General features: G+C 33.5%; 1 protein-coding gene and 1 pseudogene across 2 annotated transcripts; both read right to left on the reverse strand.

Annotated features, from left to right (window-relative positions):
- Positions 1-11947: 11947 nt before the first annotated feature.
- LOC143247932 (solute carrier family 23 member 1-like) lies at positions 11948-21524 on the reverse strand. The gene is made up of 5 exons (XM_076496483.1): positions 21492-21524; positions 19766-19819; positions 14120-14217; positions 13288-13438; positions 11948-12409 (listed from the first exon to the last, which is right to left on the reverse strand). The coding sequence occupies exons 1-5, from the start codon at positions 21522-21524 to the stop codon at positions 12329-12331; spliced, it is 417 nt and encodes a 138-aa protein (XP_076352598.1). The 3' UTR covers positions 11948-12328.
- A 10082-nt stretch (positions 21525-31606) lies between these two features.
- LOC143246506 (solute carrier family 23 member 2-like) lies at positions 31607-51625 on the reverse strand (annotated as a pseudogene). The gene is made up of 12 exons (XR_013026001.1): positions 51403-51625; positions 49371-49424; positions 48935-49039; positions 48209-48366; positions 43716-43866; positions 42720-42901; positions 41107-41228; positions 40052-40193; positions 39275-39528; positions 37192-37465; positions 35378-35473; positions 31607-32953 (listed from the first exon to the last, which is right to left on the reverse strand). The product of XR_013026001.1 is annotated as a solute carrier family 23 member 2-like (transcript).
- Positions 51626-72089: the final 20464 nt, after the last annotated feature.

Consider the following 72089-nt stretch of genomic DNA (forward strand, 5'->3'; position numbering starts at 1 on the left):
TTCTCTTAAAACAGAAAAATTCCGAAGACGCTGAGAAACTATATTTAATTTTTAAAACACACCTTAACCTTTTGTTGTTGATTTTTAAAATATTTTGAAAATGGCGATATATGCAATAAGATTCTGTTTCCTAATAAATAACTTACCTTTGCTGCTTTTAAATGAAGAATCCATAAATGTAATTGAGTTTTTGGAAAATATAAACCACTCGAACAAAATGCCATAAAAACATTTGAGGTGGTCAGTATTTTTACTTTACAAACTAGTCGTGCCGAACGTTAAGAGTTATAAATTAAACAATAAACACTGTAATTCCTATCACTCACTATACACGTCACGCCCAGCATCTGAAAACGCCAAACAAAACATTTAATAGATTGAGATAAATCAGAATGGTGGGTCTGCTGTACAATCATTTTTCACATCTTGAATACCGATTTGACCACAAATGTGATAGACATTTTAAACCGTGACGAGTTTTCGTATGTTTTTAGGATTTGTAAAAACAAATCAAATTACTTAATGAGTTGTAATTTAAAAATGTTCTATGAAACCTAAACCTGACGAGAATGTTTCCATCGACTATACACCTGAAAACGAGTCAATAATCATTAAAAAAGCAAACAAAAGTTCTTTACAGTCTTGTATCTCAGAACGACTGGTATGGATATTAACACTTTTACTGATCAGCAGAGAACAATGTTTCAGCCTTCCTAAGTCATCTTCAGTTTAAGAAAGAGAGAGTTTGTAACTGACGGTTGCTGGGCACATATCTTATAGACGAGAGAATAAACGGGCAAGGGATTGTAGGGGGCGTTGCAGTGGCATGTTAGGTTATTAATTAATTAGTATTGTTTGTTTGTTTGTTTTTGAATTTCGCACAAAGCTTCTCGAGGGCTATCTGTGCTAGCCGTCTCTAATTTAGCAGTGTAAGACTAGAGAAAAGGCAACTAGTCATCACCACCCACTGCCAACTCTTGGGCTACTCTTTTACCAACGAATAGTCGGATTGACTGTCACTTTATAACAACCCCACGGCTGAATGGGCGAGCATGTTTGGCGTGACCGGAATGCGAATCCGCGACCCTCAGATTATAAGTCGCACACCTTAACACGCTTGGCCATGCCGGGCCTAATTAATTAGTATAGGTATAAAAGTGTTGCTTTATATTGGTATAGTTTTGCTTTTAGTTGTGGTATAAGTAGGGCTTTTTTGATTTTGCGTTTGTTTATATTTGTTTCTCTACCAACTATCTGGGTGTTTTCTGTGGTTATGCTGGGTTTATTTGATTTCCAGTGTTCAGAAACGTGTGAAGGTGTTTCTCTTTTCTTTTTTGTTCTTTGAATCTAATGTCTATTTTTCTGTTTGTTTCTCAAATATAGAAGTCGTGGCAGTTGTTGCATTGTATTTTATAAATAATGTTTGTGTTGTGTTTGTCAGTGAAGACTTCAGTTTTGTACATGGCTTTTGATTAAATTTGGTATTTACCGAATGTTGTGTTCTGTTACGAGTTTTATTTTTAAGTGTTGTTATTTTTTTCGCTGATGTCGGGAACATATGGTATGCAGTTGTATAATATTTGTTGTATCTTGGAATTTATTATTTTTTTGTTTGTTGTTGGTCGAGGTGTGTGCCGATATTTTTTTCTCAGTTTTTTGAGGAAATTTGTTAATGTTGATGAAGTGTTGTTTTATTCGGTGGATTTAATTATTAATTTTATCGGGTGAGCAGTTTTGTGGCTATATTTAGTTGGTTTCTTGATATGTTGAATTTTTGTTTTGTTTCATGTGCTAAGACCCAGGGTATGTGTAAATCATAATGAGTGATTTTTCTGTGGATTTCTGTTTTGAATTGTGTATCGGTTCTTGTGATAATGAGGTTGGGAATTGCTATTTAGTTAGGTTTTTCGTATTCACAGGTGAAGTTAATGTTGGGATGTACGAAGTTTATGTGATTGAAGAAACTAAGTGTGTGCTGAGTAGATGTGAATCCAGCAATTGTATCATTAACATACCTGTACCATTATAGTGGTGGGTATAAGGCTCAATTAATCTCTCCAGTCTTGCTCATAATATTATTTACTTATAATTATATAAGTAAGGCTCGTTCGTGAACAGGCTTACAACGTTGTATAACACATATAGTATTATGGTTTAATATAAATATCTTTTCGAATAAATTATTAATTCATTTTAAAAGTATCTTTAATTCGAAAGCTGAATTGTTCTTCTCCGTGATGACGAAATGTAATTTATCAAGAGTTATAGAAGTAACAGATACAGATACTGATGGGACATGTTGACCACAACTATGAATCTGTGGACATATTTTCCAACTAATTTTAGCATAACTGTTGACTGAACTAGATGTTTCATATACCGCGTTCTTCAGTCGTTACGAAGTAGGAAGAGAAACGTAATATCAACAGAAGTAACAAAACTCTCACTTTCAAAATGGAAATTTTCTTTAACTTAGAAATAGATTTATGTTATGGTTAAGAATAAAACGTTATTTTTTAATTGATTTGTTGTTATATATTTATTTTAATACTGATATTTGCTTTAGTTAAATATATGTCTAAAAATGCATGTATTGTATATTATTAAATGTGTATTGAGAAATTTCCGCCTCTCCTATAAATCTGTAATAGATTCACGAGTGTATGAATCAACAATCAACAACGTGTGTATTTATTAACTAGAAACTGCTAGTATTGTTACCAAGTGTACTTTTGATAATCTTGCTTAAAGTGAATAAATCGACATGCCAAAAAACAACCGAAGATTGCTGGTTTGCTGCATTTAATATATTATTAACCTCGAGAGCCATAAGTGTGATAAATGTTTATTAATTGGGACACTGCAGATATTTGACCAGAAACGTTTAAAGAATTTAAACAGTATAAACCGTTTAACTTCAGTGAATTAACTTCGGATGGTACCATTTCTACGAGGATGTTTTGTAACTTCGGCTGTTAAACTAACGTGAAAGCAGCAAAGAACAGAACTAGCTGCTACTTGTAAGTGAACTGTACTCATATGCCTTCGAAAGGGATTCGCTCATCGTAAACTGTTGATAAAATATTCAATTGCACACTAGAAAAAAGACCAAGTACTGTTTGAAGCTTTATAAAACTTTTGTGTATAAATCATTATTTGTAATGACTATTACAATAAATTGTGTTGTTGTTTATATATTAACATATATATGTGTTAAGAAAAAAAACTTCGTTTATCATTCTTCTTGGACAATATCATAAATTTGATATATATATATATATATGATATTTAATTAATTTCTAAATGTGAATTACAAGTTAACTCGGTTTCAGGCTATTTGAAATCATAATACGTAGCATAAAAAATTGAAGACTCGTTCGAGATGAATTTTATTACATAACAATTTAAAATGTTATTTGAAATCTCTAATAAACTACTTCAGACGAATATGAAAGACAAGTGTGAAGTCTATTTGGATTTCTGTCATTTTTATCAGCGTTTTCAATTTTGTTACTTATTTTTGAAATTGTATGATTTTGATCACGCATTTACGCTTAACTGTCCTACACGACACGATAGCCCACACTTTAAGTAGTGTAGCCAAATTCCAACATTAATCCAAAAATTTACCTACCTAGTTACAGCAGTTTAGGAAATAAGATCAGAAACATACATACGCGTAAACAAATAACGAAAACAACTACAGAGCAGTATCATACCAAGGAAGATATCATATGTTGTTTTTGGTGTCTGGTACTTAGGTGTTGTGAAGTAATGCTAAGTAAAGAGTCAACATGTTACACTGACATTTTCTAAATTAAGCGATTCACAGTATATGTGTAGTAATTACAAAAACACATTCCACAGTGGGGTGTCTTGTGAGAGATACAAGAGCAACTGTGATATTCCGCTATTTGAAGAGCAGAAAATAGGCCAAGAATACTGCCCTCTACTTGTGTATTAGTTAAAAAAGTACTGATGGCAAACGCAGATAAAAATTCTGTTTATTTACAAGAAATTTGTAAAATAAATTGCAGTGACATCTAGTGATTAATAATCCAGTATTTTATTAAATATTGACTATCTGCTGTTTTTATTTCTTGTAGAACCATTCATGAATTAAATAATGATTAAACTTGTGAATTCTCCTTCTTTTAAGTCATTAACAGCAACATAATATTTATTTTCATACAGAAAACACTTTATTCAGAAATAACAAATTTAAAATGTTTTTATATAATTTCTGTTAATACGGTAAAGATCGTTGAAACCTTAATGTTTCAAACACAAAATCTTGTATCAACGTCATAATCCTTGACAGAAAGTTATATTTTCAAACATTTTATGTTTGTAAGAGTTTAATTTTTTGAGTGAATGACACTTAAAAGTATTTATCTTTGTATATTTTTAAGCTTTGTAGATTATAAAGTTTTTCTGCCTTCGATTCCCCTGTGTGGGCTCAGCCGATAGCCCGATGTGGCTTTACGATAAGAAAACAAACAAACAAACTCACAAGCTTGCAGAATACCAACTTTGATACATATGTTCGGGTACCACTAATGTAGTTATTGAAATAACTGGGGGGTAATTGAGACTTGTGAATCACGACGAGAAAGAAGCAGTTGAGGAGGAACATTGTTTGCTGGTAGTTGTAATAAACACGACATTGTAGCATTATAACCTGATTTCATTTTCAAGAAAGCAAAGTTATGTAGTTAGAAAAATAAAAAGTAAATAAGTGAGTGGATATTCTGAAAAATTATTTCATATTGCAAGGTGTTTCGCAAACTAATCAGAAAATGAAATTATAATATATCACATATCTACTTCGGAAAATCCGAATAGTTTAATATTTGTAACTTAAAACCACCTGAAATAATATTTTAAGGGAAATACTTGCAACGTTGAAATTTGTTCGGTTTATTCACAAATTGTCAAAGGAATGGAATTGTCTGCTATGGAATTGTCTAAAACAAACGCAATGAGTCCACCAATGAACACACTGGTATTCAAGAGAACTGTGATGAGTTGGTTTACTGCGTCATTCCCTAAACGAAATAAATTTGTATTTCTTTCTGTGTATGTTTTTTTTTTATTAAAGGCTACCATCGTACATTGTGAGAATCACAAGATAGTATGTTCTAATTTGTAGTTTGATATGTTATGTCACTTAAAAGCATGACTGTAGTTTATCAGATGAAGAAACATAAAGGTAACAAAACATGTGATTAATCAAAAACATATAATAAACATAAAAACGAGTGATAGATATAAAACAAGATAAATATCTAATATTCTGTAAATCCAGTATTAAATCGTTACTAATTAAAGTCTGTATGTGGTCCGTATTGGGATGTGAAACTCTTTATCACTCTCGCAACTTCCTTTGTCTTCTAAGTACATTAAACTGATATGTCAAAGTTTATAAGCATTTGACTTTTATAATAATATGTCAAGATACATTCAGCTTTATTTGGCGGTTGTTTTTTAAAGAAGTCTTCAAAAATGGTTCACTAATAATTAGAAAACCTTAAAATATAAACATTTTTGTAAAGTTAATCTTAAAACTGGTTCATTTGACTTGGCAGTGACTATGATGACGTTTATAAATTATACGTAATTCTCTTAAATTTGATAATTTTTTTATACATACTCACTTGAATACGCGTAGGCCCAGGCAATTTCTCTAGTAAATGAATAACTTGTTCTGGAACATATATCTTGCATGAAGACATGGGATGCTGAATATTGCTTTAATTATAAAACATTTCTATTTTTAATAATACTTTGTTTTAACAGTTTAAAACTTATGTGTGTGCATAGAGTAACAGAATGATTTAGATTTTCCTGATGTGAGTATTGGTATTTTCAACTTGAATAACACATTATGTGACTCATGAGCTAAATGACCAGGTTAGAGAACCATAAGATTCAACCAAATTCATTTTTTAATTTGAAATATCTGATAGATAAAAGGAGAAACAGTTGACAGCACTCACCGCCTGTGCGGCTACTCTTAGCCGAACATTAAGACTTGACTGCCACAGTTATAACTCCACTATATCTTGCTGAATGTGTTCTTCTGCATATTGTAACTAGAATCTTGGACCTCCCGATTTGTAAGTCGACACACGCGTTAACCACACTACGTTCTTTTCTAAAAAAAAATGTTATTTGAGTTCTGTGCTTCTGAGAAATATCCAAATAAGAAACATCGTATTCGGGAAATGTGAACTGTTTTGTTCAATTCTCTTTTTATAACAGTTATTTTTCTATTATTCTAAGTTTGTTGGAAAATATTTTATTTGAAATTTCGTTACGACGTAAAAAATTAATTTATTAAGAACTTTTTAATGGGATACAAGAAAACAATTCTCATGTAAAGTTTCTTTATTGAAGTTTTTTTCCTATTATCCACAGCGTTGTTTTCTACATTTCAAAATCCCCTTTAAACTATGACTCAATGTCGTCTTCCTCATTTTGCTAGATAAATCACTGTTAATTTATTTAGCGTATTACGTACAACGTATTAAATTTGTGGCGCTCTGAACCACCTGTATTATATAAAAGATGATTTATTGGTATAAAAATATTAGGTAAAATTGTACAAGCATAATATACGAGGGGTTTCGAATTTCGGTACCACTGGTGGGCAAAGATTTGAGCTTAACAACAAACCAAACAAACAATGCACGCTTCTTTCATAAAACTTCGATCACATTCATAAATAGTACGTACCTACATCAACAGTAATTGGATGACCCTTTAACCATTCTGGTATGGTTATCCCAATAAATAAAGATAATCCAAGAATAGGAATATTTCTGGATGACTGCAAGTCTATAAATTGAACATTAGACAGTCCAACTCCTGTAACAATTGCAAACATAATACAGAATATTCCTCCAATAATGTGCTCAAGAATAGTGTTGAAGAAGGCTCCAAACTTCTCCAAAACAGAAAATAATATCATGGTAATATCGCCACACTGAATAACCCGTCGACTAGCCAACTGATTGTCAGAAAAAGTAAGAAAATTACAAATTTTTAAAGTATCAACAATTATACTACATGCAGACTGCTCAAAAATTAAAGGAATAAATTCGTTTTTTTATATAATTTATCTCAGTGTTCCAAATGTGATAATATTTTTTTATATTTTTAAGTAATTTGCCTCATTTAAGTTTTATCTGTATCCATTTTTTAATGTGTGATGAACAGTAGAACATGGAGAATTTTTTTTAAATTACAAATACCCTGCCTGAGAATGAACCCATTGCCGATAACACCGGCAAAATGCCTCACAATGGGTTCCAGAGTTTCGTCTCTGTATCGTCGTGCGTTCAGAGCAGCCGTGTCGAGCATGAGTAAGTCCGTGAGGACACCCAAACATATGCCTGCCCAGACCATTACAGAACCTCCTCCGTAAGAGTCGACTTGCACAATGTTACAGGCAAAAAATCTCTCTCCTCAGTGTCTCCACACTCTCACACGTCCATCAGCACGAGATACAGTGAATCTGCTCTCGTCTGTTTACAGCACATTGGCCCATTGACGAAGTTTCTATTCCAGGTGTTGACAAGCAAACTCCAACCTGGCCGCAGTGTTTCATGCCATCAGAATAATTCCTCTTGCAGGCAGTCTGGCTCTAAGGCTTCCTTCGTGCGAATTGTTTGAGTCGATACACTGGTTCCAGTGGAATGTTGAAGGTCATTTCGCAGTGACCGCGCCGTAGCTACCTTTTCCGCAGAGCAGTAGTCACGATATAGCGGTCCTTCCCATGACTGTTGTGCAGCGATAACGGCTTTGACCTGGTGTCCTGCCATAAGAGTTTGTCTCCTGGTAGCGTCGCCAAAGTCGATTGATGACGCTTAGTGACACACCGACGCGCTGTGCCACCCTCCTTTGGGTCTGACCATCCTTCAGTATCTGGACCGACCTGGTCACCTCATTCTCTGTCAGATGGTGCCTGACTTCTTGGGTACACAAGGTGAAGGTACACACTGACAAAACAAGCCGCAAAAGATCCGTGTTGGTGTTTGTTTCGAGAACTAATGAGAAATGCATAGTTTCACCTAACAGTCTTATATAGGATACCTTGAGTTGTATTCTCCTTGAATGATGTGAGTTTCGTTTGAGTTGCTTCAAATTTCACTTGCAAGCTTAAAAATACACTTTTAGACGAGCGGATATGTTTTCATACATAAATTTAGTTATGAAAAAATGTAGTGAAATATGTTCTGTACTTTCATTTTTTTTAGTTGTATATATATATATGTGTGTGTGCGTCTCAGATTAACATAGTATGTCCAAGGAAGTAACCATATAATTTAAAATCATTACACAAGTAAATAAGTATCGGTTTAGCTAATATTTCATTCATTACACAAAGGAAAACAATATACCAATAAAGGTGAACCTAAATTATTTTAAAAGACGAAACTTCGATATACTTTTGTTACTCCGATTGCTTCAATATTTTCACTATATGAAGTCAGTAAGCATCCAGATCCCCTGACTCCCGAGGGGATACAGGAAATTCATTCCGCAAAAATTAATTTAGATATTTTATTTATTTAGCTACAGAAATTTATAATTAAAGTCTTAGTGTATGTTTATAGAAAAATGGAATATTCATGAACCGTGATTTAAATGTATACTGACTGGGAAAAACTTGAAAAATGGGAACTGTTTGATCTTCCATCCTGTTTCTTTACTGTTGCTGGAATATTAATGTTTCGGAGATACTGTGAGAACAGCACAAGAAGGAAAATTGTTCAGGAAATTCAACAAGAACAAAACAAGAATTGGTATCTAAATGCATATTGCTTTTGCACTGATCATCAAATAACCAAAGTTACTTGTTGGAACCTGCTCCTTATTAGTCTATATCACTAATAATTAATGTAACATTTATCTTTGGCTAATATAATTAGCCAAATTGTAAGGCTTAATTCATGAGTATTTATTAATAAGCATACTTTATGTTTAACATACTTTCCTCATATCTTCCCATAAAAGTGTATGTATACGATGTTTCTCCAGGTGAATCTTACATCTTCTAGTGATGCTGGTACAGGGCATTACTGTGTGATTGCTACTTCTTATCAACTATAATTCATGTCCAAATTTCTGTTTATGTTAATTTTAGTTGGGACGAAGAAAGTCACTCAAGTAAACAAATCACTTCCTTATTCTTATTGCACGCGGACCTTTAATCATTCTCATTGGTCTTTAAATATGTTTTTCGCCGTAAAAAACCTCATTCATGACATCCAAGGCTAGAAAACCATCTTCTCTACAGGCCAAGCGTGTAAGGAATTGAGAGTTTCCTTCCTCTTTTCTCAAGGACGAATGATTTTAAATCACGCGAGTTAAATGTAGACCTGAAGTAGTCTAGCTTTGTTTATATTGTATTTAAACAACAGTATTTCTCCATTATTTAGACATTAGCAGATTTATAGTCTGATTTCTAATGAGATTTTGACCGTCTGTTAGAGTTTAGTCTTTGTGATATTGTAACTCTGATTAAAACTGTTTAGATACTTGTATAAATCCTAGGGTTCCTGAACTTTAAAGCCACTTATTTTAGCAATTATAACTTGTCTACTTTTATTGTTTCTATCTTAAAACCACTCACTCACTTTTACCTTTGCTAAAATCCCTCTTTGTTGATATATATGTTATGGCCAGTTTTGATATTGAATCTTTATATACCCCTTGATGAAACTTAAAATTTAATCGTAGACTTTCTCTTTCTCACAGACGCTAAACAGTATCTTGATTTCACCCTTAAACAATTCCTGGAAATTCCTGTTCCATGCAGAAAATTAAACCAACTACTATTTTATGACGTCATTTATGACCGGGTTCATTGAATCGACATGTATCCCTCCTGGGTCTGAAAATAGCCAATAGTTTTCTATACTATTATGAATACAAGTAATCAGAGAACTGCCCATGTGAACTTCAACCTGTCTTTTACAAACACTTTACTGATAACCCTTTCTTCCTGTTTCGAAAATCAAGCCACGTTTCTAAGCCATGTTTCTTTCTTACCCCAATTACCAACATCTCCATATCACATTGACATTCGATTTTAAAGAAAATAATTCTTTACTTTTCCTAGGCATTAGTATTACCAAGAGAGTAAACGTATTTCTACCTATATTTGTCATGAAAGAACTTTTTACTGCCCTCTACACCAAAATCAATAATTTTATCCACATCTTCTTAAAACGTATTGTGGGTAAACATAATTTTTAATATTTGTTCTATATATTCTATCTTATACGAATTAATTAATCTTCTAAATAGCACATGCAAAATAATTGCTATCCAACTAGTTTACAAACGAAGATTACAAGCAATTCTCTACAAAACAAATTTCAACCACCAGACAATTTACATTTTCCCTCATTCTCTCCTTTACTTGTTTGGGTTCGGAATCCATATCAATTAAAAACAAAACAATTTTCTTCCTTAATAAAAAATGTACAAACTCAAATTGAGCGTGTGCTGCACTAAGGTCACGTACATTGTAAAAACAAGATGTATGTGAACATCTAGATTTTCAACCAAGACATTCATCCTTTCTTCCACATTCTGAAACCACAGGTCACAATATTTCATTCAACGTTGTATCTGTCACCACCACAAGATTTTCAGTCCTTGATCTCTATATTAAAGAAAGTTCACCCGATCATTAACGATTCACATTTAGATCTAAAATTGTTCAACGTTTTCACACTCTTAACTCAGATGTTGTATATACATATATATATATATTGTTTTATCCATCCATTCACCGGTTTTCTTAACAACTAAGTAAACTAACGATTATATTTTTCTAATCATAGTTTTGTAATAATCATTTATGCAACACGAGCTTCAAAATTCGCGGAAGATGAAACAAGTTGTTCGGACACGTCCAAACCTTATAAAATAAAATGTTTTATGTTTTATCAACTGTCTTTATCTTCGTCACTAATACCTGATACATCCTGACACACAATACCAGTGTTGTATAAATTTAAAATAAATAAATGTGACAAATAAAATAAAAAGAAATCTAAATATCATGGAGTTAGAAATGGCTACAAATCAAGTTAGAGAAAGAAAATATTTTATATTTTGCAAGCACACAGTTCATTAAAAGGATTAAAAACAGAAAATAAAATCATCGAAGAAGAATTGTGATAAATGTGTATTTTGTACATAAGTGAAGATACACATAAATTTATTGAGAAAAAAATAATACTAAGCCTAACTCCGAGAACAAATATTTAGGCTTAGTTTTTGGTTTTGGATTTCTTTACATTTATTTAAGAGCTTTTATAACCTCTTCTCAACAATATAGAAAACTTTCAATTACTGTGTAATATATCTTCATTTTTGGTTTCAGCTTCATGATGGTTATGGCTTCAAGTGCATTGTTGTAATACACATTATTTAAAGGCTTTTATGTCATTCTTGGTTTAAGTATTTTTAAAATTTAGCAGAATTTGGTTTGCACTGCTTTAATACATGTTGTTCTAAACAACGCAAGTTTAATCCCACATAACCTTGTCCAATCCAAGAAGAGACTTATCTGTAAATAACTTGGGACCGTTGCACTTTATTTTGAAAATGTTCTCTTTTCCAAACACAGACTTAAAAGCTGCAAATATCTAAATCGGAGGACAGTTTGATCCCAAAATATATTTTGTTATTTCTAAATTGAACACATTTATGAAACATCTAACTTACTTTCGAGATGTTGGTTAATAGTGATACAAGAAAACTAATTCATAGCAATTCATTTTTCATATAATGATAACCACTGTTAATGCGAAACTATCTTATTTTATTGCACTTATCATCTTCCTATAATAAAAATTAGGGGCTGCACCAGGATTAACAAATACAGTCAATTCTTCATGGCATTAAAAATTGTTAGATATATTTTGAGGTTCTGAGATGTATTACAGTTTTTCAACTAGTTACATTAACTATAAGAAGACGTGTTTTCCTTTGGAAGTTACATAGAAACGAATAATTCATACTGTTCATGAAAATGAAGTGTGAGCTGACACTATGGTAGAACTCTTTATTTCTCAGCTATCGTATGTAAGCGACCCCATGAAATGTTCTTATTTCATCAGCTAAAGATTTAGTTCAACCTTCCACGTTTATCTATAATCATCAGAAAACACTATCAATAAGTTGATGATAGAACAAGACTCACATAATTGTTCTTCCCCAAGTTTTTACCAGCTGTAGAAGATGCTTCTTCGAAAAGAGAAAGTCCTATTAAAGATACGGTGGGAACGATAAATGAAGGTGTTAATCACTGAAGCATTACTCCAACAACACCTGTGAATCCAATACCCATTTCAAAGATGGATGCCACAATGACAGTGTCTTGTATCTAGTGAAATATATAAGGAGTTACATTATAAATAACATAGAGAGAAAGTATATATAACAATTCTGTTATGTGCCCACTTATAGTTAATTTTTGTAAGTATAGATCATAGTTATTGTATATTAAAATTAATAGGTTCACATACGTATATGTTTTATTGAAAAGAAAACTGCTACAGTAGTTAATTTATAATATTTTTTATTAAAATAATACAAAAGTACAGATCGTTGTGGAACCAGTTGTATTTATACATGTTCATGATAATTGCCTTGGTGCGATAAAATCAGAATAATTTAATATTACGTTTACTTTCAGAGGAATGGATTATCTCATACTTTACTGTAAATAGTAATGCTCCACATAAGATTATATTAACTTAAATACATATATTTTTGTGCAGGAAACGTATTAGAAATAAAATCTAAGTATAGTTGATTCACTCGATCGTAGGTATATCATTCATAGGAAAATGTATAAAAATATAGCACGGGCTAAGTCCTTTAAAGAATTACCTTTCGTTCTTAAAATCTGTATATTTTATTGTTTGATTTTCTTAAGTCAATTGTCTGCGTGTAGCACAGAGGTATGTTTGCGTAGTTACAATGCTACAAACCAGGTTTCGATGCACGTGGTGGGCGGAGCACCTGATGCCCATTGTTTAGCTTTGCGCTCGACTACAAACAAACATACCTTAATTCAATGGTATAAAATAAATGGAAAGAACAAACGCAGGTGAATAAGACAGATATAACTATTTTTTATAGTGTCATTCATAACCTTACACTTTTTGACAAAGAAGTTATAGTTATCTTAATATTAACATCATAAGTTTAAATAGAATATTGATTATTTTAATAAACTATGTTTCTATAATTTCTCACCTCTCTCATTCGGATTTGCAAGATTTCTTGTAGCACTTCTTCTGTTGCCGATAATATTTCTTCTTCACCAGGACACTTCCACTGATGTAAACTCAAAATAGCAAATATCGGAACCAGAAAGGTGGAGGACGAGCCTTGAATTGTTGGAAGTCTACATAAAAACAACATAAAGTCAGTTCTTCATGTCTAAATATTAAAGTAGCTTTGTCCGTAATTGCGCTGTATTGTTTAAGCGTGTAACAACAAATCGAAGTAACAATAACCAATGTAAGTACGATCCTGAAGTGTAAAAACAGCATAAAACTTCAAATAGTGTCACAGTTGTATAAAATATTGTAGTAAGTGTTTATGGTCGCTTTTATAGCTACCATAAAATGACGATAAATTCCTTTATACTTTAGTAAAAGTGTAGACCAAGAGATGGCTAGGGTTGGTGATGGCCAGCTGCCTTATCTGTAGTTTTTCACTGCTAAATTTGTGACAGCAAACGTATGTAAACCCTTGTGTAGTTTAGTGTTATATTTCAAACAAGCAAAGCCAAACTGTAAGTTATTGTAAAACCTTCCACACAATCACGGTTTCAACTTCCAGGCAGTTTAAGCTAACGCAATTAATCATAAACTTTGCAGCACCAACTTCAGACTTTGAATCAAAGTTTTTAACAGAAGACAACCAAACTTCAAAATCATTCAAGAAAAGAAAGTTATAAGATTCACGTAAAGGTATAGGCATTGATCAAAGTAGTTAATTACTCTATAATCTATGGTGATGAGTAGAATAGAGTTAATAATGTAAAGTCTTTAAATCAGTTGACTAATATTTATATACACACCCTTGTTCCAGCAATACATAGATGACACCACATCTTTCTTCCCGGAATCTTTGGATACTCTGATGCACCTGATCATTGTAGGAAATAGACTGTCCGGGCTATAATTGAAGCAGTTATACCACAGGTTTTAAAAGTTGCATTGCATCAGGGACTGGCTGAGCAGAGGTACTAGCATCTTGTCTATAGGATGATCTTCGAGTCCTTCAGTGAACGTGGTTTATGCAGATTAAATCAGAACGTACAGTTGTTTAAATGGAGTACTGCTGTAACTCACAACACTGACACCCCTGACTTCACTGCAGGCGATAACATTCAGTATGTGGGTGAAAATATTGATCTCAGTGTGAGAACCACTGATGATCTCAACACTTTGCTCATATTGAGATACAAGGATTATGCTTCGAAAATCTGTAACAACAGAATATAATGCAGATGTTGGATTATTTATTGTCGACTAATTCACACTGCCATGTACAGGGTTGCAGTCTCCAACTTATGAAAATTTGGTCTTCCAGCTCCGTTAGATATTGTCCATAGTGCTATTATCACACTCTGAAGTATTTTTATATGTCTTTGGTCCTATTATTCCGAAACAGCGGAAATAATTTTTCTACCTATGATCGACCTTGGACCTACAAATCTCTCCTGTATCAACTCTATCATATAATTCATTCGTAACCATACCAAACCGTATAATGAAATACACATTATAGCATCTCGTTGGCTACTTTGGTAGAAAGCACCGATAATTGTAAAATGACAACCCGATGGAAGTTAATTTCATGATATTACTCTCAGGTCCAGAGGTTTCTGTACATTCATGAACTTCATAGGGTGTATCAGACATTTCATGGCTGGGTAGTAAACTTCTGCACTAGCCTCTCTATACACTTTCTTGAAGGACAGATTTTAGTGAGAAGTCTACAAACAATTGACGAAATAACCAGAGGACTAGGGATCGACGATAATTAGAGGAACATTTGGCTACTTTTAAGTCCAGTATACACAGAAGTAAACCATTGTCATTCAAGATTTTAATCCAGTAAATTTTTGCACTAGCGACCAACATATGAAAACCACAAGAGAACATTAGAAACGACACATTCATGATACAATGAAGCCTATCTTCTTTCCAGCTTCAAGATCGCAATCTTCTCAAATTACCACACCTCACAGCATTGACATTACCGAGGAAGATGTGAATGTGTATCGAACTATCAGAGCGGGAAAAATATCTTGAATGAAATGTTGGTCGCCAAAATGTTCTGGACTATGTTCTCAGGATGAATGATCAATTTATTACCATACATGAGGAATTAGCAGTATCTATTGATACTGAGTCTTCGATAATCGACCAGTAGCTTCTATTCCAGTACTGTTCACAGCTGGTATAATCAGTAGCAAACTGGACCAAGTATTCAAGTAAGAACTATGTAGCTACCACTGTGCTCTCATATATTACTGTTGGAAGCCAACACACTTGTACTGGCCAGAACTGTGTAAAAAGGTATGCCTGGAGTGCAAAATAACCTGCCTGGTAGTGTTCTGTACGAACTTAACGGTGGTTTTATATTATGAAACTGGATGGAGCTCATACAAGACGATATACTAGTGATCTAAGGCCCACAATGTATTTCACAAGAAATATGGCGTGCACATTAAGGAAAGACAAGTTCTTGTTGAACAGTGCCAACAAAGGGTTGTGTGTAGCTCTGTGTCAGATCAAATGCGGATGTTTAAATTATCCAAACTGTCGTCAGATTGACTAATCATCATAATACAGTGTTGGTCTGAGACGACACTGACTTCGTTTCTTGTTATGCCATCAAGCACGGAACATTCGTTTCAAACTGTACACAAAAAGAAGCTATATTCGAAAAATAACACAATGTTAGGATCATAAGCAGCTCCATCAGACACTTGGGAATAATGCATGTAACAATCTTCTCCTTGTGCATACTACTGTGGACTATGCACTACGACTCATGCCTATTGTTCTGAAGAAGGCACAATCCAGTCAGCAACACCAGCAATAATCTGGCACATCAAGGTCTCCAGCTAACACATGTAGAAAATCTGGTGAAAATTATATTAATTAATACACATATTGAAAGGTGAGTTATCATGGTAGTGAGTGCAATTCCTTATAATGTAATGCACTAGCACTGGTGTTTATTGTAATTTTTTTCAACAAATTGTTACATTTAATTCGACTTATATTCTTTGAGTAGCGGGTTCGAATCCCAGTCACACACACGTAGTGCATTACAAAAAACTAAAGCTCACAGCATAGATACCCACAAAAACGTTCAAACAATAACATACAGAGATATACAAAAATAAAAATTATAATTAACAAGGCTTTATGCATTAAACTAAACAATGATAAAATTATCAGAATTATATCAGTATACTTTGAAAAGAGACTCCTGCAAAAATATCATAAAGTTTATATTCAAATTCATTGATAAATCAGGTCATGCCCACCAGTGGCTCAGTAGTATGTTTGTGGACTCAAATTGCTAGAAACTGGGTTTCAATAACCGTTGTGAGCAGAGCACAGATAGTCCATTATGTAGCTTTGTACTTAATTTCAAACAAAGAATCAGGTTATAGCTAGCTTGACGAAGCGAGTTAGGAAATGAAATGTTTAAAAACATGTTAAGTTATAAATGCATACTTCATATCACAGAATGTGCTTGATCATGAAGGGGGAAATTTTTATGGTTCATATAAAAAAGATATGAAATCGTGAAATGAATAGGACTTCATATTAAATTTAAGTTTCATGACAAGTGTTTAGGAAATCAATCAATTAAATAAGTCATTAGTTAGTTACCTGGGGTTTTCGAGGATTGCATCCGTATACAAACACATATTCTAAAACTTCACTAACTATTCCAAATGGTTATGTGATGAAAAAAACCACCATGAATCTGAGGTATCCCTAGTTTTGGAGTTATGTAAGCAGAATATAAGTAAAGCAAAACAAAAATGGTTAAATCATGTATCGTCACGATTCTGTACGTTACTGTAGGTGTGTAACATGGTTTTCACTTGTTTCTTATGGTTAAGGGCATCTACAGAGTGTTACAGTTTTATTAAGTTCCAAATGTTCTCCATTTCTAAGATAATTCAAGTCAGATAGATATTATATGATCTTACCTTGCACTGAATGTGACTGGATTAGGGTCCCTAACCTGACACAAAAAATATTGTTGATGTTATACAGCCTCGAGCTGGATCGGACTCTTTGGTGCAAAGCATTGGCGTGACTGTGTAAGAATATTCAACAATAGACCCGAATATTGTTAGATTTGTTTTGTTTGTTTGTTTTGGAATTTCGCACAAAGCTACTCGAGGGCTATCTGTGCCGTCCCTAATTTAGCAGTCTAAGACTAGAGAAAAGGCAGCTAGTCATCACCACCCACCGCCAACTCTTGGGCTACTCTTTTACCAACGAAATAGTGGGATCGACCGTAACATTATAACGCCCCAACGCTGGGAGGGCGAGCATGTTTAGCGCGACGCGGGCAAACCCGCGACCCTCGGATTACGAGTCGCGCGCCTTACGCGCTTGGCCATACCGGGCCATATTGTTAGATATTGCTGTAATTTTTAAACAATAAATCCAATTGGTTTTATTCATATTTCAATGAACTGACTTTACCTAAAATATTATCTAAGCAAGAAAAAAAATTAACAAAAACTTTTCGACACAGTGAAATGAAAATTCTAAAGATACGTTAAAATGATTTATAAGTAAAATACTTCAACTTATCTTTACTGAACATAACAAATATATTTTTACGAACGTATTTGAATATAAACATTAGCAATTTGTAATATTTATAATAGCAATGTGTAACACTAATGCTTCTAATATATGTTTTTCTTCATAATAACAATTTTGGGGCTAAGAAGAGAAAAACACACAGTTTAATCTTAGATATCTGACATGTCACTAAATTAGCCAACTTTTAAGTAATTACATCCTTGGATTGTAAATTTAAACATTTCAGTTTGAAACTCAAAGTAAAACCCAGTTTTAATGTCACTCAAAAATGTCTTAATCAACTTGTCTTATTCTGAAATATCGTTTGCTTTCAATTGAGATTATGACATGCGTAATAACATAAATGGAGAAAAACGTAGGATACACAGGTACCAACGAGGAGCTTCCTCTACAGTGTATAAGATGTCACCTCTGATTCTATCTTCGTCTGTGACCTCTGCAATAGACGCCAATATATTACAAGATATGGACAAATGGTAGACAATTAAATGGTTTTAGTATTTTTAGATGTACATATATTATGTTTACTTAATAAAAACATGTGTTTTAGATTACATATATTATGTTTCCTTCATAAAAACATGTGTTTTTAGATGTACATATATTATGTTTACTTCATAAAAACATGTATGTACATATATTACGTTTCCTTCATAAAAAATGTGTTTTTAGATTACATATATTATGTTTACTTCATAAAAACATGTGTTTTAGATGTACATATATTATGTTTACTTCATAAAAACATGTGTTTTTAGATTACATATATTATGTAGATGTACATATATTATTACTTCATAAAACATGTGTTTTAGATGTACATATATTATGTTTACTTCATAAAAACATGTGTTTTAGATGTACATATATTATGTTTACTTCATAAAAACATGTGTTTTTAGATGTACATATATTATGTTTACTTCATAAAAACATGTGTTTTTAGATGTACATATATTATGTTTACTTCATCATATATTATGTTTACTTCATAAAAACATGTGTTTTAGATGTACATAAAACATAAAACATGTGTTTTAGATGTACATATATTATGTTTACTTCATAAAAACATGTGTTTTTAGATGTACATATATTATGTTTACTTCATAAAAACATGTGTTTTAGATGTACATATATTATGTTTACTTCATAAAAACATGTGTTTTAGATGTACATATATTATGTTTCATAAAACATGTGTTTTAGATGTACTTCATAAAACATGTGTTTACATATATTAGATGTTTTACATATATTATGTTTACTCATAAAAACATAAACACATGTTTACATATATTATGTTTAAAACATGTGTGTTTTTAGATGTACATATATTATGTTTACTTCATAAAAACATGTGTTTTTAGATGTACATATATTATGTTTACTTCATAAAAACATGTGTTTTTAGATGTACATATATTATGTTTACTTCATAAAAACATGTGTTTTAGATTACATATATTATGTTTACTTCATAAAAACATGTGTTTTTAGATGTTCATATATTATGTTTACTTCATAAAAACATGTGTTTTTAGATGTACATATATTATGTTTACTTCATAAAAACATGTGTTTTTAGATGTACATATATTATGTTTACTTCATAAAAACATGTGTTTTTCATTTGGTGTTTTTTTCTTCTTCTTCACCTCCTTAAAGTTATGGTGTCACGTTTCGGAATGAAGTTGGAAAATTGATGGATTTATTTATAAACTATTACTTCATTTTTTACATATTTACCCAGTTTATGTTTCTTACGCATAAAATGTTTATAAACTAGACTAAAAATAAATATAACTGGATAGTTAGAATGTCTTTTTTTCGGACTAATTGATTCTTACCTGTATTTCATCAATTTTTGTCTGGGTTTCATTTTCTGAGTCGTTGGTTTCTTTCTACGTACACAGACACATAGATAAACATATATACATATATAAACATATTAATGTTTAGTATTTAAAGAAACCTACAAATTCACAGCCTTGTGTTTCATTATACATGTAGAGATACACATATAAACATATTAATATTAAATATTAAAACAAATATTTCATTATTAGTTTAAATTTTATATGTTTTTATTTATAAATTCTGAATTTGAATCTATTTGTGTCGACGCACGTTCTAATGGTTTCCAAATGTGCCGAAGTAACTAATAACAAGTAATGTAAGAAAGAGGATAAGCTGAGAAGGATAAATTGAAACCTGAAAATAAAATAATCACCAGAAAAGCAAACATGCTCTCCCTGAATCCTCACAGTTATCTAATAATACCATATTGCAATGCATCGCATCTTCTACTGTTTTAAGCACAGAAAACCTATTTCACAGATTTGTTGATTTGGTTTCTTTTGAATTTTGCGAAAGTTACAAGAGCGTTATCTACGATAGCTGTCCTTAATCTAGTAGTGAAATAATAGAGAGAAGGCAGCGAGTTATAACCACTCACTTCTAAATTTTGACTGCTCTTTTACCAGCAAATAATTTGATTGAACGTCATTTTATAACACCCCTACGGCTGAAATATTCAACATGTTTCGTGGAACGGGGATTCGAATCCACGACCCAGAGATTAAAAGCAGAACGCCATAACCATTTCGATTCATTAGGTCCAATTTCTTTAATCACGTACTTTATACCTACAAGAAAATATATTACTTTAGTTTGTGGTGATGAGTGTGATCACCCTAAGTGATCATATTTTTCAGAATACTTTCTTACATTACTTGTTATTACCTGTTTCGGCACATTAAGAAACCATTAAAATGTGCGTCAACAAAAATACATTCAAATTCAGGATTTATAAATATACATATAAAATTTAAACTAAGAATGAGGATATAGAGAAAGTTAGGCAAGCTCTCTTCTTACACACATACATATATATACGTATATTTGTATTTCAGAATATCTTAAAACTTTTTAGAAATATATCACTCTTAGTGCTTAGTGAGAAACATCTTTCCTTCTTCCAAATAATATTATCGAGGACGGTTAGTTAGGCAACATTTCCACAATGTCTAGGAAAATTAAAGGGAAGACTAGTACAATTTTTCTACGTTAAATTGTAATTTGAAAAACTATAGTATTATTATTATTACAATAACGGATTTTATACCGGTCTTTGTGAAACGTACATATTTTTCCATACATTTTAACCTCTTTGCGATCACCATAAGATGTTAAAACTGTGGCGTTACTTCTTTACCTTTAGATTAAAGTTTCATTCTAACAAAACCACCCATTAATTAAATCACTCATAATAATATGTATTTTTACACTGAATAATGATTTTCATTAGAAATGCCCAAATTAATGACTAACTTAGGTTCTAGATGTTAAATACATAGCTTAATTAATCGAGATTAAAACATGTTTTGTGATGTTTATTTTTCCCAGAAGCTGTAATTCAAAAACATTCTGTGAGATGATAATTCTGCACAAAGCTCTGGTGGTTTCTTTAATTGTATTGGTTAACACGTTTACTACGTCATATAAGCGTATTGTGTCGTATTTTAATGTCAGTGATTTGTCACACATAAATAAATAAAACTTTTTTAATATTACCTGAAGCTCGAAAGCTGGATTATCCTGCGCCATGTTAACGAAATATTTCAAGTCACACCAAGATGTAACAGGTAGAGAGTTGAATGGGGTATACTGATCACAAAAAGTCATCCTACCTTTCTCTCTTAGTACACCTACCTGTTGACTGAATCGTATATAAGAGGGTTTTAAGTAGTGCGTTCTTGAGCTGTAACAAGACGGAGAAAGCAATGAGTGTAATGTTACAGGATGTGATAAGCTATTAATCTAAGCGGATGTGACGAAACTATTAATCTCATGATGGAATGTTATTTTGCATTTAATTCAAAACAAACAAAACAGTGTTTAATTATTTGTAAAAGCAAACATAGCGATTTCTTGTGGTAAATAGATCAGGGTTTAGAAATTATCTGTGTGAAGGCAGGTCAAAACAAGTACGAGAGTAATTAATTGGTTAAACTCATACCTCACCATAAAAAAACTGGACAAATTAATGTCAAGCGAAAGAAGATGGTACAATAACATTTTACTGTACGTGTTTATTACCATATATAACGACTGCATGTGTAGGTATAGAAACGTACGTGCCTTGCTGGGAAAACGACCACTCATGTTCAGTACAAAGTTATCCACTTATAAAATTCTAATTATAACAAGGGTTATTCTAAAAATGGTCATATAAAATGACAAATAAATAGTTGACCTTTGATACATCAGATAAACAAAACCAACTGATAATAATAAAGTGGATGAGGAATCTGACAATATTCTTAACGACAGTTTGAATTCTCGGCTCTGCCCTTGGTGAAAGTACACATGTCCATAATGGACATTCTTTTCTAAGTTATTCTAATATGGTTAAAATGCCTTACTGCAAAAACGTTTTCAAGTTGTTTTAAGGAGACTGCCATTCATAGCCTTATTTCTCCCTTTCAAAACGTGGAAAACGTGGAGAAATTTGTCAAAAGAAGGAAAATCTCTTCGAGGATTTTCAAAAAAGTTCATCCCCACTGATTAGTGGGGAATTGTAGAAGTCGAAACGAGAAAATTCGCAGAAATGGAAAACTAGTTCCGTCAGTTCTATTTCAAAACAACCCATTTTACAGAAGAGATGTGGTCAATATTTTTATTGTTCGAATTTGGTTCAGTTGGCACAATAATTTTGATTCTTGCTTCTACGGAAAACTATATTTTACGTCAAGAAATAAGAATCATTCCAAAAGTATTTTAATTATTAAATACGCGTCTAATTCAGGTTTAAGTGCTTATTCTAATTCTAGTATGAACCAGAAGTTAAAATGTGTGTATCAGGATAGAAACGTAAATTGTAGCAATATGTTAATTCTTAACATTGTAGCTGGATATTTTATTTTGTTTATTATAAGAAACAAGTCAAAACACTCAAACATTTAGTTGTAGTTTATAACTTATAGAAATTTGTTGTGGAGTGAGTTTTTATTTACAATAGCTAATGCAGTAACGATATAGCGGTTATTCAACAGAATACTTTTATTTTTCAATATGTGAAACGTTTAACAAGAATTTGTTTATATATAGTCTACTAAGATAACATGCTAAATTTGACCTGAATCAGTCAGCTCGTTAAGGAAGAGATACGTTCAAAGACATAACGTTTTGGCGTAATATTAGATATTCATCGCACATGTATAGCTTAACTTGTTAAGTGCGCATGCGAGAAAAACGCCTGTACCTTTTTTATTCTCAGTCATACCATGTTCCAGAGCTGGATAATATAAAGAAAATACTGCAACTTCTCTTTTTAAAATATAACAGTTTGGCAACACATCTAACTAAACAGGAATTAATACTGGTATCATATGCTCATAGATGTAAGGGCAAAAGGAAATTTCCCTAATGTTTTAACTGTCAAATTTTAATGCAATTCATGTGGCAGTATATATTTTGTGTAATATGTAAAATAACGCTTGACATAGGAATGTCTTATACATAAACACACATACTCAAACAATACACACCTGCTATCAGTTGGTTTCGAGAGAAGCCACGTGGTCTCTTTTCATATGATCTGCTTGACTGAACACGTTACCTAAAAGTCAAATTGAAAGAAAAGATCATCGCGTAATTTTAAGAATTTTAAAAATGATTTTTTTGTCAAGGATTCTGTGATAAGGTTCAAACTAAACATGTAAAGCACATGCAATCAGTAGCTATGACAAAATTTGATTTAGGACTAACAAAACCATAAATTTCTAAAGCTGAAATGTCTGGAAGTTCGAAGTGCATAGTATTTGAAATATTTTAAACTTATGTCTTTTTCATATGTACTTGTATTTTATTTTGATAATTTTACATCATGACTGTTTCTTCTGTTTGTAACTTCGTCGTTCGTGGACGTTAAAGTTTTTATATAATGAAGACATTGAAATCCCATACACTAGTGGTGATTTTCATTGAGTTTAGTTTCTTTGTTTTGAGTTTTTGCCCAAAGCTTCATGTGGGTTTGTTTGTTTGTTCAAGTATGAGTGTTGAATAACATAAATAGTTATCCAGTTCTGTGAATGGATGGTTTCCATAACATTGTAACGTGCAGTAAACGATACGTACCCACGAGTTTATAATGATTTAATATATTAAATTAAGTCCCATTAGAAATACAATTTAGTTTACTATCAACAAACGTCTGATCTCTTGTAACTTATTGAAAGACAAGATATCGTTACGTTTAACTACATTGAAAGCACATGTAATGTCCTTAAGTTAGTAGTGTAAGACCAGAAAGAAGGCAGCTAGTCATCACCACCCACCACCAACTCTTTGGCTACTCTTTTACCAACGAATAGTGGGATTAACCGTATTATTATAACGTACCCATGGCTGAAAGGGCGAGAATATTTGGTGTCACGGGGGTTTGAACCAGCGACCATCAGATTACGAGTCCAGCGACCTGACCACATGAAGGTTTAGTTTGGTTCTTGTGACTTTCGCGTAAAGCTGCACGAGAGCTATCGGCGCTCCGAAATTCAGCAGTGTAAGACTAAACGGAATCTAACTCGTCATCACCACCCACTGCCAACTCTTGGGTTACTCTTTTAGTAACGAATAATGAGATTGACACGTCACATTATAACGCCCCACTACTGAAAGGGCGAGCATGTTTGATGTGTGGGGATTCGAAATCATGACCCTCAGATTACAAGTTGAGTGCCTTAACCACCTGTCCATGCCGGGCCCTTCATGAAATTTATCTACAATAGCCGTCCCTAATTTTGCACTGTAAGACTAGAGGGGAAGCAGATAGTCATCACCAACCTTCACCAATCTTGGCTACTCTTTTGCCGATGAATATTGGGATTGATAGAACATAATAATGCCCCACGGGAGAAAAAGCGAACATTTTTGTTGTGACTCGGATTCGAAACTGCGACCCTCAGATTGTTTGTCCATTGCCTCTAACCATTTAGCCTTGCCGGGCCTATCTAAGTGTGTGTTTTCTTATAGTTATCTGCTGTGTCTAATTACCGGATTCGAGCCGTTGATCTCAGTATTATGAATCAGAAGACTACATCTATCTCCTTTAAATCGTCTAATAAATATGATTAGGAGAAATTTGAGGAAATATGTGCCGTCTCATTTACGGGTGTTGGTCTAATATGAGTTTCCAATGATTTGTTACGCGTGTAGCCCCAGTTCGTAAAAGGACAAATGCTGTTTTCGCTTCGCCTCTAGAAAAACTGTGTAGGAGAAATAAATTAACCGATTGTTTCTAAAATAAACTCAAACGAAATGATGGCCCACACATTAGGTAGTCTATTCAGGATAGTGTAATATTTCAATATTTTACACGCCCGGTTGTCCAGTTACATTATATAATGATCAGAATGTTACGCTATTTATAGCTTTTTTAACCCAAAAGTATTTCTTGAACCAGATTCTAAAGTTATATTCGGTAGTTGTAGGCCTAATCGTACTTTAGTAATCATGCGAATAAAACAAAGAAGTAAACAGTTTGACTAAACCAACTTTGATACCCGCAATCCAACTCTGTAGCGTGGCTGGTTACATTAGAACAATTCTGAACGATTCAGGCATTTTAGCCACTTCACTGAGGAGCAACTTTTCCTTGATATTAAAATAAAAAAGTAGAATAATACGGATATTCCATCATGTACACCCGGCATGGCCAGGTTGGTTAAGGTGTTCGACTCGTAATCTGAGAGTTCCAATCCCTATCGCACCAAACATACTCGCCCTTTCAGCCGTTGTGGCGCTATAATCTGACGGTCAATCCCACTGTTCATTGGTAAAAAAGTAGCCCAAGAGTTGGCGGTTGGTGACGATGACTAACTGATTTCTCTCTGGTCTTACACTGCTAAAGCAGGGACGGCTAGCATAGATAGCCCTCGTGTAGCTTTGGGCGAAATTCCAAAACAAACAAACAATTGCATCATGAGTAAAAATAAGTTTAGTTCTTCCAATGCAAACTTAAATAACTTTATTATCGTTATTACTAATAACGCTATTATAGATTTTAAATTGGGCCCGGCATGACCAAGCGTGTTAAGGCGTGCGACTCGTAATCCGAGGGTCGTGGGTTCGCATCCCCGTTGCGCTAAACATGCTTGCACTTTTAGCCGTGGGGCATTATAATGTGACGGTCAATCCCACTATTCGTTGGTAAAAGAGTAGCCCAAGAGTTGGCGGTGGGTGGTGATGACTAACTGCTTTCCCTCTAGTCTTACACTGCTAAATTAGGGACGGCTAGCACAGTGAGACCTCGAGTAGCTTTGTGCGAAAGTAAAAAAAACAAAACAAATATTTTAAATTTGTGTTTCTCAAACTTTATGAAGATCAGTCTTGTGCTCTTCATTGGCACAGAGGTAAGTTTGAAGGCTTATAACACAAAAATCTGGATTCTATACACATCATGACCACAGCCCAGTTAGTCCGTTGTGTCGCTTTGAGCTTGAAAATAAACAAGTAAAAGAACTGTCTTTTGTAAATCAGTTTTTCTGGTGGCAAAACGCCGTGTCTGTGGAATTGTACCGCTAGAAGTCTAGTTCAATAGCCGTGATCGGTAGAGCACAGATAGCCCATTGTATAGGTTTGTGCTTAAGTTCAAACAAATACACTTTGCTGTTTCACGTGAAACTAAAAATGTTTTTATATATTTATATATCTTATAAATAATGATAATTTATCAATGGCATTAAATAGATTCCCTCTGTTTTCGGTAAGTATGAAAAACGTTACCATAAATTAAACCATTCTTTTTCGTTGAAATTATGCTACTTTATATGGTCTACTGAAGACTGATTTTTTATCGACTTAGATGGTTTTGGTTTCTGGAATTCGTAAGTCTAAACTAGACTGATCTTCATAAAGTTTGAGAAACTCAAATTTAAAATCTATAATAGCGGGTAAAGCGGATTTTCTTAGTTCATTGCATATTTTAATGCATGGGTAACCTTTTCATAGCTGAATGCTTGAGAAATTGAAATACAAAGGGAGCCAAAAATGTTTGTGAGCGAAGCAGTTATGTGAAAATTTGAATTTGAAAAATGTCTATAAGATTGTGAATGTGAATGATTCAATGCGTTTCTAAGTGAACTTGAACCTTTCGTGTACTTTTGGGTTCAGTTGTGATAAGTTAGAATTATTACATAGCATGCTATTAAAGTATTCCCTGATATTACACTTCATTTTGCAATTGATATTTACAGGCTTTCATTAAATTATTTTACATTTGGACATACATGTGATACTAAAGAGGTTTAATAATATATTAAATCTAATTTGGAGCGCCACCACGTCCGGTCATACTCTATCCGACGACACTGCACCTTGACAGTAACCCTGCAGTTCAAAACAATTTTAAACGTTTTTCCTCAACACTGCTATGTCCAAAATAATGCAACTATATTGTCTTTTAGTTATTTACATTTTATCTACTGTATGAAGAGAACGGGTTCTTAGTACCAGATTCAACACTTTGAGAGCCCAAAAATCAAAACAAGATACGACCAACAGTTTAACTCGCATATCCTTGCATGAAATATCATAAATCCCTGTATCATTCTGTATCAATCATGTGACGATTGAACAGAAGATACAACTGGAAACCTTATCTTGGTACAAATCCCTGTATCATTTTGTATCAATCATGTGACGATTGAACAGAAGATACAACTGGAAACTTTATCTTGGTACAAATCCCTGTATCATTCTGTATCAATCATGTGACGATTGAACAGAAGATACAACTGGAAACCTTATCTTGGTACAAATCCCTGTATCATTCTGTATCAATCATGTGACGATTGAACAGAAGATACAACTGGAAACCTTATCTTGGTACAAATCCCTGTATCATTCTATATCAATCATGTGACGATTGAACAGAAGATACAACTGGAAACCTTATCTTGGTACAAATCCCTGTATCATTCTGTATCAATCATGTGACGATTGAACAGAAGATACAACTGGAAACCTTATCTTGGTGAACCTGTTACAAATTTTTCAAATTTGATAAGTTTTTTTAAATAGTTTCAAACTGCCTACTTAAATATAAAAAAAAATCAAAACTTGGGGTGGTGCTAGTATTGATGATAGGAGGCGTGCTATAAAGCATATGCTTTTGGACCACAGCCTGTCTCTCTTCAGTATTGGTTCTTATATTTATTTTCATGCACCTAGTCAGTATTTTACTGCTACAGAACTTTCTATTTGCTCCCCTTCACTTTTCATCAACTTTTCTTGGACAGTCGACAGTAATCCACGGGGCAGTGATCACTTTCCTATCATTTTGATAGAGAATGGCCGTGGTTGATGACATTCGATCCGCGTGCTTCGACGGAAGTTGGACAAGCTAACGGACTTTCGTTTTCTACTCTCTCAGAACTTGATCGTGCTGTCGATAGATGACTGTGTGGCAGCAATAACTGACTGTATTATCCAGGCAGCTACTCAGTGTGCTCGTAAAACCTTGACACGTTTCCCACGGTATCCTCGCCCTTGGTGAACTCCTACATGTCACATGACAAAAAAAAACTCCAAAACGAGCTTGGGATACCTTTCGTAGATATCCCACACTTTTAAACCGCATTGCATTTCAATAGGTTTGTGCACATGCTCGGCAGGTCAGGCGTCAAAGCTAGAAAGAATCTTGGATTAAATACACCTCTGGCATTTCTTTTATCGCAAGTTCCTAAGTCATATGGGACAAAATTCGAATGGTTAGTAGTCAGTATACCTCTGCCCCCTTTTAATCTTGTTCTCTGATGACAAGGAAGTTGCTGATACTCAGAGTATCGCCAATACTCTCGGCGAGAGCTTTTCTATTTCATCTAGCAATTATGCTTTATTCCCAATTTTCTTAGCTATCAAAACACGAACAGAACGATTGCCTCTTTCCTTTCAGAGTGATCGTCTTTATGATTATAATCATCCCCTTATCCTGGCAGTACATCAATCGGACATAATGATGTTCATTACGAGATGGTGCACCATCTCTCTCCTTCCTCTTTTGCTATTCTTCTGATTGTTTTTAACTGTATCTTGCATGAGAATGTTTTCCCGATGCTTGGCATCATGCAATTGTACTCCATTTTCCTAAAACTGGGAAGGATCCCAATATTCCTTTGAACTACCGTCTAATTGCTTTGACGAGCTGTCTCTGTAAGATATTAAAGAGGATGGTTAATGCTTGTCTTGTTTGGTTTCTTGAATCAAACAACCTCCTTTTACCCACTCAGTGCGGGTTCCGAAGACAATGCTCCACCATGGACCACCTGATTCGACTTGAAACATCAATTAGGGAAACCTTTATCAAACGACAACATCATGTTTCTGTATTTTTCGATCTTGATAAAGCTTATGATACAACGTGGAGGTACGTAATATTGCGAGACCTCAACTTGTATACGTTGCGAGGCGACTTACAGATTTTTATTAAACATTTTTCAATGCATCGGCGATTCCAGGTCCGTGTGGGTTCGACAACTTCCTATTCTTTCCTACAGGTATTTGGAGTCTCGCAGGGATGTGTCTTGAGTATCACAATTTTCATTATAAAGATTAATGGTATCAGTGCTCAACTAATCCCCTACAGTTGCAAACAGTAACTTTGTCGACGACTTCCATATCTCGTGCCACTCGTCAAATATGAGGGATATTGAGTGGCAGCTACATACTGCCTTCAGTCATTTACTGACGTGGACCACAGCAAAGAGTTTCAACCTTTCTCTCTCCAAAACTGTTTGCATGCATTTTTTTACAGTCAACGGGGTTTCATCCAGATCCTGAACTCACTAGTGGTGAAGCTTTGCTTTCCTTGGTCCCTAAGGCCAAGTTCGTTGGACTTATATTTAACAGTAAACTGACTTTTATTCCACACATTAAGCAGCTGTGTGATGTGAACAAGGGCACTGAACATTCTCCGTGTCCTCTTTTTCACTTCTTGGGGTGCGGATCGATGTTCCACGCTAAAAATCTATCGCGCCCTCATTCGAACAAATCTAGACTCTGGGTCTGTGGTCTATGACTCTATCAGGACTTCTGCCTTGAAAATGTTGGACCCTGTTTACAATTAGGAGTTTTGTCTCTGCACAGGGGCTTTCTGCACTTATTCAGTCCAGAGTTTGCACATCCCATGAACCCCCTCTACACCTTCGTCGTTTGCAACTGTGTTTAATGTATGTTTCAAAACTTCGGTCTTTACCACAGCCTCTGGGGTTGTGTTTTCCTTCCTCAGTGGGCCACACTTTTTCATATAGAAGGTCTGCCACTGTTCCTTTTAGCCTTTGTCTCCATGTGGAGTTAGATGAATTGGGTCTATCTTTGGATGACATTGCGGTACCCACAGATCACCATTGCTAATTATTATCCTCAAATGTAACCTTTTTTTGAGTCATCTGAAGAAGGCAAATACTCCTGATTGAAGTATCATCTTCTATTTGCCAAACATCTTTCGAACTATCCTTCCATTCCCATTTCTCTCTTACTGCTGTACACTATATATAAAAAAATTGAATTTCACACTGTTTAAATTTTAATTCAAAAATTAAACTTTGTTTTACCTTGATTCATTTTTTTTTTTTTAGAATTTTAATAATTTTACTTTACTTTTAACTTTTTACCTGATGTTTGCGGCAAATAGCCTAGTTGCTTTGCGCCACAAAACGTGAAACCAACCACCACTCTCTTGTCTGTGTGTTTTCCTTTAGCAAAGCCACAAAGGTCATCTGCTCAGCCCACCGTGGGGAATCGAACCCCTGCTTTTAGCGTTGTAAATCCTGAGACATACCGCTGTACTAGCGGGAGGCCGCTCTCTTCTCGAATGTAGTTATTCAATATTACACTTTAAGGTATTCCATATAGAACACTGGAAGAAATTCTACTCGTTCAATACCGTTATAAATAATGTAATTAATACATTTTAGTACAAGTATGTTATAAATCTATTTTCCTTCATATTAGTTGGATCAGTAGAAAATCTAAGGAAATTTTTAGTGTCACTGGAAAGTTATTTAATTCTTTCAATTTTCTTCCCATAGTCTAAGATTTTAATAGTCATTTTAATCTAATATTTTAATAGTTCTTGCTATGTAAAATATAATACGTGATACTAATGTTAAATGATGTTCTGAAAACTAAATACTGATACCGAGTAAAGGAGCATTACAGTTATTACAACGACATCTAGTTACAAAGGTTTAAACATTTTCTCTAATGGCGGGTGTTTGTTGTTCTTGTAGTTTCGCGGATAAAACTTCGTAGGATTAAATAATTATTGTATTTAAGGAATCTAGAAGCCGTTGATAGAAGTACCACATAATTTTTCACGTGTAGAGGACACTTTTCATAAACACAATCTTCCAGTCGGTAGATTTCTCAAGTCTGTCCAGGTCAAATGTTTATGAACAAATATAGTGTTAGAAATGACAAGATTTGTAGCTGTGTTTTAGACATCTACTAGATCCACATTATTGACGTCTTAGTTTGTGTCACTTATGAAACTTTATATCAGTGACACATTTACTTCTTTAAATCGAAATATTCAAAATATTTACGTTTTCAAACGACAGTTCAAATGCATTAACTGAATACAAAACATTTTATAATTGTAAATTTCGTTTTATGTTTAAAGTTGTTTATTAAATGGAACATAAAGACTACATAGTACTTACAAGTGATATCAGTTTCATTGAATGACGTAGATCGTCTTATGTTTAAATTTATTCTGTAGTTCAAAAGCACACTACATTTCAAAATGATATCATAAAGCAAAAACAAAACAAACAAAATGTAGGATTTACAGTTTCAATTTTCAACTATTAAGTCAAAAACTATTAACTAGTTGTTAGAGTTTAAAAACCAGTTTTATTTATGGATTATACCAACAACGACCACATTGTTAAGAAATCCTGATTGTATAAAGTTTGTTCTGAAGCAGGAAATCATTCATTAAATTTTGTTGAAGATGTTGTGGAACTGGTGACAGTTAATTAAACCTTCTAAAGGTTTTACTGGCTATAGAACTAGGTATATATCAAATAATTTGAAACACTCTAAATCTCAGATTTTTTCTTACGTTATTTTGGGTTTTATTTCGTATGACTTATAGATAATAAATATAGAAAACAAATCAAACATTTTGAAGAATCAGTTAACTGATATACAAACGTTATTTTTAATTTGATCCTTTACAATTAAATATTCGAATCAAATACTTGTTGTTATATACATAGATATATGATTCATACAGAACATCAAAATACCTATAAGGAAACGTACAATACGAGTGTAGTACTATGTGTAATGAACGTAGTATTTATATGGAAGAAGATATTTTAATAGGATAGAAATTATAACTTTAATATTTTCAGTCGTAGTCCGAGAACGATTTTTCGTACAAGTTATAACAACCGAAGGTGTCATCACATCTTGTTAAGTATTGTTTGTTTAAAGTGATTATACACCTAAACCGGACAACAGGTCACAAAAATTACCACGCTGCTGGGTTGTACAATGACCTCAAACACTGATTATATTTAGATCTGGTTTAGCGGAAAAATGATTATAATATTTCAGTTTATGAATATTTCTTGTAACATTTAGTAAACATTCCAAGATAAAATGTAATAAAATAACCAAGTATTATCGTATCAAACTAATTATACGTTTATACTGACTTATATGTTAACTGTTGTAAATAAACTAAATACGACCGTATCTTTACTTTTCTGAATCAAAGTTATGATTATTATAACTTTTAAGTTTAAATCTTTTAAGTAATGGTCTCACTTTACGAAGAAAAATATTCTGGTCGTATGTTGGACTGATGGGAATGTACTTGAAAATGTTGTATCTTTTAATTACATTCATGCCAAATGGGAGGTCATAGGTTGAAGGTGACGACAGCGTCAACTGATCGCCTTCATTCGTATTATGTTGAACACCTTGCTCTCTCCATTTGATAAGTCCTCTTTCTTCGTCTGTCCCTGAAATCAATACATTCATATTATAATATATTATTTTTGATAATAATTTAAATCTTCTATTATTATTTTACTTATTTTGGAAAGTGTTCAGATCGTTTATCAATAATTTCGTTTTTATTATTATAGTACATTAATGTTAACATGTTTCTCATTTATCGATTGTTCCAATTCCATCACCTATCAGTATGTTAAAGCGACCGTTAAAAACAAGCTGCTAGTAATTACACCCACATACATATCTATCCACTATCTTTAATTCTTCAGGTTTGGCGAATGCGTAACATTGTATATTATATTAAAGAAAAGATATGGACTATTATCAATCTCTCATATGATAGAGGTTAGGCTAAATTTTATTTGACAAACCTCAATTAATAGGTAAAGATGTTAAGAGCATAACGTACGATGAGATTTTGAGAGTTTTAAGTTTTTGTTTTGACATAACCTAAGTTAAATATTTTAAGAAGCAAGAGTCAATAGGTTTTATAAAGATCTTACAACCAGACTTTGATTGACGTTTTCAATGAACAAAAGAAGCAATGAGAAATATAATAAGTAAAATTATCATTTGCGAAGAACCACCAACACAGAACAATATGTTAAACAATACGAATTAGAGCATAAAACACATTATACAGACTTTTATAAGAAATGTTTCTAAATTGTCTAATGCCAAATTAAAGAAGGAATTAAATATAAATTATCGCACACTGGGTTTTATTTCAATGATCGTCTTGTGATGTTCACATTGTATTCTACCAGTAAGGATTTCATTCTTATTCTGGATCATTAATACAGGATACAGTAGAACCTTTATTCATTACTGATATGTTTTTTTATTTCCAAGTATTCCTGTAATTTAGTCTTGCTAATAATCAGTATATTTATTTATGTCTTTACAAAATTAAATATACTCTAGTTTTCCACTGTGTAATTGTTTACCGGTGTATAACTATAATTTGATTATAAATAATTAATAAAACCGAATTCTATGATTTTCAATACCTTATTCTATCCTTTATAAAGGGAAGATGAGAAATTACGTATTTATAGTAATCTTTGCCTTTATTATTGTAATACTAAAATGATATTTAGAGTTCCAGATTGGAGAATAAATTTCAAACATATTAAAACTTATTAATTGTGCAAAAATTTAGTTCCCTCAACATGGGAAGGGGAGAAAATTGAGAAAATTTCCTGGCCTCGGGCCTCCTAGTAAGCCTAGGTTAAAAACGAAGAAAATTGTTATTTTGTGAGAAACAAATTTTGTTAATTTAAAATTTATTAAAGGAATACATAATTTAAAATCATGTTCGAAGAAAGTTTTAATATTTGCTTATCGGTGGATGACCTAGATTAAACAAGTTATCGTTTAGGTTCGGCAAGTTGGAGTTCGCTATTTAACGTATTTCGCAAACATTGTCTTCTGTTATTTCTCCGTATTACAAATGTCTACTTTGTAATATGAATATTTACAAATATAAATCTGAAGCTATTAAACTACTAGAAATACTGTCTTTTATAATTAAACGGTATTAAATATGTCTAAACTACTTATATAATACCATTTGGTAAATTAACATGTTTACAAAACAGTTAAACAAGCTCAACTAATTTCACATAAACTACTTTTTAGGGGAGCCCAGAAATTTCTTATCTCAGTCCCGAAATTTCTCTTTAGTTGTGTGTGTTTATAAATATCTAGTACTTTTGTCTGTCCTATGTTAATTTAGTTTTTCACACAGTTCTAGAGTTAACCAGGTGAAACTTGATAGGAGAGTTCAGGAGGGACTTATTTATTTGTATGACGTAGCCTCTGAAAACAGGAACTAAAACACCAGCTGAAGATCACCTGAACATGATGATGATATAAGAGTTGGCCTCCAGGTTCGTTGAGACAGATATGGGTATCACATTTTGTGTTTCTGTTCCTTCTTGGGATTTTGGGGTGCCATGTTTGAAACTGACTTCATGTCGAAACTCACAAGCTAGCAGGATACCATCTTTAATACATATGTTTGGGTATCACTGAGGTATTTATTGAAATAACTGTTGGTATTTGAGACTTGTGAATCATGAGGAGGAAGAAGCAGTTGAGAGGTAATATTGCTTGCTAGTAGTTGTAATAAACATAACATTGTAGCATTATAACCTGATTTCATTTTCAAGAAAGCAAAGTTATGAAGTTAAAAAAATGAAAAGTAAATAAGTGGGTGGATATTCTAAAAAATATTTCATATTGCAAGGTGTTTCGCAAACTAATCAGACAATGAAATTATAATATATCACATTTTTACTTCGGAAAATCCGAATAGTTTAATATTTGTAACTTAAAAACACCTGAAATAATATTTTAAGGGAAATACTTGCAACGTTGAAATTTGTTCGGTTTATTCACAAACTGTCAAAGGAATGTTTCCTTACCTGGTATGGAATTGTCTAAAACAAACGCAATGAGTCCACCAACAAACACACTGGTATTCAAGAGAACTGTGATGAGTTGGTTTGCTGCGTCATTCCCTAAACGAAATAAATTTGTATTTTTTGTTGTGCACGTTTTTCCTGTTTTTATTAATGGCTACCATAGTACATAGTGCGTACTACAAGATAGTAAGTTCTAAACATTTGCTTTGTAGTTTGGTATGTTACATCACTTTAAAGTATGACTGTAGTTCATCAGATAAAAAACAAAGAGGTTATAAATATGTCATTGATCAAAAACATATAATAAATATGAAAACGAGTCAAAATATAAAATATAAAATATAAAAAAATATAAAATATCAAACACTCTGAAAATCGAATATTAAATGGTTACTGATCAATATTTGTATGTGTGTTTGTTTTATAATTAGTGATCCATAAATCTCACTACCAGTAAACACAACGTGAAGTCTCCCGGTGGTACAGTGGTAAGTCTACGGATTTACAACGCTAAAATAACGGGTTCGACTTCCCTTGTTGGACCCAACAGATAGTCTGATGTGTCTTTACTATAAGAAAATTCTCACGCACAAACACAACGTAAATCTTTAGTACTCGAGGTGGAGCGTTGAGATGTGAAACTGTATACCACTCTCGCTGTCTCTTATGTTTTCAAAGTGCATTGAACTGGTATGCCAAAGTTTAAAAGTAGTTGACTTTTATAATAATATGTCAAGATACATTCAGCTTTACCTGCCTGTTGTTATTCAAAGAATAATTTGTAAAAGTGGTTCTCTAATAATCAGAAAATCTTAAAATATAAACATTTTTGTAAGGTTAATATTAAAACTGGTTCATTTGCTTTGGTAATGACTGTGATAACGCTTATAAATTACACGTATTTCTCTTAAATTTAATAAATTTCTTATACAGACTCACTTGAATATATATATGTATATATTTCCAATAATTATGTCATGTCTCTACGCGAAGGCCCAGGCAATTTCTCTAGTGAATTAAAACTTGTGTTCTAGAACATATGTCTTACATGAAGAAATAAGATTCTGGATACTATTTTAATTATAAAATATTTCTATTTTTAACAATACTTTGTTTTAACAGTTTAAAACTTAAGTGTGTGTATGGAGTAAGGGAATGATTTAGATATTCCTTATGTAAGTGTTGGCATTTTCAACTAGAATGACACATTATAAGAGATATGAACTAAATGACCAAGTTAGAGAACCATAAGGGTCGACCACATTCATTTTCCTATTTGAAATTTCTGATAGGTAAGAGGAGAAACACTTGACAGCACTCACCGCTTGTGCGGCTACTCTTAGCCGAATATTAAGACTTGACTGTCACAGTTATAACTCCACCAAGAACTAATTTAGTAAGAACTTTTTAATGGCATAAAATAAAACAGTTCTCATGTAAGGTTTCTTTTTTGAAGTATTTTTACCTCTTACTTACAGCGTTGTTGTTTACATTTCAAAATCTCCTTTAAACTGTGACTCAATGTCTTTCACTCATTTTGCTAGAAAAATCACTGTTAATTTCTTTAGTGTATTACGTATTGAAAGTGTGGCGCTCTGAACCACCTGTGTTATTAAAAAAAAATAATTTATTAGTATTAAAAATATCAGGCAAAATTCAACAAATTTCCTGAGTTCAAGCACAATATACGAGGAGCATCGAGTTTCGCTACCCCTGGTGGGCTGGTGGGCATAGATTTTAGCTCAACAACAAACCAAACAAACAATGCACGCTTCTTTCATAAAACTTCGATCACATTCATAAATAGTACGTACCAACATCAATGTGATTTGGATGATCATTAAACCATTTTGGTATGGTTATCCCCATAAATAAAGATAATCCAAGGATAAGAATATTTCTGGATGACTGCAAGTCGATAAATTGAACATTAGACAGTCCAAGTCCCGTTACAATTGCAAACATAACGCAGTAGATTCCTCCAATAATGGGCTCAGGAATAGTGCTGAAGAAGGCTCCAAACTTCCCCAAAATAGCAAATAACATCATGGTAACAGCCGCACACTGAATAACCCGTCGACTAGCCACCTGATTGTTAGAAAAAGTAAGAAACTTACGAATGTGACCTGGAATACAAATTTTTAAAGTATTAACGATTATACTCTTTTTAAACTGCTCAAAAATTAAAGGAACAAGTTTGTTTTCTTATATAATGTATCTCAGTTCTAATTGTGATTATATTTTTTTATTTTTCAAGTAATTTTCCTCATTTCAGTTTCATCTGCATCCATTCTTTAATGTGTGATGAACGATAAAACATGAAGGAATAATTTTTTTTTTAAATTACCAACATGATCAAAACTGATGTCCCATATGAAACAATACTTTAAACAGTTTAAATGCGTTTATTCAGGAAATTTTTGAAACATTCAATATCTAATGTGACCTCCACGGGCTGTGACACACTCCTGAAACAGATTTGGCACACTTCGAATCAGTCTATCGATGTTACCTTGGAGTATGGCAGCTCATTTGTCTACCAGGCTTGTAAGAAGTTCTCTACATTCTAAGGAGGGTACTGGCGTTCACTAACACGCCTCGACAACATATCCCAATAATGTTCAACCGGATTTAAATCTGGAGATCTGGCTGGCCACTAAAACGTTTTTATTCCTTTCTCGTCAAGGAAGTTCATACACATTCTGGCGACGTGGGCTCGCGCGATAACCTCCATTAGAATGAACCCATTGAAGATAGCACCGGAAAAAGGCCTCACAATATGTTCTAGAATTTCGTCTCTGTATCGTCGTGCGTTCAGAGCACTCGTTTTGTGTATGAATAAGTCCATGCGGACACCCAAGCATATGCCTGCCCAGACCATTATAGAACCTCCTCCATAACCGTCGAGTTGCACAATGTTACAGGCAAAAAATCGCTTTCCTCAGAGTCTCCACACTCTCACACGTCCAATATCACAAGACGTCTGTTTACAATACGGTGGCCCATTCATGAAGTTTCTAGTCCAGGTGCTGACGAATAAACTCCAACCTGGCTGCAGGTTGTCACGTTGTCAGCAAAAGCTTCTTGCAGGCCGTCTGGCTCTGAGGCTTCCTTCGTGCAGACGATTGCGAACTGTTTGGATCGATACACGGGTTACAGTGGAATGCTGAAGGTTATATCGCAGTGACCGAGCCGTAGCTAACCTGTCCCGCAGAGCGGTAGTTACGATATAATGGTCCTCTCTGGCTGTTGTGCAGCGATAACGGCCTCTCCTGCCATAAGAGTTCGTCTCCTGGTAGCGTCGCCAAAGTCGATTGATGACGCTTGGTGACACACCGACGCGCTGTGCCACCCTCCTTTGTGTCTGGCCATCCTCCAGCATCTGAACCGACCTGGTCACCTCTTTCTCTGTCAGATGGTGCTTGACTGCTTGGGTACATAAGGTGAAGGTAAACACTGACAAAACGAGCCGCAAAAGATCCATGTTGACGTTTGTTCCAAGAATTAATGAGGAATGCATAATTTCACCTAAAACCCTAACATAGGATAACTTGAGTTGTATTCTCCATGAATGAGTCAGTTTCTTTTGAGTTGCTTGAATCTTCACTCGCAAGTTTAAAAAATACACTTGTAGACGAGCGGATATGTTTTTCATACATATTTAGAATATATTATGAAAAAATATAGTGAAATATGTATTTGTTCCTTTCATTTTTTTGAGTTGTGTGTGCGTCTCAGATTAACATAGTATGTCCAAGGAAGTAACTCTAGTATTTAAAATCATTATAAAAGTAAATAAGTTTGGGATTAGCTAATATTTCATTGATTTCACAAAAGAGAACAATATACCAGGAGAGGTGAACCGAAACTATTTTACAGGAGAAAACTTTGATATACTTTTGTTATTCCGATTGCTCCAATATTTTCACAATATGAAGTCAGTTCGCATCCAGATCCCCAGATTCCCGAGAGGATACAGGAAATTCCTTCCGCAAAAATTCCACGATTTATGGCACTTGTTGGAGGATGAGGTGCACAGGCTAGTCGCGCGCATGCGTAGTAATCTCCTACTGATTGTACTATCGACGCTAATATTCCTGCAAATATTCCAAAAACTGCACCAATACTGACTGTTGGTAAACCCCATTGTCCTGAAAGACAAAATTGAGGATATACAAAAAGACACAAACATAACCTGGTTTTCAATCAGCGTTCATCGATATTTTTCTTAATTGCATAACATATTTTATTCACTTTATGGAATATTTGTTGACGTGTTGCAACATATGTCGTAGAATACATGAGTTTTTTGTGATGGTTAACTTGTGTCAATTGTTATTGAAATTTCCACTTCAATATTCTCAAATATAACATTGTAAAATACACATCAACAAGTTAATACATGTGCAATACAACATAAAACATTTCCACAACTTTCACATTTTCGCGTTTAATTTGTCTGACTTATAATTCAAGTTAGTATAAGTTTATAAGGGTTTTAAATTGTCTTGTGAATTTCATAATGAAATTTGATTCTCTATAACTGAACAGAAATATTGGTTCTGATTAGAAAATCCGACCAGGATATAATTTTGTTAGTTACTAACTGAGAAAGAGAATCTTAATCTGCTTTATATAGAATGATAAAAAAAACCAGTTTCTGTAACTGATTACCTGGATAAGAGAACCTGAACCAGGGACTGGAATATATAGTTTGTACACTAAGATCAGTTCTCGCTGCGTTGGTTGGTCCTAGGGCACCTGCAGCAGTTAGTATGGCACAAAATACCCACACTGTAATTATGGTAAGCAAAACCTGGAAAAAAAATATCGGAGTTATTTTTTTTTGGCATTAGAAAGAATAAAGTAAGCGTGATGCATTTTACTTTTATTAAAACTGGTTCAAGTAAACCATTAACTGTAAAGTATTGGGAGCAAAATTATATGTATATATAAACATAAAAATAATGCCCACTTATTAACAAAGTGGACATGTTTGATAAGAAATAAGTAAATTGTAGAATGAGGTGGACATTCACTCTTATTTAATCAGTAACGAAAACTTTAGTATAACTGTGTATATAATTTTAAATATATGTATAATATAACAACTGATTTGGTTTTTTTCGAACTTCACGCCAAACAACACATCACTGTTTGTCCCTAATTTAGCAATGAAAGACTAGAAAGAAGGCAACTTGTCATTACCACCCACAGCCAACTCTTGGAAAACTTCTTTACCAGGGAACAATGGGATTGATTATGACATAATAACGCCTTCAAAACTGAAAAGGCGATAATGTTTCGTGGAGCTGGGTATCGAACCCGTGACCCTGAAATCCAGAGTCAGTCTCCCTCACCACCTTGCCATGCTGGTCCGAATATAATGATGATGTTAAATAATATGTAGTTCCAAATACTGATGTGATATTTATTTCCCACAAAAATACAAATATGCATAATCTCATTTATGTATTACCTGTTTTGTGATATAGTTGTTGTGGTTCCTCTTTTAACATTTCAGACTGTATGAAAATAAAACCTTATAAAACACAAACCTGATCTTAATATACATGATTTGATCAAATCTCACAACAAAAAGTTTTACGTTGCAGCTACATCAATTTGGAGATTTTAATTATTCAGCCACAGAAATTTATAATTAAAGTATTAGTGTATGTTTATAGAAAAATGGAATATACGTGAACCGTATTAAAATGTAAACCCACTGGAAAAAGCTTGAAAAAATGGGAACTGTTTGATCTTCCATCCTGTTTCTTTACTGTAGCTACATCCAGGAATATTAATGTTTTGGAGATACTGTGAGAACAGCACAAGAAGGAAAATTGTCCTGAAAAAATCAAGAAGAACAAAACAAGAATTGGTATATAAATACTTATTGCTATAGCACTGAACATCAAATAACCAAAGTTACTTGTTAGAACCTGTTATTTATTAGTCTATATCACCAATAACGAATGTAAAACTTATCCTGGAACTTCCTGTTCCCACCAAGGAGTTAAACCGATTATTATTTTATGACGTCATTTATGACCGGGTTCATTGAATCGCCATGGGATCCCTCCTGGGTCTGCAAATAACTAATAGTATTCTCTACTATCATGAACTCAAATGATTAGAAAACTGCCCACGTGAATTTAAACCTTTCTTTTACAAACACTATCAAGCCACGTTTCTGAGCCATGTTTCTTTCTTACCATAATTCCCAACATCTCCATATCACATTGACACTCGATGTCAAAACAACACCAGTGTTGTTTTAAGACAAAATAAATAAATGTGATAACTAAAATAACAAGAAATTTAAATATTATGGAGTTAAAAATGGCTACAAATCAAGTAAGAGAAATAAAATATTTTATATTTTACAATACAAAATATTTTATATTTTATTTTTAATCATTAAAAGGATTAAAAACATAAAATAAAATCTTCGAAGTAGAAATACGATAAATGTGTATTTTGTACATAAGTGAAGATATACATATATTTATTGAAAAAAAAAATCTATACTAAGCCTAACCCAAGAACAAATATTTAAGCTTAGTTTATGGTTGTAGGATTTCTTTACATTTATTTAAGAGCTTTTATAACCTCTTCTCAACAATACAGAAAACTTTCAATTACTGAATGATATGCATTCAGTTTTGGTTTCAGCTTCATGATGGTTAAGGTTGTAGTTCATTGCTGTAATAACACATTATATAAAGACTTTTATGTCATTCTTTTGAATATGTTTTCTTTTTGAAACACAGTTTTAAAAGCTGCAAATATCTAAATCGGAGGACAGTTTGATCCCAAAATATATTTTTAAATTGAAAATTCTGGAACATCGTACTTACTTTCGAGATGTTGGTTAATAGTGATAGAAGAAAACTAATTCATAACAATTCATTTTTCACATAATGATAACCACTGTTAATACAAAACTATTTTATTTTATTGCGCTTATCACCTTTCCATGATACAAAATTAGGGGCTCTACTAGGATTAACAAATACAGTCAATTCTTCATGGCATTAAAAATTGTTAGATATATTTTGAGGTTCTGAGATGTATTACAGCTTTTCAACTAGTTACATTATCTATAAGAAGACGTGTTTTTCTTCGGAAGCTACACAGAAACGAATAATTCATACAGTTCGTCAAGATGAAGTGTATGCTGGCTCTGTGGTAGAACTATTTATTTCTCAGCTATCGTACATGAGCGACCCCATGAAACGTTTTTATTTCTTCAGCTAAAGATTTAGTTGAACCTCACAAGCATATCTATAATTATAACAAAACACCATCAATAAGTTAATTATAGAACAAGACTTACATAACTGCTATTCCCCAGTTTTTACCAGCTGTAGAAGCTGATTCTTCGAAAAGAGAAAGTCCTATTAAAGATACGGTAGGGACGAAAACTAAAGGTGTTAACCACTTTAGCATTACTCCAATAACACCTGTGAGTCCAATAACCATTTCAAAGATGGATGCCACAATCATAGCGCCTTGTATCTAGTGAAATATATAAGGAGCTATATTATGAACAACATGGAGATAAACTATATATAATAAGTCTGTTATGTGCCCACTTAAAGTAAATTTTTGAAGAAAACATCACAGTAGTTATTTTATAATATATTTTATTAAAATAATACAAAAGTACAGATCATTGTGGTACCACTTGTATTCATACCTGTTTACGATAATTGCCTAGTGCGATAAAATCAGACTAATTTAATACTACGTTTACGTTCAGTGGAATGGATTATCTCATGCTTCAATGTAAATAATTGTGTTCCAGATAAAAATTATATTAATTTAAATAGATATATTTTTATGTAAGAAACGTACCAGAAATAAAAACTAAGTACACTTGATATACTCGATCGTAGGTATATCATTCATAGGAAGATGTATAAATACATATCACGGGCTAAGTTCTTTGAAGAATTACCTTTCATTCTTTATCTCTGTATATTTTATTGTTTGATTTTCTTAAGTCAATTGTCCCCTTGTAGCACAGAGGTATGTTTGCATAGTTACAATGCAAGAAACCAGGTTTCGATACACGTGGTGGTAGGAGCACTTATCGTCCATTGTGTAGCTTTGTGTTCGACTACAAACAAACATACCTTAATTCAATGGTATAGAATAAATGGAAAGGACAAACGCATGTGAATAAGACGGATATAACTATTTTTATAGTGTCATTCATAACCTTCCACTCACTTTCTGATCAGGAAGCTGTGGTTACATTAATATTAACATCATTAGTTTAAGTAGAATATTGATTATTTTAATAAACTATGTTTATATAATTTCTCACCTCTCTCATTCGGATTTGCCAGATTTCTTGTAGTTCTTCTTTTGTTGCCGACAACATTTCTTCTTCACTAGGGCACTTCCACTGAGGTAAACTCAAAATAGCAAATATCGGAGCCAGAAAGGCGGAGGACGAGCCTTGAATTATTGGAAGTCTACATAAAAAAGACATAAAGTCAGTTCTTCATGTCAAAATATTAAAGTAGCTGTGACCGTAATTGCGCTATATAGATTAAGCATATACCAACAAATCGAAGTAATAATAATCAATATAAGTACGATCCTGAAGTATATATTACAGTATAAAACTTGAAGTAGTATCACAGTTGTATAAAATATTGTAGTATTTTTCTGTAAGTGTTTATAGTCGCTCTTTTAGCTGTCATAAAGTAACGGTAAATTCCCTAATACTATTGTAAAAGAGTAGCCCAATAGTTGGCCGGGATTGATGATGACTAGCTCCCTTTCTTCTTGTGTTTCACTGCTAAATTAGTGACAGCAAACGTAGATAACCATTGTGTAATTTAGTGCCATATTCCAAACAAGCAAAACCAAACTGTAAGTTATTGTAAAATCTTCCACAAAGTCACAAAATTTATAACTAGTTCTAATAAATGTGGTAAGCATAGCACAGATAGCCCTTTGTATAGCTTTATGCTAAAGAACAACTACATCAAATATCATACTCGTATATATACATCTTACTTGTTGTTTATAATTATTTGACACCAGACAGATATTCTGATAAGAAATATTCATATAAGTAAATTACTTTTAGAACGATGGATTTTCTGAATTATTGAAAGTAGTTTTGTCACGGGTCGAATAGAGTACGCGCAGAACTTCGTGAAGCTAATGTTATATACCATAAACTCTGCAGCTCCAACTTCAGAGTTTGAATAAAAGTTTTTGACAGAAGACAACCAAACTTAAAGTTATTCAAGAAAAGAAATTACAAGATTCACGTAACGTAAAGGTCTATAGGATGCTCTTCGAGTACATCAGTGAACGTGGTTTATGCAGCTTAAATCACAAAGTAAAGTTGTTTAAATAGAGTACTGCTCTATCTCACAACATTCACACCGCTAACTTCACTGCAGACGATTACATTCAGTATATGAGTGAAAATATTGACCACAGTTTGAGAACCACTGATGACCTCAACGTTTTGCTCATATTGGGTATCATAGCCACAATTACTCCTGCAAAGAAAGACACAAGAATTATCCTTCGAATGTCTGTAACAATAGAATATAATTCAGATGTTGGTCGGTTTATTGTCGAATACTTCACATTGCTATGCATAGGGTTGCAGTGTGTAACTTATGAAAAGTTGGACTTCCAGCCACGTTAGACACTGTCGATAGTTCTATTAACACACTCTGGAGTATTTTCATACGTCTTTGGTCCTATTATTCTGGAACAGCGGAAATAATTTGACTACTTATGATCGACCTTGGACCAACAAATCTCTCCTGTATCTACTGTATCATTTAATTCATTCGTAACCATATCAAACCGTATTATGTAATACCCATCATGACATTCCATTGGCTACTTTGGTAGAAACCACTGATAATTGTAAAATTCCAAACCGATGGAAGCAAATTCCATGATTTATTCTTAGGTCCAGAGGTTTCTGTACATTCATGAACTTCATTTGGTGTATCAGACATATAATGGCTTGGTTTGGTTGTTTAAAGTGTCTCTTAAAGAAAGATTACGCTAGAGGTAATGTGAGCCACATACTAATTGGTAAGGCTGATGACAGTGCAATGTATGAGCACTTGCTAATAGCCTCACACACATGTATTGGCTAAGACATCACTACTCATGCCACTGCCAGTCACATCCCAGTAGCCTGTTCTGTTGCAGAACAGCTCAGCTAGGAACTGATTGATGCAGATGAGTATGATGAGGACAGTATTATGATCATATACTGGTGCAGTAGAAAATGTTGAAGTTGCAGTAGCGATGATCCATCAATAGATAGTCAGAAGTATGTTGTCAGACGTGACTCTTTTGACAGAAAAGTCATTGATACTGAAATTAGAAAGGCAGCCAGTTTGTACAATGATCTGATATCTGACAGTACGCCAGTAGCCATCGCATAATCATTAAACATTTTCGAGGAATATAATCTACAATACGGACTTCAAAGGTATAATTGACAGATTTCTACACTGCAAAGGTATGTCTTCATATCTTGATACAGTGGGCATCACGCATAATTTTCTTAGATCAGAAGGCACTTGTGACCTCAGACTGCACTTATGTGTCTTGCAGGAGATATTGTCCTACCTTTACACAATATCCACACATGTTTATTTGTGACACAGTTATCTACCAAGTATCTTGAGGTACACATTGTCTCCATGTGGCAAGCAGCTCAAATTAATACTACGCTAGCCTCTCTATACACCTTCTTGAAGGACAGATTTTAGTGAGAAGCCTACAGACAATTGACGAAATAACCAGAGGACGAGGGATCGACGATAGTTAGAGGAACATTTGGCTACTTTTAAGTCCAGTATACACAGAAGTAAACCATTGTCATTCAAGATTTTAATTCAGTGAATTTTTGCACTAGCAACCAACATAAGAAAACCACAAGAGAACATTAGAAACGACACATTCATGATACAATGAAGCCTATCTTCTTTCACTTTAAGATCGCAATCTTCTCAAATTACCACACCTCACAGCATTGACATTACCGAGGAAGATGTGAATGTGTATCGAACTATCAGAGCGGGAAAAATATCTTGAATGAAATGCTGGTCGCCAAAATGTTCTGGACTATGTTCTCAGGAAGAATCATCAATTTATTACCATATTTAAGGAATAAGCAGTATCTATTGATACTGAGTCTTCGATAATCGACCAGTAGCTTCTATTCCAGTACTGTTCACAGCTGGTATAATCAGTAGCAAACTGGACCAAGTATTCAAGTAAGAACTATGTAGCTACCACTGTGCTCTCATATATTACTGTTGGAAGCCAACACACTTGTACTGGCCAGAACGATGTAAAAAAATATGCCTGAAGTGGAAAATAACCTGCCTGGTAGTGTTCTGTACGAACTTGACAGTGGTTTTATATTATGAAACTGGATGGAGCTCATACAAGACGATATACGGATGATATAAGACCAACAATGTATTTCACAAGAAATATGGCGTGCACATTAAGGAAAGACAAGTTCTTGTTGAACAGTGCCAACAAAGGGTTGTGTGTAGCTCTGTGTCAGATCAAATGCGGATGTCTTAATTATCCAAACTATCGTCAGGTTGGCTAATGATCATAATACAGTGTTGGTCTGAGACGACACTGACTTCGTTTCTTGTTATGCCATCAAGCACGAAACATTCGTTTCAAACTGTACATAAACAGAAGCTATATTCCAAAAATAACACAATGTTAGGATCATAAGCAGCTCCATCAGACACTTGGGAATAATGCATGTAAGAATCTTCTCTTTGTGCATACTACTGTGGACTCTGACACAGTAATCACAATTAAATCACATTTAATTGGACTGATATTCTTTGAGTAGCGGGTTCGAATCCTAGTCACACACACGTAGTGCGTTACAGAAAACTAAAGCCCACATCCTAGATACCCACAAAAACGTTCAAACAATAACGTACAGAGATATAAATAAATAAAAATTATAATTAACAAGACTTTATGCATTAAATTATACAATAATGAAATTATTAGAATTGTATTAGTATACTTTGCAATTAGACTCCTGCAAAAATATCATAAAGTTTATATTCAAATTCACTGAAGAACCAGGTCATGCCCCCCAGTGACACAGCGGTATATCTGCAAACTCACACCGCGAGAAACTGGGTTTCGATAACCGTTGTAAGCAGATCACAGATAGCCCATTATGTAGCTTTGTACTTAATTACAAACAAACAAAGAATCAGGTCATAGCTAGCTTGACGAAGCAAGTTAGAAGATGAAATGTTTAAAAACATGTTAAGTTATAAATGCATAGTTAATATCACAGGATGTGCTTGATTATGAAGGTGGAAATCTATATGGTTCGCATAAAAATGATATGAAATTGTGAAATGAATTAGGGTTTCAAGATTAAATATAAATATAATTACAAGTGTTTAGGAAATCAACCAGTTAAATAAGTGATTGGTAAGTTACTTGGGGTTTTCGAGGATTGCATCCGTATACAAACACATATTCTAAAACTTCACTAACTATTCCAAAGGATTATTGTTCATGACAAAACAACCATGAAATCGAGGTATCACTAGTTTTGGAGATATGTAAGCAGTAGACAAATAAAACAAAACAAAAATGGTTAGATCATGTATCGTCGCGATTCTGTACGTCACTGTAGGTGTGTAACATGGCTTTCACTTGTTTCTTGTGGTTAAAGACATCTACAGAATGTTACAGTTTTATTACATTCCAAATGTGTCCCATTTCTAAGACAATTCAAGTTAGATAGATGTTATGAAATCTTACCTTGTACCGAATGTTGTCTGGATTAGGGTCCCTAAACCTGACACAAAAAATATTGTTGATGATATGTAGCCTCGAGCTGGATCGGATTCTTGGATGCAAAGCTTTGGTGCGATTATGTAAGGATATGGAATAGTCGTCCCGAACATTGTTAGATATTGCTGTTATTTTAAAACAATAAATACATTGTTTTTATTCATATTTCAATAAACTGACTTTACCTAAAATACAACAGAAGCAAGAGAAAATGTTTAACAAAGAACTTTTCGACACAGTGAAATTAAAATTGTAAAGAAACGTCATGATGATTTATGAGTAAAATACTTCAACTTATCTTTACTGAACATAACAAATATATTTTTACGAGGGTATATGAATATCAATATTATCAATGTGTAACATTTATATTAACAGTGTGTAACACTGATGTTTCTTTTGTATGTTTTTCTTCATAATAAAAGTTTTTGGGACGTAGAAGAGAAAAACACACAGTTTAGTCTTAAATGTCTGACATGTGACTAAATTAGCCAACTTTTCGGTAATTACATCAGTGGTCTGTAAATTTAAACATTTCAGTTTGAGACTCAAAGTAAAACAGTTTTAATGTCAGTTAAAAATTTCTTAATCAACTTGTTTTATACTGAAACATCGTATGCTTTTAATTGGATTATAATATACATAATAATATATAATGGAAAACAAAAACGACATTTATCTCCACGTTCTTACCTGAATCCCAAGTAGGATACACAGGTACCAACAGGGAACTTCCTCTACAGTGTATAAGATGTCACCTCTGACTCTATCTTCGTTTGTGACCTCCGCAATAGACGTCTACTTGTTGTAAGATAATAGATGGACAACAAATACATATTAAATGAGTTAAGTATTTTTAGATGCGCACGTATTACGTTTACTTAATAAAAACCTGTATTTTTCAAGATTAATTTGGTGTGTTTTTTTTCTTCTTCAGCTATTAAACTAATGAGGTAACGTTTTGGAATGAACTTGGAAAATTGACGGATTCCTCTGTGAAATGTCATTTCATTTTTTACATTTTTTTCCTAGTTTATGTTTCTTACGCATAAAATGTTGATAAACTAAAGTAAAAATGAATATAACTGGTTGGTTAGAATGTCTCTTTCTCGGACTAATTGATTCTTACCTGTATTTCATCAACTATTGTCTGGGTTTCATTTCCTGTGTCGTTGGTTTCTTCCTATGTATAGAGACACATACATAAACATATATGCATATATAAACATATTAATATTCAGCAATAAAACAAAGCTACAAATTCACAGCCGTTTTTTTCATTCTACGTGTAAACACACATATATATACATATATGCATATAAAAAAATTAATATTAAATACTAAAACAATCCTATAAATTCACATCCGTTTGTTTCATTCTTAGTTTAAATTTTATACGTTTTTATTTATAAATTCTGAATTTTAATGTATTTTTGTTGACGCACGTTCTAATGATTTCAAAACGTGTTGAAGTAGCTAATAACAAGTAATGTAAGAAAGTGGATAATCTGAGAAGGATAAATTGAAATCTGAATATAAAATTATCACCAGAAAAGCAAGCATGATCTCCTTGAATCCTCACAGTTAGCTAATAATACCATATTACAATGCATCGCATGTTCTACTGTTTTAAACACAGAAAACCTATTTCACAGATTTGTTAATTTGGTTTCTTTTGAATTTTACGCAAAGTTACAAGAGCGTTATCTACGATAGCTGTCCTTATTTTAGCAGTAAAATAATAGAGAGAAGGCAGCTAGTTATCACCAGTCACTGCTAAATGTTTGACTGCTCTTTTACCAGCGAATAATTGGATTGACCATCATTTTATAACACCCCCTACAGCTGAAAGTTTGAACGTGTTTCGTGAAACGGGGATTTGAAAAGCAGAACGCCATAACCACTTCGACTCATCAGGTCCAATTTGTTTAATTACATACTTTATACCAACTAGAAAATACATTATTTTAGTTTGTGGTGATGAGTGTGATCACCCTAAATGATCATATTTTTAAGAATACTTTCTTACATTACTTGTTATTACCTATTTAGAAACCATTAGAACGTATGTCAACAAATACACATTCAAATTCAGAATTTATAAATATACACAAAATTTCAACTAAGAATGAGGTTATAGAGCAAGTTAGGCAAGCTCTCTCCTTACACACATACATATAATTCCGTATATTTGATTTTTAAAAAAATTTAGAAATATATCAATCATATTGCTGAGTGAAAAATATCTTTCCTTCTTCCAAATAATATTATCAAGGAAAGTCAGTTAGACCATTTTACTACAATGGCTATGAAAATTTAAGGGAAGATCATTGCAATTTTTGCTGCGTTAAATTGTAATTTGAAAAAAACTATAGCATTATAATTATTACAATAACAGATTGTATACCGACCTTTGTAAAATGCACATATTTTTCAATAAGTTTAACTTATTGATCACCATAAAATGTTAAAACTGTGGCGTTACTTCTTTACCTTTAGATTAAAGTTTTATTCTAACAAAACCTCCCATTAATTAAATCACTCACAACAATGTGTATTTTCATACTCAATAATTTCATTAGAAATGCCTAAATTAATGATTAACGTAGTTCTAGATATTAAATACACAACCCAATTTATCGATATTAAAACAAGTTATCTTTATAGCGGTTTTGTGATGTTTATTTTTTCCCAGAAACTATAATTCAAAAACATTTTGTGAGATGATAATTCTCCACAAAGTTCTGGTGGTTTCTTTAATTGTATTGGTTAACACGTTTACAATGTCATATAAGCGTATTGTGCAGCATTTTTATGTTACAGATTGGACCTGGCATGGCCAAGCGCGTAAGGCGTGCGACTCGTAATCCGAGGGTCGCGGGTTCGCGCCCGCGTCGCGCTAAACATGCTCGCCTTCCCAGACGTGGGGGTGTATAATGTGACGGTCAATCCCACTATTCGTTGGTGAAAGAGTAGCCCAAGAGTTGGTGGTAGGTGGTGATGACTAGCTGTCTTCCCTCTAGTCTTACACTGCTAAATTAGGGACGGCTAGCACAGATTACCCTCGAGTATCTTTGTGCGAAATTCCAAAAAACAAACAAACAAACAAAACAATGTTACAGATTTGCCCCATATAAATACATAAATCTTTCCAATATTACCTGAAGCTCGAAAGCTGGATTATCTTGTGCCATGATGACGGAAGATTTCATAAGTCACTCCAAGATGTAACAGGTACGGATCTGGATGAGGTATACTGATCACAAAAAAGTGATCCTACCTTTCTATCTCAGTACACCTACCTGTTGACTGAATCGAATATAAGAGAGTTTCAAGTTGTGTATTCTGAGCTGTAACGAGATGGAGGAAGCAATGAGTGTAATATTACGAGATGTGACGAAGCTATTAATCTAAGCGGATATGACGAAACTATTAATCTAGCCAAATGTGACGAAACTATTAATCTCATGATGGAATGTTACTCTACATTTAAAGAAAAACACACATGTTTCTTAAATCTGTAATTTTGGGTAAAACGTCCTTAGATAATTGAAGTATATTTGAGATAAAAACAGAAACTGATAGAACGTTTTCTGTTTCGGTTCCACTTATCAGATGCCACATACCACTTAAGTCAGTGTTTAGTGTCCTCCAATGGCAAAGCGGTATGTCTGCACACCCACACTGCTAGAAACCAGAATTCGACATCCAGGTGTGGCAGAGCACAGGTAGCCCTTTCTGTAGCTTTGTGCTTAATTCAAAACAAACAAAACAGTGTTTAGTTATTTGTAAAAGCAAACATGGCGATTTCTTATGGTTAATAGACCTGGGTTTAGAAATTATGTCTATAAAGCAGGACTTTGTTCTTTTAATATAACGACCACACATGTTCAGTACAAACTTATTCATTTACAAAATTCTAATTATAACAAGGGTCAATCATAAAATGGTCATATAAAATGACAAATAAATATTTGACCTTTGATACATCAAATAAACGAAAACCAACTGATAATAATTAAGTGGATGAGGAATCTGACAATATTCTTAACTACAGTTTGAATTTATATAGTTAAAATGTCTTACTTTGTAAACGTTTTCAAGTTGTTTTAAGGAGACTGCCATTCATAGCCTTATTTCTCCTTTTGAAAACGCAGACAAATTTGCCAAGAAGAAGGAATATCTCTACTAAGATTTTCAAAAGATTTAATTCCCTAAGAAACCTGTTGCTAGACAGAGAAAGTCATTACTGATTAGTGGGGAAGTGTAGAAGTCGAAACGAGAAAATTCGCAGAAATGGAAAACCAGTTGCCTCAGTTCTATTTTAAAACAACCCATTTTACAGTAGAGATGTGGTCAATATTTTTACTGTCCGGATTTGGTACACTTGACACAATAATTTTGATTTTTGCTTCTACGGAAAACTATATTTTACGTCAAGAAATAAGAATCATTCCAAAAGTATTTTAATTATTTAATACGCTTCTAATTCAGGTTTAAGTGCTTATTATCATTCTAATATGAACCAGAAGTTAAAATGTGAATACCAGGATAGATCTTGAAACGTAAATTGTAGCATTATGTTAATTCTTAACATTGTAGCTGGATATTTTATTTTGTTTGTTATAAGAAACAAGTCAAAACACTCAAACATTTATTTTCAGTCTTTGACTTATGGAAATTTGTTGTGGAGTTAATTTTCATTTACAATAGCTACTGCAGTAACAATATAGGGGTTTTCAACAGAATATTTTTATTTTTTCAATGTGTGGAACCTTTAACAAGAATTTGTTATTTTTAGTCTACTAAGATAACATGCTAAATTTGACCTGAATCAGTCACCTAATTAAGGAAGAGATACGTCCAAAGATAAAGTTTTACCGTAATATGAGATATTCATCCCACAGGTATGACTCAACTGGTTTAGTGCGAAAAATACGCCTGTATCTTATTTTTTATGCTCAGTCATACCCCGTTTCACTCGCGAGAGCTGAAAAATATAAAGACAAAAAAGCAGCTTCTCTTGTTAAAATATAACAGTTCGGCAACACATCTAACTGAACAGGAATTAATACTGGTATCATATACTCATAGATGTAGAGGCGAGGGGAAACTTCCATGATGTTTTAACTGTCAAATTTTAATGCAATTCGTGTGGCAGTATATATTTTGTGAAATATGTAAAATAACGCTTGACATAGAAATGTCTTCTACATAAACACACATACTCAAACAATACACACCTGCTATCAGTTGGTTTCGAGAGAAGCCACATAGTATCTTTTCATATGTTCTGCTTGACTGAATACGTTACAAAGGAGTCAAATTGAAAGAAAAGATCATCGCGTAATTTTAAAATTTCCAAAAGGATTTTCTTTTGTCAAGGATACTGTGCTGAGTTTTAAACGAAACATGTAAAGTAGCTATGATAAAATTTCAATTAGGACTAACAATACTATTAATTTGTAAAGCTGAAATGTCCAGAAGTTCGAAGTGAATATTATTTGAAATGTTTTTAACATATGTCTTCTTCAGATGTATTTGTATATTATTTTGATAATTTTACATCATAACTGTTTTTTACTGTTGTACGTTTGTCGTTCGTGGACGTTAAACTTCCTGTATAATGAATACATTGAATTTCTATACACTTGTGTTGATTTGCATTGAGACGTAACGAAATAATAATTAATTTTGATTGTTTAAAAGAGTTAGTTTTGAATAACTTACTAAGTCAAAGATAGCAAAGTTCTAATTTATATGTGTTTAGTTTCTTTGATTTGAATTTTTGCCCAAATCTTTATGAGGGTTTGTTTGTATTTTGAATATTCAATTATGACTGTTGAATAACATAAATAGTTATCCAGTTCTGTGAATGGATGGTTTCTATAACCTTGTAAAGTGGAGTAAACGATACGTTGTCACGAGTTCATAATGATTTAATGTATTTTTGGAGAGTTGCAACTTCATGGTAAAGATGTTGGCCACAAGTATAGTCTAATTAGAAATACAATTTAATTTACCATCAACATACGACTGATCTTTCGTAACTTTTTGAAAGACAAGGTATCGTTATATTTGAGTATATTGAACGCACATATAATGTCTGTATTTTAGCAGTGTAAGACAAGAAAGAAGGCAGCTAGTCATTACCACCCACCATCAACTCTGGGGTTACTCTTGATGGTGGGTGGTGATGACTAGCTGGCTTCTTTCCAGTCATCACCACCCACCGCTAGCTATTGGGTTACTTTTGGTGGTGAGTGATGATGACTAGCTGCCTTCTTTATATTCATCACCACCCACCGCCAACTCTTGGGTTACTCTTTTATTAACGAATAATTGAACTGACACGTCACATTATAACGCCCCACTACTGAAACGGCGAGATGTTTGATGTGACGGGGATTCAAAATCACGACCCTCAGATTACAATACGAGTGCCTTAACCACCTGGCCATGCCGGGCCCTTCATGAAGTGTATCTACAATAACCGTCCCTAATTTTACAATGTTAGAATAGAGGGGAAGCAGATAGTCATCACCAACCCTCACGAATCTTGGCTACTCTTTTCCCGATGAATATTGGGATTGATAGAACATAATAACGCCCCACGGGTGGAAAAGGGAGCATGTTTGGTGTGACTCAGATTCGAAACTGTCACCCTCAGATTGTTAGTCGATTGCCCCTATCCATGTGACCTTGCCGTGCCCATCTATGTGTGGTTTTCTGATAGTTATCCGCTGTGTCTAAGTACTAGACTCGAACCGTTGATCTCAGTATTATTAATCAGAAGACTACATCTATCCCCTTTAAATTCTATAATAAATATGATTAGGAGAAATTAGAGGAAATATATGCAGTCTCATTTACGGGTGTAGCTCTAATACAAGTTTCCAATGATTTTTCACGCGTGTAGCCCCAATTGGGAAAAGGACAAATGCTGTTTTCGCTTCGCCTCTAGAAAAACTGTGTAGGAGAAATAAATTAACCGATTGTTTCTAAAATAAACTCAAACGAAATGATGGCCCACACATTAGGTAGTCTATTCAGGATAGTGTAATATTTCAATATTCTACACGCCCGGTTGTCCAGTTACATTATATAATGATCAGAATGTGACGCTATTTATAGCTTTTTTAAGTCAAAAAAATCCTTTAACCAGATTCTAAAGTTATATTCGGTAGTTGTAGGCCTAATCGTACTTTAGTAATCATGCGAATAAAACAAAGAAGTAAACAGTTTGACTGAGCCAACTTTGATAACCGCAGTCCGACTCTGTAGTGTGGCAGGTTACATTAGAACAATTCTGAATAATTCAGGCATTTTTGCCACTTAACTGAGGAGCATCTTCTCCTTACTATTAAAATTAAAAAAGAATAATACGGATATTGCATCAGGTACACCCGGTATGGCCAGGTTGGTTAAGGCGTTCGAGTCGTACTCTGAGGTTCGCGGGTTCAAATCCCTGTCACACCAAACATGCTCACCCTTACAGTCTTCTCTGTTTTCAGTAAGTATGGGCAATCTATAATAGTGAGTAAAAGCGAATTTTTAGTTCATTACAAATTTTAAAGTAACCTTTTCATGGCTGAATGCTTGAGAAAGTGAAATACAAAGGGAGCCAAAAATGTTTGTGAGTGAAGCAGTTATGTGAAAATTTGATTTTGAAAAATGTCGACAAAATGGTGAAAGTGAATGATTTAGTGCGTTTATAACTGAACTTGAACCTTTCGTGTACTTTTGGGTTCAATTGTAATAAGTTAGAATTATTATATAGCATGCTATTAAACTATTACCTAATATTACACTGTATTTTGCATTTAATATTCATAGGCTTTCATTACATTATTTTTACATTTGGACATACATGCGATACTAAAGAGGTTTAATAATATATTAAACCCAATTTGGAGCGTCACCACGTCCAGTCATACTCTATTCGACGACTCTGCACGTTGACAGTAACCCTGCAGTTTAAAACCATTTGCAAAAGGAGTTTCCTCAAGACTGCTATGCCCAAAATAATGCAACTATATTGCCTTTTAGTTATTCACGATTTATCTACTGTACGAAGAGGACGGGTTCCAAGTACCAGATTCAACACTTTGGTCGCCTAAAAATCAGTAGAAGATACGACCAATCGTTTAACTCGTAATTCCTTGCATGAAATATTATAAATCCCTGTATCACTCTCCAGCTCTTTGATGTATGTGACGATTGAAAAGAAGATATAACTGGAAACCTTATCTTGGTGAACCTACACTCTGTTGACCTCGTTTCGAGATGGACATCATTTATTGAAGATTTGCATGTTGTTGTTTGAGATACATGGATGGCTTTTTGCCACATTATCCTTTGTGAATTCTCACCTGTTATAATACATTGCACTTTGCTGGACATGGCTAGAGCACAACTTGTTGCATGACTTTTTCTAGATGGTTCTGGTGCTCCAAACTGATCCTTATGACTTCCAACAGATATTTATACCTTGGATATTCTAAATCTCTGATCTAAACACATTTTTATGATATGAGTATATGAATACTTTGCATCGGAAAGAGCTGCTACAAATCCTTCAAATTTGATCAGTTTTTAAACATTTAAGACTGTTTTCTTAAATTTAAAAAAAGTCAAAACGTATTTCTGATTAAAGCCAATCCTAATGCAGATTTATATACATATTGACTTGCATATTCTAAATCATTTCAATATAACATAGTCAGCACTGATCTTGCAGATGTTTTGTTTTTACTGAATTTATGCCTCCCAATCCAGATATAAATCTTACTGGATTCTTGACTTGTATCTACTGCATTTGATCATTAATATATTATTTTAGAGGTAATACATGATTTTTATGAATATTTCATACAACAGATGAGGCCAAAAAATAAATATTATTTGAACCAACTTGAATTTCGATAGAAAGTTTGTTGAGAAAATAAAAGACTTAACGTTTTGTGAAAATATAAAATGAAACTAATGTTTACAGAAACTAATTCAAACTTATTAAAAAATTCAAAATAATTCTATACTTCAACTACGAAAGCGACATACTTCTTTAGGTACGTTAACTGGCTTCTCAATGTTTAAACTTTAAAACATTAATTTTGATCATGAAATTTGATTAGTGTGTTTCATCTTTATCTCTGAATATTAATTACTTGAAGTATATTTTTAAGAAACCAACAACATCTGATGGTTACAAAGTTTTGACTGAAATGGTAAAAACCATAATTACATCAGACAGCATCCGGAGACACATTGACATTATACTGATGGGAGGGAAACAAAAGTTCATAGGTAATCTAAAAATACTAAAACATTAGACAGACGAATACTCGGACAGACACCACATGTTTTCAATATATATACGTGTGTGTGCGTGTTTGTGAGTGTTTGCGCACGTGTAAAGATGTTAATAATAAAAAATATAAATAAATAAAAGATAATTTATACTACTGATAAACCCCATAGTTGTCTCTAGATATGTATATGAACACGTCAATATTCAGAGCCAAACAAACCTAAAACTTCTGATTCGTTCTACTCATTCTCACAGTCGTTTCTATCAAACAATCTTCTCATTATATTGGTAACTAATATTCAACATTCTAGTTTTTGAAGCCACTTTTATTTTGTAAATTAAACTGGTCAAAGGCTAAAATACCTTAGCATTGTTCAGAAATACCTGACAGTACCATTGCATCCATACAATCTTTATAACATTTGGTAACGTGACCGTGACAAAACAATTCCATAAACAAGCAAACAAACAATTTAAAAAAACCTAACGACGAGGAACTCATTTTTTAGAAAAAAAATTTGAGGATAGTTTTAATGGGTAGTGAAATACACTGTATTACACATGTACAACGTTTCGACAAACTGTCATTTTTATGAGGTACAAGTGTTTTGTATAGAGATAGGGATGATTGTTTGACGTTAAGTACAATCTTACTTAATGCGATTTTCTGTACTGCAGGTCCGCAGAATTTCCGATGTGTCACTGGAATGCATTGATACATTACGTAACATACGTCACACGACTGGATATTTTTTAAAAGTTAATATATCTTTAATTAGAGGCTGTGTTTATCAGTTAAGATAGCTTCCTTTATATCCGTTATTTGTCTAACATTATAGCATTTTCTGTGGATATACTGTGTTTTTTAGAGATGATTGGTAAATTGCAACGTAATGTTGTGTAGTTGTAATTCTGTGTATCAGAGTTAATGTTGTTCGTGAGTTACGTTGTACCTTTGTAATAAGTTTTTTTTACTACACATTCAAACCGTGTCCATACTTGATATGAGTGAAAGTAAAATGCTTATTTAAGCTTAACGATTGACTCATCACATTCCAAGACATCTAATAATAAAATTGGATGACTGAAGCAAGAAAATGTATAGCTATGAAGAACCTGGAAGGTTCTGTTTTACATAAGGCTTGTTTTATAAATGGTAATAAATCCCTTGGTGAAGATCCATTAACAGGAGGCGAAGTAATGGTAAAAATTTTGTTTGTTTGTTTTTTGAATATCGCTCTAAGCTACTTGAGGGCTATCTGCGCTAGCCGTCCCTAATTTAGCAGTGCAAGACTAGAGGGAAGGCAGCTAGTCATCACCACCAACCGCCAACTCTTGGACTACTCTTTTACCAACGAGTAGTGGGACTGAGCGTCACATTATAACGCCCCCACGGCTGAAAAGGAGAGCATGTTTGGTGCAACCGGGATTCGAACCCGTGACCCTTAGATTACGAGTCAAGCACCACAGCCAGCTTGCCAGGTCGGGCCTGATTAATTCAACAAAAAATTGCTGTATAAACGTCACCAGCTCAATATTTAAAAAACTTAATTTTACTAGAAACTTTAAAGAATCTACACAGTAGTACCTCTTATATTTTAACCAATAAACTACTAACCCTAATTTTTATTCTAAATATTTTTATAAATGAATGATATTAGAATACAGCTTGCAGATACAGCTACATTCATTGTAAAAAGCATTATGGCTGTTGTGATATCAGGAATTCATTAACACATTTTTTATTAATTGTTTGTTTCAAGTTTTTGGAATTATTGTACATTTACTAGTTATTTTAAATATATGGATTAGTGGCAGCTATATGTCGGCAAAACAAAATCTATCTTGTATTTTATTCGAGTGACGATTAATTAACAGAAGAAAAAGTAAATGACAGTGTTTATGATAAGCAGACTGTAGGTGAACCAATCACCTCCTTGATTTCAGTTTCTACTGTTTCTGTCAGTAAACTGAATACCAAACTAAAATCTTAACTCAAGTGCATAAGTGTAAAGTAAATTATATAAATCGAGGTTTCATTTTCATAAGAACAGTTTTAGCTAATGGGAACATGAGGACAAATAAACGTACAAGGCAGATGGGTAGGACCATCGAGTTCTTTAAGCGACAAGTAAATATACTTTAAGGGTAAAGCAATTTCAAAACAGGTCGTTGTTTCATGAAAAGTCTTGAAGCTTCTTTGTAGCATTTTGTCTTTTTGGGAATGAGCCTGAAGCCATGCTGTAGGATATTCTACTGTTATGAACCAATCGAGACCACGCATGAAAGAGGTATGTGAAACCTTCAAGCGTATATCTTTATCACGTGGTAATATAACCAGTCAGTTGTTCAAGGTCAATATGCGCTGGTCGAAATAAATTTTGAACAGATAGACTAATAAGAAGGTAGATGTAAGAAAGGATGACAAGCAATTATAATATAAAAACTGTGGCTCGTTCTGAGTTAAACAAAATAAACAAGATGATCCACAAATACTTCTAGCACATCTTAACAGATACACACACATAGTCACAAAATCTGTTCCACACTAACGTATGAGAACAAAACTACTGAAGCGTTTAAAGAACACTTAATAAACATATTTTTTAAAAAATACAGGAATTCTAACCCTGATATGGTTAATTATAACCTAAATTATGAACAAAACTTTACTTAAAAATATTCACACCTATTATTACTGTATACACATATGAAGAAACAAACATAAAAATAAAACACATACACACACGACACGCTACAAACGAAATAACCACAACACAGGTTTCAATAGCAATTGAAGAAACACATCTGGTGAATATGGCATATAAGCCATCTCAGTCAGTTAAGACATTCAGCATTTGCTGAAACACCTCTCTGAGCTATTTAATCGCTCCCTCACACCAGGGTACATACCCGTCTTTTTGAAGAAGGAAAATATTCTTATATTTCTATCAGATTTAAAGAGGGGAAAACCAATCAATAACCATAGAGCTGTAGACCAATCAGCTGCGTAGGTAAAATTCTAGTAATAGTTATAAATACTGGATTAAGTACATATTTAGAGAGAAAATCATAAAATTATCCGAAGTGCAGAACGGTTTCAGAGTATTTCGGTAAACCACTGTTAATTAGGTTAACTAAAATAATAATGAAATGAAAAATAGTGCATAATCGACTGTTAACTCGACCTGGACAAATACAATTTGACATTCGTGTATTAGGTTTGAAATGTTACAGATAAATCTACACTCAGGAATAGAAAATAAAATAGTACGACTGAATACAAGGAAAATGAAGCATAATAATTAATTTATTAAAAATACAGGTCCTCATGTTGTCAAGATCCAATAAAGCTCGTAAAAAAACACTCGAGATTCACCTAGATGGAGCTCTTTTTCAGACCGACACGCCAACAAAATTTTTGGGCCTTAACTATTGACCTAGGAAAACACATGCAAACGAACTCAAAGGAAAAAACGAAACAACAGAGGCACAACTACGACTGGTAGTTTGTCTGCTCTGTTTGGGTTAACGTTGCACCATGTATGATTAAAAAGACAGTACAAACAATACAAAACTCAGTTCTCACTAAAGTATACGGAGTTTCATCCACAAGTTCATTTTTCTACACATGTATGCGAACATACACCCACTCTAAATTAGTTCGACCTACGTTCAGTAAATCTTTAACAAAACAAACTATTGTATGTGCCAGGTTACTTTGTCATACATGATAGACATGAATTAAAAAATATTTTCTCCCCTGTACCTACTTAGCTATATTGATACTGTGATGTATTTACTATGTATTATTAGAGTATTAATGTTAAATAATACATATTTAATATATCAGCAAATGAAGATGCATTTGGGAATATGGTACTAAGGTTTGTGTAATGTAAGGCTGTCCACATTTCAAATGAAGAGAAGTGTATGTTAGTGCAAATTGTTAACGCTGAACGTAAATGGACATGCCCCTGAAAAATTTGTTTGTTTTCTGAATTTTGCGCAAAGCTACACGAGAGCTATCTGCGCTAGTCGTTCCTAATTTTGCAGTGTAAGACCAGAAAAAAGACAGCTAGTCATCATCACCTCAAACAAACGATACTCTTTTTATTAACGAATAGGGAGACTGACAGAAATATTAATAACGCCCTTGCGGTTGGCGAGCATGTTTGGTGTGGCGGGTATTCAAACTTTCGACCCTCAGATTACGAGTCAAGTGTCCTAACCACCGACCATGCCGGGCTCTCATGGTAAGAATAATATAATTATTATTGTGACTTCATACAAATACAGATCCTTCAATTATGTGGTGTTTAGTACTTAACAGTATTCTAAACCTAATGGAGCCAACTTAAGTCAAAGGGGATCACAAGATCAATAGTGCTGGAAGAAGAAGTCTGCATAGCACCAGATCCTTCAAGAACCCTGATCAAGATTCAGCTTATCAACAAGCACATACCACTAGTTTTCTGGCTACTCTTGTCTGACTCATTACGAATTAGTGAGATTTGAGTGTCACTTAAACAGCTCTTAAGGGCGGAACGCGTTTTTGTTGTAAAGGGTCATGAATCATGAACCTTATGTATGCTATAATTTCTTTTTTTCACGCAGAACTTAGCTGTACTTGTAGGGCTGGCTGATTAGTGTATTAGTTCCATGCATACCCTATTCAGGTTTATATAATGGCCCATTGCAAAAGACAATTTTCTTCGGTGTTTCAGGAAACACTAAAACCAATTTAACAAAACAGATGTCTAAAACAAATATAAATAAAGATAAATTGATTACGTTTTCACAATGAAACTAGATATCTAACAATCTAAAACCTCGTCATCAAATATTACAAATTCCGATACCCGACGATCACATAACTGACGTTTTGAAATAATATTTGACAGCAACCAGTAGTAGCACTACACCACTTGACATGAGCAGCAAACATTACAAAATACACATTAAACTATTTATGAGAATGAAGTATAAAGCTGGTCGTCACTTGTAAACAAAACAAAGAGGGTAACTGTTAATTTTTGAAGTTCGCGTAAAGCTACACAACGGCTATCTGCGCTAGCCGTCTCTAATTTATCAGTGTAACACTATCACCACCCAGCTCCAACTCTTGGGCTATTCTTTTACCAACGAAAAAACTAAATAAAATATTATGATTCTAATGAAATATGTTTTCATTACCCCTGGTAGTTTGTTTTCTTACGAACTTGTATTGTTCCTTTAAAACTGTTATTTAAAGATTAAAACACGAACTATCAGTCTTTGTATAAAAGTATTATATAACTGTACACGTAAATAACACAGGTCAACAAATCTTTTCGAAATCTCAGTTGCATAAGATTTTTTTACTCATTCTTACCCTTTGTGACCTGCTAAATTCAAATATGAAAACGGTTCAGCTCTACATGCTCTAGTTTTAATGCAATTTTAAGTTTTTCATTCTAGCCTTTTGTGGTCAAATTAACACGTTTCCTGCGATGCCAATATTGGCAAACCGGCAACTGCTGCGATGCTCTTGTACATCTGGCAGCTTCAGTGCTGAATGAGCTATGATAACGTGAGGTTGTCGTTACACTTGTCTCTAGCCTGCAACTTAGTTAAAGGTAAGACAATAGTGAGACACCGGTGGGTCCCATTGCAGGAAACGTGTTAATTACTTACACGTTTATGTTATCAACAGAGATATTAAAATTGTTTAGATTTTGTGGTCAAATTAATTACTTACACGTTTATGTTATCAACAGAGATATTAAAATTGTTTTGATTTTGTTTCAGTTCTGATCAAGGAGACGTCAATGTGAGAACAAGCCGGACGCTTTCTGTTATATTTGTGGATGCCTCACGCTTATTCGTCAAAGGCGTAATATAACATCGTTTCTGAGGTGTGCTTATAAAGCGTACTTTGGACTTGCTCTTGGTGACCAAGACAAGAAATGGGCCCCACATATTGTGTGTCATAACTGCGAGGAAATGCTGCGTGACTGGACAAAAGGGAAACGTAAGGGTTTATCTATTCGGAATTCCCATGACCTGGCGAGAACCGATGGACCACACAACTGACTGCTATTTTTGTCTGGTCAATACAAAGGGCATTGGCAAGAAAAACAGACACAAAATCTCATATCCTAGTATCCCCTCAGCAATCCGACTTACTCTGCACTCTGATGAGCTCCCAATCCCAGTTTTTAAAGGATTTCTTCCATCTGAAGATGTGGGTAGTGACCAAGAGCAAGAGACTGCTGATGAAACTCAAGAAATACTTTCAGAATCTGGCGATCCTTCTTATGAGACCTCACAGTCATTAACTCCTCAACAGTTTAGCCAGCCAGAGTTGAATGACCTTGTGCGTGATTTGGGTCTCACCAAAATGCAGCTGAAGTGTTAGCTTCCAGGATGCAAGAAAAGAATCAGCTGAGCCATACAACTAAAGTGTCATACTTTCGAAATAGGGAGCAGGCTTTTGTGCCATTTTTTACAGAGGAAAATATGTTTGTTTATTGTCATAATATCTCAGGTCTTCTCCAGGAATTAGGGATGCCAGTATACCATCCAAATGACTGGCGATTATTTCTAGATTGTTCTAAGCAAAGTTCGAAATGCGTTCTACTTCATAATGGCAATGTCTATGCAGCTGTTCCAATTGGACACTCTGTGTATTTACGAGAGGAATATAATGACATTAAGACTGTGATTGACCTACTAAAATACCACGAGCACAACTGGACAATTTGTGTGGACTTCAAAATGGTTACTTTCCTCCTAGGTCAACAAAGAGGATTTACAAAGTACCCCTGCTATCTTTGCATGTGGAACAGCCGAGCTCGAGAAAAGCACTGGAACCAGAAGGAGTGGCCCATACGTGAGACTCTGAAGGCAGGTATGCCAAATATTGTCAACGATCCAATTGCCAGTCGAGAAAAGATCATATTTCCTCCTCTCCATATCAAGCTGGGCTTGATGAAACAGTTATGAATGCTTCCAACACATATTTTCTGTGCTCCCTGGTTTGTCCTTCGAGAAGATCAAGGCAGGTGTTTTTGATGGACCACAGATTCGTGCACTTGTGCGTGATCAAGAATTTGCCAGAAAGATGAACGACAAGAAAAGGACTGCATGGCTTTCATTTGTGGCGGTGATGGCAAACTTTCTCGGTAATAAAAAAAGCTGACAACTATAAAACCCTTGTAGCGAATATGTTGTCAGCTTTTCGCGATCTTGGATGTAACATGAGTGTCAAACTCCATTACCTGTACAGTCATCTTGATAGATTCCTGAGAACCCAGGAGCTGTAAGTGACGAGCAAGGCGAGCAGTTCCATCAGGACCTCAAGACCATGGAAGAGCGTTACCAAGGGAGATGGGACAAACATATGATGGCAGATTACTGCTAGAGCATTAAACGAGAATGCCCTGAGACAGTCCACAAACGCAAGAGCTACAAGCGGAAATTCATGCTTGAGTAGACTGCAATTGAGCTTTGCCTCCTCATAGTAGCAAATGTCTTATCTACTAATCAGTTTTATATAAATAAATTGAATTATAACTTTATATAAAATTGAATTTATATAAATAACTTGAATACATTTATACTATCTTGCATTTTCTTTTTTATTACCCAGCTATATTAAAGAGTTTTATAACATATTTTATCACATATTTTTCATGATAGACTACGACGTCAATGTGATGATGACGAAATTTTGAGATTTTCAAATACCTTGACTGCAAAAAACATAGAGCACTGAGGAAAAAACTAACTTCAGATCTGAAATCTGGGCAAGAAATTATGTAATACCAAGTGTTTGATATAAATGCAACAAAAACTTTGTTGACCAGTGTAATGAATGCTTTGTACATCATACAATTAGTGTTTTAGGGAGTCGACCCTTATATTATGTATGATTTGAAGGAGTAGAGAAACTCAATATTCATTGGGTTAATTTTATTACACATATTCGTAGAAAAATTATATTAAAAGACACGAAGATTTATTGAAAGGTAAAATTTTATATGCGTTTAGTAAGGATTGTGTCTCAATCTAGACATATATTTGCCCATTGTTATGTTATATATGGAGTGAATTTGGTTATACAAAATTTGTAAATGAAACATCTACGAAAAATTCCAGCTGCAGCTTAACATTTTACGTCATGAACTAATACGATCATATAGTTAATAGTTACAGTAAATTGTCATGAACCGTGTCTGTTAGCTTCCAGCATTATTTATTATCATTACAATGTATCAAGTTATCTACCATATCAAGTAATTCTTTGCTCACAGTTAAGCATAAAAACTCAGCAAACAAGATAGATAAAAAATTAGGAATTTAAAACCCTTCAAGTACGGATCATAAAAAAGTATGTAAACAAAGCTGAAGATAATGTAGCCTTTATTTGCTCAAACCACAAACCCGTACATTTGGTGGAGACTTGTTTTAAGATAAAATATGTTTAAAAGAGTTTTAAGTCGTATAATGAATTTTATTAATAAATTCTACTTTATAGAAAATTATCAAAATACAATTTTACAAGGTGCTAACTTGGATAGAGGAATACCTGAGCTATAATAAATGCCGTCCCTAATTTTCTGTGTAATACTAGAGAAAAGACAGTTAGCCATCGCCCCTCACCGCCAACTCTTAGGCTACCTTTTACCAACGAGTGTAAGACCAGAGGGAAGGCAGCCAGTCATCACCACCCGCCGCCAACTCTTGGGCTACTTTTTTACCAACGAATAGAGCGATTAACCGTCACATTATAACGCCCCCACGGCTAAAAAGGCGAGCATGTTTGGTGCGACCGAGATTCCAACCCGCAACCATCGGATTAGCAGTGGAATGCCTTAACGCGCTTGGCCATGCCGGGCCGTGATACCTGTTTTATAACATGTTTGTTCTGGTTTCCACTTTGTTTTATAGTGCCACCTTACAACAGTAACAGTCAGCTGTATCTAAATCCCTTTTTTTTTTTTGGGAAAAAAAAGATTTTTACAGTTATACAACGGAACATTTTTCAGTAACACTGAATTAGCTAGAGAATGTTTTTTTTAACATTAAAGACAATAATTGAAGTTTTGATGTATGTTTATCTAAAATTGAAATGTGTGTGAACCGTGTTTAAAGCCTCTACCTGCAGGAAAAAGCTTGAAAAAGGGGAAGTTGTTTGATCTTCCATCCTACTTACATTTTGAAACTACAACCAGGAATATTAATATTTCTAAGGTACTGGGAGAAGAGCACAGGAAGGAAAATTGTTCTAAAAAACAAACAACAACAAGATACAGTTATCTTAATACTGTGTTGTTAGAACACTGTATAATAGACTGGAAAAGCCATTTGGTATAACGGATTTCAGACGAGTGTTTAACAGTAATAGTTAATATAAGTTTGATTTTAGCAGTTAATATTCTCGTTTTAACCACTCTTCTGCATTGTTTTGAATGGCGTATTCGTACGTTTTTGCATATGGTGCCTTTTAGGGGAGTCTAAAAGTTCCATAGTGATTTTAATATAAATATTTTGCGTACATAACTTAAGATCAAGTATTTTTATTTAATGGATTTTATCTAAATCCATTCTGGTGACTATGTAGATTATATTCTTGTCTGTGTGTTGCACATGTTCCGCCTGTTCTCCAAATTTGTAGAAGGTTCGTGAACGTAAAAATCAACAATGTTTTCTATACGAAAGCATGCTATAACATTGTTGAAATTTCTACAAACTGAAATGATTATATAAAAAGCAACTGACAGAGAGACGGAAGAAGAGTATTATTATTGGTTGGTCAGCTACAGCCAGTGTGCTATACGCCTTGGAAGCTATAATTGTCATGAATGCCTATTAATCGGAAAACTACAGAATTTGACCAGGAATGTTTATAAATTTCAACTTCAATGAATTACTTCGGACGTTATTATATCTGCGAGGACATTAAATATCTTCTTTGCTAAGAAGTGAGCTTCTAATCGGTGTGAGGTTGGCCAAGAAAGACATCGTTAACTTAAGCGAGGTTCATGACAATATCAACTCATAATTAATTAAGTGCTTATATAATCTCAAGCGAGAGTTGAAAGTGTCATAACTATATCAAGGATAATATTTGTGTAAATAAGAATGTTACAGCCCTCTTTTGAAATTTCGAAAAACAAAAGTTGGAATAAACATTCAAATTATTTGAAACGATTTCATATGCTCGTGCGAATATTATAGACCGAATAAAATAATAAAAAGTAAAACATGTTCGTTAACAGGCTCACAACTTTCTATAACAAACATAGTGGAATGGTTTAATGCATATGTGTTTTCGTATAAATAAATAATACTTTTTAAAATTATTTTAAGTTCGAACGTTGGATTGTGCTGCTTCATGATGACGAAATATTTTATGAATAATCTCAAAAGCAACAGATATAGCTCTGGTTGGGAAGTGTTTCTACCAATCTTAGTGAAGCTGATGCCAGATATCATCGGAAGTGACGAAAATATCTGTAAGTTTTGAATTTCATGCAAGGCTACACGAGGGTGATCTACGCTCGCCGTTCTTAATTTAGCAGTGAAAGACAAGATGGAATTTACTAATTAAATCCAGTTTCTCTGTTTAAAGTAAGAATAAAAAACGCTATTATATCTACAGATTTGCATTTAATGGGTTGCTGGGGTTGAATTCACGATAACTTGTTTGGTCTGTTATGGTCGGATTTTTCTTCGTTGTTTCGAGGTATGTATTCTGGACATCTTAGGAATTAGGGTCAATTAATTACAGCAACTACTAGATAAGTTATTTATTACCTGTGTATTTATAATGTATTTTTGTTATAAAATTGAAAGATTATTGTTCCATCTACTTCTCGAATATCGAATGGTAGAAATTCACAACAGGTCAATTAAATTTAGTATGAATGTATTTTGTAATGCATAAAGATAATTCACAATACAGTTTGTACAGATATAAGTCATATTATGAACTAATATATGAATGAGACTTGAAATTAATAAAACAATTCTCAATCAGTTTCTGTAATTTGTTACGCAGTTTGATTTTTTTCTCAATATTTTAAAGGATCTGGGGCAAAGTAGTATCTTGACTATTAATTTTAGATATTATTTGGAGAATGTGCTGTCTTTATTTATAACATTTGCCTGATTGTCTAGTTTTACTGCATTTTAGTTTGCAAGAAAATAGTTTTACGAAGATGATATTTCCTTTAATGTTGGTCCAAAAAATATTTTACATTCACAATTCACTAGTTTTTAGTGTATTTAATTTGCTGTAAAAGTAGTTTTTACAAATACGATATTTAATTAGTTCCCTATAACAGTGTACTGCTACTATTTTTAAAAATTACAATTTTATTTTTTTACATTTCCACTGTTTTAGAACGGAACTTAGAAGAGAATCTTCAGTTCTATGACAAACCTGTCTTGCTGGCTTCTCATTTAAAAAACAAAAAGAATCACTGCAGCGTTTTGTGGTTATTTAATGTTTTATAAAGAGAACATTTTCGCCACTATCTGTTTTACTGAAAGTAGATAAGCCTAATGAATTTCGAAATGTATATGAAAATTATTAGTTGCTTGTTTACTTGTAGTTCTTTCGTCTAAATGTTTTGTTTCAGAGTTCTAACAATAGTATCGATCATTTACTTTAAGGCAGTAAAATACAATTTATTTCAGGAAAGTTATAGTACAATAAAACGTGTTAATTAACTGAAAATCAATTTCACAGTCTTGTTTATGACTAACATGATTTGAAAAATGGCCAAACTAATACACTCTTATAGTGACTTCAAATATTCTAACTGAAGAGACGATCGCAGCTTCTGTTTTGTTTTTTTAAGAGTCAATTAATGTTATGATTATTATTCTTTTGAGGCTAAATTTTTGAAATAACGTTCTTACATTACAAATTAAATATTCTACTCGTATGTTGGACTGATAGGAATGTATTTGAAAATTTTATATATTTTAGTTACGTTCATGCTGAACGGGATGTTATAGGTTGAAGGTGACGACAGTGAAAACTGCTTCAGTCATATTATGTTCAAGGTCGTGCTCTTTCCATTTCTTAAGTCGTCTTTCTTCGTCTATCCCTGAAATTGATACATTCATGTCATAATTTATTAGTTTTGAGAGTAAGTTAAATGTGTTATTATTTTCATTGATCTCCTTGATTACGTGTTTACTGATTTATATATAATATCACATTTATTGTTAAAATACATAATATTTTCTCTTGTTTTATGAAATATTTATATTTATATAAAGGCCTCAGGGGCTTACACGTAAATCTGAGACGCTGAAAATCGTGATTAGATCCCCATAACGATCACAGTCTAAAAGGCTCATTGTACACCTTAGTGATTAACAACAACAACAAAAAAAGCGTCTAGACAAGTGTAATATTGTGCATATTTTATCGTAGTTGATTTTTAGTTGTTCTGTACGCTGTTTATTCTTTCTAAATTGCATAAATTTGGAAATATTTCCGAGAGTTTCGTGTCTGTAGTCATTCTGGTTTTTTGGTAACTAGGTAAGTCTTAACCACATTATAATATTATAAGAATCTTCCATTTTGTGTGAGACAAACCGCTATAACATATTTTAACACATTTGGTGCCCTGTATGTTTTATAAGTTGAGGAGCATTGAACCATTAGTATTATCTAACAGATTATTTTAGAAACTGTTTCATAACTTTACAAAAAAAATTACTCTATCAAACTCCAGTATCGTCCGTAATTTAACAGTGTAAGACTAGAGGGTGGGCAGCTAGTCATCACCATCCACCGCCAAACCTTGGACTACTCTTTTAACAACGAATAGTGGGATTGACCGACATATTATAATGATCCACGCCCGAAGGGGAGAATATGTTTGGTGTGAAGTGGATTCGAACACACTATACATTACAAGTTGAGCGTCGTAATCACAGGGACGTGTCGTCCCTCTAATCAAACAGACAAACACATATCAACTGTTAGAAAAATCTAAACAAACATTACTCTGGAATTATTATAGATTTATGGCGGCTGGTATAGGTAATATATTTAAACAAATTGTAACCAAATTCAAACCAAATGTTATTGTTTTTTTTAATTTTATGATTTAAAAAATCTATAATAAGACTGAAAAAAGCTCCACTGTCAAACCACGTGAGAACATTCTAATTGGGGACCATTATTAACAGATGCTGTTCAGTATTATTGTCGTTCACTACGGGTGCCTCTTTATGTTGTTAGAATTAAAAATTTAAAACGCAAGTATATTAAAAGCTTATATTTCTAAAGCAGCCGTAACATGGCCAGGTGGTTAAGGCAATCAACTCGTAATCAGAGAGTCGAGGGTTTAAATCCCCGTTGCACCAACCATGCTCGCCCTTTCAGCATTGGGGGCGTTATAATGTTACAGTCAATCCCACTATTCGTTGATAAAATAGTAAACCGAGAGATGGTGTTGGGTGGTGATCACTAGCTGCCTTCCCTCCAGTCTTACACTGCTAAATTAGAGACGTCTAGCACAGATAGCCATCGTGTAGCTTTGCCCGAAATTAAAAAAACGAAACAAAAAATAATTTCTGAAGCAGGTGCTTTTACATTTCTTTTGGAGGCATAATAATCAAATGATTTGATTTTCTGCATTTTAAACATATATCGATACAAAGTTAATATTTAAGTGTTAAAAAATCCAAAATTTCATACTTGTATATTTTCAATTTGTTCATTGTTTCACTTTTTAATACTTTATGAAAACTTTTAAGTTTTAATTTACCCAAACCATTCGCATTACCATATAGTAGTGTGTTGTCTGTCAATCAGTCAGTAGACACTTCAATGACGCCGAGTAAGGAAAGCTAATAGTTACAGGTTGATAATGTCGCTACGTCAGTTAAAAGTACACGTGTTGTGTGTTTTCTTATAGCAAAGCCACATTGGGCTATCTGCTGAGCCCACCGAGGGGAATCAAGCCCCTGATTTTAGCGTTGCAAATCCGTAGACTTACCGCTGTACTAGCGGGGGGCAATACACGTGCCACGAATCACGTTAATAATTATGAATTATATAAGTTACAATATAATGTTACATATGAGCTTTAAAAATAAGAAGTAAAAATATTTGCTCCTTTATTTTGGCCACATTTTTTTCTCTTAAAACAGAAAAATTCCGAGGACGCTGAGAAACTACATTTAATTTTTAAAACATACCTTAAACTTTTGTTGTTGATTTTTAAAATATTTAGAAAATGTCGATATATGCAATAAGATTCTGTTTCCTAATAAATAACTTACCTTTGCTGCTTTTAAATGAAGAATCCATAAATGTATTTGAGTTTTTGGAAAATATAAACCACTCAAACAAAATGCCATAAAAACATTTGAGGTGGTCAGTATTTTTACTTTACAAACTAGTCATGCCGAACGTTAAGAGTTATAAATTAAACAATAAACACTGTAATTCGTATTACTTACTATAAACGCCACGCCCAGCATCTGAAAACGCCAAACAAAACATTTAATAGATTGAGATAA

The sequence above is a fragment of the Tachypleus tridentatus genome, chromosome 3 (assembly GCF_004210375.1).
Source record: "Tachypleus tridentatus isolate NWPU-2018 chromosome 3, ASM421037v1, whole genome shotgun sequence".
Classification (NCBI taxonomy): Eukaryota; Metazoa; Arthropoda; class Merostomata; order Xiphosura; family Limulidae; genus Tachypleus; species Tachypleus tridentatus.

Coding starts and splice junctions, on each gene's coding strand:
- LOC143247932 (XM_076496483.1), bottom strand. CDS start 21,524: ATGGCGCAGGATAATCCAGCTTTCGAGCTTCAG. Junction 19,820..21,491: donor ATCCAGCTTTCGAGCTTCAG/GTAATATTAAAA, acceptor CTGTGTACGTAG/AAAGAAACCAACGACTCAGA. Junction 13,439..14,119: donor TATGTATTGCTGGAACAAGG/GTGTGTATATAA, acceptor GTTTTTATGTAG/ACTTCCAACAATTCAAGGCT.